The 72,089-nt window shown below is 35.5% G+C and overlaps 1 protein-coding gene across 1 annotated transcript; it reads right to left on the bottom strand.

The window, feature by feature from the left end:
* Window positions 1-6,530: 6,530 nt before the first annotated feature.
* LOC133336951 (uncharacterized) lies at window positions 6,531-42,266 on the bottom strand. The gene is made up of 14 exons (XM_061545218.1): window positions 42,201-42,266; window positions 28,827-29,848; window positions 16,815-17,051; window positions 12,748-13,091; window positions 12,484-12,679; window positions 12,319-12,420; window positions 12,059-12,254; window positions 11,799-11,987; window positions 11,592-11,734; window positions 11,037-11,518; window positions 7,946-8,101; window positions 7,737-7,880; window positions 6,703-7,675; window positions 6,531-6,624 (listed from the first exon to the last, which is right to left on the bottom strand). Exons 1-14 carry the CDS (start codon window positions 42,264-42,266, stop codon window positions 6,531-6,533), a joined length of 4,344 nt encoding a protein of 1,447 aa, XP_061401202.1.
* Between the last annotated feature and the right edge of the window lie 29,823 nt (window positions 42,267-72,089).

Genomic DNA, 72,089 nt, shown 5'->3' on the forward strand with positions numbered 1-72,089 from the left:
CATAGTCTTAGAACTAAACACAAACACGGAACAAACCATATAACTATTTTAATATAAACCAGTAAGGAAAGTAGTAAAGTCGGACGGGGCCGACTATATGATATCCTTCACCACTATGGGCGTATTTAAAAGATGCATCCTAATGGAAGGGCCATTTACATGAAATTGGATGAAATAAAATATGTGACCTTTATCAAAATGTGAATTGACTTAGATCATAAACTAATATAGACTAATATATATATGGGACGAAACTATATGGGAGATACAACTAAATTTGGACGGATTTCAACAAAACTTGACACACCCTTGGCTAAACTATTTTAAGTACGTTGTGCAAAATAAATCCGAACTGATTTCAGCAAAACTTGACACATGTTATGTTACACAAACGTTGTGCAAAATTGTGTGGCAATCTGCCCAACTTTGGGCCTTCAAATATGACAATTTTCAGAAACTTTACACACATCATTCTAGACGCCATGTCAAATTTCGTGCAAAATTAAAATTAAATCGGGCAAAAATACATGGGAGCTATATCTAAATCTGAACCGATTTTCGTGAAACTTAACACACATCATTCTAGATTAATTCAGTACGCTATGCCAAATTTCGTCTAAATCGAAGGGACTTTGGTGAACCATTTATATTAAATCGGTCGAGCTGTGCCAAATTTCATCCAATTAACATGGACAGACAGACAGACGGGCGGACATGCATAAATCGACTTAGAAAGTGATTCTATGCATATTCTCAAAAGGAACCATGTGTCTATCTCGTTTCCTTTTGCCTGTTACAAACATATGAACAAAGACATAATACCCTGTACCACAGTGTGGTGAAGGGTATAAAAAGGGGATTATATGGGGACGACCCCAAAAAGGGAGCGAATATTAATAATTTTTGGTAGGGAGATTTGTTACCATATACGACTACAAAATACCAAATTACAGAGAATTCGGTTGAAAAACGCGCTCAAGAACACCAAAATACCGAAAATTGGGGGTACCCTTATATGGGGGCTATCCGAAAAAATTGACCTTATTTAAAATTTTTTTGTGGAGAGATTTGGTACATATTAAGAACTCAAAATACTAAATTACAGCCAATTCGGTGGAAAAAATAGATCAAAACCCCCAAAATACTGAAAATTAGGAGGTACCGTTATATGGGGGCTACCAGAAACAGTGGACCTATATTTATGATTTTTTGTGGAGACATTTAGTACCCAATGTACCAATTCGCATCAGCGAATTATTACAACAAAGCAACTTTTGTTGGTAACATTATATCGCTCATTTGCTGCAAGACAGGTATAACTCAAAAATGATTTTGCAAAAAATGCGTTTTAAGTTTTCAATTTACATAGAACAGAGAAAATTCTACAGTGTCTCAATCAGAGTGTGTAAGAGATATTCATATGAATTTTTTTACACAACATGAGGTCTAATATAGCGAAGAATCATGCATCATTAACTCGAAAATCACGTTTTTTAAGTCCTGACTGTCTTGCACAACTTTTTAATCGCGAAATACGAACCAGAACAGGATAAAAACTCAAAATATATTTCAATAAAACGTAATGATAGTAATGTGCACGAATATTTTGGTTCAAATAAAATATTTTTTGTTTATTTATTCCTCAAACTATAAATTTGACAGTCAATGAAGACTTCGAATTCGAAACCTTATGAATAAACCTTGCTATGGATGACTTTAATATAACGACCTTGATCAGAAGAAAATGTATTTATGTCCTACACCTCTATGTTATAAGTATGTGTTGCCTCAAGTGTTTGTAGCTGCACGATGTATTGATTCTAGATCCTTTTTGTATATCGTTTATCATCTCTCAATTAGCAAAAGCGTTCTAGTCATGAATGTCCGTATGTCCATTATAATTTGTAAACAGATTATCACGACCCCAGTCGATTGAAAACAATTATTTTCTGAAAACAAATTCGCTGAGTGGAACTTGAAGTGTAAAAATGAAGTTAAAACATAGACGTTGAAGTTACTTGTGAAGAATATTTTTTAAGTTTTGTTTAATTTTTATTACCTCTCAATATTTTAATCTAATAAACTATTGTTACAAAAAGACATTCAACAAAGTGTTTTATTTTTATGCAAAGTTAAACAAACCTATATATATATATATGTCGGCATCGCTGACTGACACTTTTTTACTTGATTTCCTAAAAACACCAAAAAGTGGACCAATATTGGCGATGCATGGTAGGGGGAAAAATTCCAACAATACTGCAATTCAGAGGACATAGTTATTTTGGTGGTTGGGTGGAATTACCGAACATTTGTAGTTATCAGTATATGAGGTGCTATGCCTTATTGAAAACTGATATAGCTCTATTTCGAAACTAAAATTTTTGCATCAGAATACATTTCTTTATGCTAAATATTAAAAATACCGAAAATCGTTAGGTATCATTATAGTTCACTATCGAACCTCGATATCCTCCGCGGGTGAAATTTTTACAGCAGAGTTTCAGAACCAAACCCGAAACGCGGAACAGATCAGATAACTATTTTAATATAAAAAGAGGGTTATATGGGGACAACCCCTAAAAGGGCTCAAGAACACCAAAATACTGAAAATTGGGGCGTACCCTCATATGGGAGTTATCCCTAAACGTGGACCGATAAAGCTCATCTTCGAATTTGACCTGCCTGCTGACAAAAAAACGACGACTCTATGCAAAATTATGGCGATCTAACTTAATTCGTTTAGACGCTAGAGTGATTACAACAGACAGACGGACGGACCATAATATTGTGAAGGGTATAAAAATGTACAAAAGAAGATTATTAAAACAAATAAATAGTTTATTATTTCAATAAAATATACATATATATCTGTATTAAATATTTATGATATCTATGAATTATTTATTCAATTATTTATTTCAATTGTTATAGAGTTACATACATACATAAAATATACAGTAATTATTATTATCAGTATTTATGAATTAAACTAAAATATGAATAACGTTATTTTTTTGTTCGTTCTTAGAGATTTCATTATTGTTAGTTAGTTTACTTAAAATTATTTCATTTAACAAAAGGTACAACATTGAACCATACAGTATATATATAATATTTTCATTTAATTTCTTATACAAAGTCAAATATATAAATTTATTTATTTTAATAGAGATGAGTGTGTGTGTAAGTGTTTAAATAACATTTGTATCTTATTTTCTTATTTTCAGTAACATAACATAATTTGTTGAAAATCGGATTTCTTTTTTTTTTAGTTTAAACATTAATAATAGCTAAAGTTTTGTATATTTTGAAGAAATCGTTTAGTTTGATATTTGTGAGTAAATAATAATGAAAATATATGTTTGATATCAACATAAACAATTATTATCTTACATTTGCTAAATATAATTATTTTTGATTTTATTCACTTTGATCTTCTTTAACTATATATTAATGGTAGTAATAAATAAAAAAAAAAAAAAAAAACAGAGAATATTAAAAAATGTTGCATCATAGGTAAGGAAGTCAGATAAGAATACCCATAGAGATATGAGAATTATGTTGTTGAAATCAAATCTGAAATTGTTTTCGCGAAATATGGTCCCATTGACAAGCAAAAATCAATTTAATGTTTTTGTTAAAAATATCTGTATCGGTGGCGTAGGGGATGATAGATACCAAACAACGGCTCTGATTGGCTTTAACATGGCGAAGTCCAGGCTTATCGTGGTCCCTCTTTCATCTCCATTGTGGTCACTGACCACCCGCGGTGCCACCTGGGGAGCTATTTTCATCACCCGATGAAATAGTGAGCTAATATGGGTTATAAATGGGTTGAGGCAAAGAAAACCAAACCACCCCCGCAAACGTATAAAGGACCAGGATCTGCGAATCTGCAGGATGTGCGCACGTTGTACAGTAGCCGATATTGTTGCCTTACAGGAAATGTGATGGAAAGGGACTGGCGTAAGTAAATCAGATGATTACGCCCTGTATTATAGCTGCTGTGAAACGAGACATGAATTTTGCTGCGGATTTATGGTTCACAGGAGAATAAAAGACCTCGTTTCCAGATTCACTCCAGTAGATGAGCGAATTGTTATAATCCGCATAAAAGCGAAGTTCTTCTACATCAGTCTCATTTGCGCCCATGCTCCGACCGAAGATAAAGATGAACAGACCAAAGACATATTTTACTAGCGCCTAGAAACAGCATATGATCGTTGCCCTGGCCATGACATTAAAATTCTGCTAGGAGATTTTAATGCAAAAATTGGAAGGGAAAATATATCTGGCTCCACCGTCGGAAAATTCAGCCTCCATGAAGAAACATCATACAACGGCATGAGGTTGATTGACATCGCGGCAGCAAAAAACATGTTAGTTAGCAGAACCAGATTCACATGGCCACTTGGATTTCTCCCGATCGAACAACGAGAAATGAAATCGGTCATGTTGTGATAGACGGAAGGCATTCATCCAGTGTTTTAGACGTCCGATTGATCCGGGGGCTATTCGGACCATTATCTTGTGGCAGCCAAGATACGCATCCGTCGTAATATAGCAGCAAAGGTGCGATCTAATGCAACACGGAAATTTGACGTCGAAAAGCTGCAAACACAACAGATAGCAGAAGCCTACTAGGCTCAACTTACCCAACTGCTTGACGAAAGCACCCCCCTGTCCCGATAATAATATAGAAGCACAATGGCAGAGAATTGTCCACTCCTTTCAAACTTCAGCAAAAGCAACACCAAAGATGACCGTCAAGAAATCCGTGGTACGATCAGGAGTGTCGTAATGCTACTGATATGAAAAACGCAGCGTATAGGGCAACCCTGCAGACAATAGCAACACGTAATGCGATGGGGAACTATCGGGAGAAAAGGAGAGAGGAGAAACGTATTTTCAGCAAATCGAGATGTACAGAAGTCAGAATGAAGTCCGAAAATTCCACCATCCGGTAAAACACCAAATTTCTGGTATCAAATAGTAGCAGTGAAGTGGATACCCCAGAATCAGTAATAGATGACGGTATAGAGTGTATATCACCTAGCCAAGATGAAATCAGAATAGCAATCAATCGGCTGAAGAATAATAAAGCAGCAGGAGCCGATGGGTTACAAGCCGAACTATTCAAGATCGGTGGTCAGATGCTGGTAAGGAGCATGCACCAGCTGATTAGTACAATTTGGTTAGAAGAATGCATGCCCAATGATTGGAACCTTTGCACCCTGTGTCCCGTGCACAAAAAACGAGACAAGACGATATGTGCCAACTATAAAGGAATTAGTATCCTTCCCATCGCATATAAAGTGCTATCCAGCGTACTATGTGAACGAATGACATTATTGGACCATACCAATGCGGCTTCAGACCTAGCAAATCCACCATTGACCAGATATTAACACTATTCGTCAACTATAAAGCCGCATTTGATAGCCCTATCCGTTCATCATGCTGGAGAAGGTCACACGAGAGGCAAAGGAGAACAGAAATGGCACTCTGTACACCAAACAACACATGTTACTCGCCTACGCCGATGACATCGACCCTTGAACAAATTGAGAAGGAGTCTGCCAAAGTGGGTCTGGCAGTAAACGGCGAGAAGACCAAGCTGATGGTATCAACGCGCAAGACGACCAGTAGACCAACTGTGGAACTTGAGAACTACAGCTTCGAGGTAGTCGAAGATTTTATATACCTTGGTACCGCCATAAACAAAACGAATGACATCAGTTTTGAAATTCGGAGAAGGATAGTGATGGCCAACAGAAGCTACTATGGTCTGAGCAATTAACTCAAAAGCAAGGCCACCTTCCGCCAGATAAAACTCACACTCTACAAGACGCTGATACTACCCGTGCTGTTATATGGATCTGAAACATGGGTACTTACGCAAGCAGATGAGGCAGCTCTTGGAGTGTTTGAGAGAAAAATTCTTCGAAAGATCTATGGGCCGATCTGTGTTGACGGTGAATATCGCCATCGAATGAACCATGAGTTGTACCAGCTATTCTCGGTCATCGACATTGTTAGACGTTGGCTAGGTCATGTTGTGAGAATGGATGAAGATGCCCCAGCCCAGAAGGTATATAAAAGCTGATGGTTCGCGCAGAAGAGGAAGGTCCAGAATACAATGGAAGGATCAAGTCGAAGACAACATTACCGAAAAAGGTCTTTCAAATTGGTAAAACTGCGCAAAAGACCGACGTGCCGGGAAATCTTTTCTAAGCTCGGCTTATGGAACTAAAGTTCTGTCACAAGCCAGCTAAATATATACAAATAAAATATACAAAATAATATACATCTCCAATATTGTTGTCGTCTTACATAATTGAAAAAATATCGAAAATTCACTCGATGGAAAAAATATGCTAAACTATAATAATGTAGTGATTACGAATAATAGAAAGTAGTCAAAAATTAATTTCAATATAAAATATTTAGTACATATTTTGAAATAATCATTAAAAAATTTGCATATTATTCTGGAATTACAATCACTTCTTATAATTTACTTACATCTAGACAGAAATCTCTTGAATATGTACACGTTTTTTACCGCCTCCTGTCTGTGTACCAGATGAGGTACCAGCTTGACGTAAAATCCCACCACCACTACCACTTGCTGCCGCCGTAACTCCACTTCCGCCAACGGAAGTTGTTTGTGTTTGTTGCTGGGCTGTTTGTGGTTGCTGTTGTTGTTGCTGCTGCTGATGATGAAGTTGCATATTTTGAAACGATTTTGGTGGCGGTGGTGGTTCGGGAATATCATCATCCTGTGTTATATCATCACCTCGACTCATTGACACTTTTACCGCATTCTCGATATCCTTAAAGGACATTTGATCTGACGATTGCACCGAAGCAAAGTCATATTGATTTAATTGTCCCGAAGATCCAACAAAGGAACCGCGTTTACTTTGTAAACCCGTTGAGGTAGCTATTGATGGATCCAATATTAGTCCAGCACTGCCACTCACCATGGGCGGCAGTGGATTATAGGTGGCCATTTCCATGGCGCTGACAGCCATTAAATGTTCATTGGGTTGTTCTGTGGTGATGGGTACAATATTGGAAGAAATTGGATAATTCGATTCTATTGGTAGATGATGTTTGGTTTTCAATAAATCTAAAGTACTGGTCGAGCAGGCTGCTGCCCATGTAGAGTCCATCATTTGAGAGGATGATAAATCGACGATTAGTTTCTCGTCTTTCGTCTGTACTGATTTTTCATCGTAGCAACTGTATTCGCCGAAAACCGCTGTGGTTTTTCCACTAACGCCAGCCCCGCTGCCAGTAAAGGAACCCGTTTCACTGCCCAATGCATTCAGTTTCAAAATACTGGAATTTTTACTATTATCATTGTCCTGCAGTTCTTCCTTTGTCTTTGCATCTCGTGCCCGCTTCTCGCGTTGATGATAAATGCCGGCAAAGATGAGAACGTTGAGTATGAGCAGAAAACAACCAACGGCCACTGTTGCTACCAAAGCAGTAGTATAACTTTGAAATTGCTTGCCACTTAAACGTCTTAAGACTTCTAGATTACCTATGAGTCCTGTTGAGGCTGTAGCCATTTCCTTTTCACGACTTTCAACGAACGAACGATTGTCCGTGGGCGGAATTGCGGTCATTTCAGCCACAAACATAGCTCCGTCGACACCACATTCTAAAGAAGATAACAGAGATAAATAAATATGCATATGTGTTTGTGTATAATTTTAATTCACCTGTTGTAGCCCCACTTGGTTTTTGTGTGGTATTTGCCTCCAGCGTCGATGTAGGTGGTGGTGCTGATGTTGGTCTACCTCGTGGTAACAACAGCGTTTCATCATCATCGGCTGGTTTCGTTTGTATTTGTGGCCGTACAATACCTAAATTAACAAGTGAGAGGTGGCGAATATTTATCAGAATAGTAACACGATATAGCTTTTCTTACCTTCATAGAGATTCATATTATTCAGATCATCCTGGAACTGGTGATGCCTCATTGATTGATCATTCATATTTGCATGCCGATGAAGTTGTGGTATTAGGTTTAACCACATCGATAATTTATGACCGCGATAGTGGCTTTGAATTTCAGCTTTGGTGCCTAAAACGAAATTCAATTTTTCATGAATATTATTATAAGAGTTGAGATTTTAATTGCGGTTTTTTAATATTTTGTAAGATTTTTGTAGTTCCACTATATACAGTGTCGGCAAAAATGCCGAATCAAAGGCAATTTTTTTGAAGCCGGCAAAAATAACCTGATAAGCAATATAAAATATTAATGCCTTAATGTCCTATATGCATTTCCGATTTAAAATATTTACTGAATTTTAAATACGTATAAAAGCGAAGTTCTTCTACATCAGTCTCATTTGCGCCCATGCTCCGACCGAAGATAAAGATGAACATACCAAAGACATATTTTACATTATGACATTACAATTTTGCTAGACGATTTTAATGCAAAAATCGATAGGGAAAATATCTTTAGCCCCACCGTCGGAAAATTCAGCCTACATGAAGAAACATCAGACAACGGCATGAGGTTGATTGATTTCGCGACAGCAAAAAACATGGTAGTTAGCAGCAGCAGATTCAAGCATCTCGGTATACACAAGGCCACTTGGATTTCTCCCGATCGAACAACGAGAAATCAAATCGACCATGTTGTGATAGACGGAAGGCATTCATTCAGTGTTTTAGACGTCCGATCAATCCGGGGACCGAATACCGATTCGGACCATTACCTTGTGGCAGCCAAGGTACGCATCCGTCTTAATGTAGCAGTAAAAGTGTGATCTAATGTAACACGGAAATTTGACGTCGAAAAGCTGCAAACACAACAGATAACAGAAGTCTACTCTGCTCCACTTACTCCAATGCTTGACGAAAGCACCCCTTGTCTCGATAATAATATAGAAGCACAATGTCAGAGAATTGCCCACCCTCTACAAACTGCAGCAAAAGCAACACTTGGGTACCAAAGACTACCATCAAGAAATCCGTGGTACGATCAGGAGTGTCGTGATGCTACTGGTATGAAAAACGCAGCGAATAGGGGAACCCTGCAGACAGTAGCAACCCGTAACGTGATGGAGAATTATCGGGAGAAAAGGAGAAACGTGTTTTCAGAAAAAAGAAGAAAGAACAAGAAAAACGTGAGCGTGAGCAAATCGAGATGTACAGGAGTCAGAATGAAGTCCGAAAATTCTATCAACGGGTAAAACACCAAACCGAAGGCTTTGGTGCAGGCACATCCTCCTGTAGAGATAAAGAAGGAAACCTGGTGACAGATACATACAGCGTGTTGAGGATCTGGAAGGAAAAGCTTCTAGTATCAAATAGTGGCGATGAAGAAGATACCCCAGAACCAATAAGAGATGATGGTATAAAGTGTGTACCACCTAGCCAAGATGAGGTCATAAAAGCAATTAATCGGCTCAAGAACAATAAAGCAGCAGGAGCCGATGGGTTACCAGCCGAACTATTCAAGACTGGTGGCCAGATGCTGGTAAGGAGCATGCACTAGCTGATTGGTACAATTTGGCTAGAAGAATTCATGCCCAATGATTGGAACCTCAACAGGAGACAAGACGATATGTGTCAACTATAGAGGAATAAGTCTCCTTCCCATCGCATATAAAGAGCTATCCAGCGTACTGTGTGAACGACTGAAGCCAATGGTCGATGACATTATTGGACCATACCAATGTGGCTTCGGACCTGGCAAATCCACCATTGACCAGATTTTAACTCTGCTCCAAATCCTGGAAAAAACCCACGAAAAACACATCGATACATTCCGCTTATTCGTCGACTATAAAGCCGCATTCGACAGCCTTATGTCTACGTTTGGCATTCCTGCAAAATTATTTCGGTTATGCAGGATAACTTTAACAGGTACAAGATCAGCAGTTAAAGTCGGACCTCTCGGAGCCCTTTAATACCAAACGAGGATTCAGTTTATCGTGTGACCTTTTTAATATCCTGCTGGAAAAGATCATACGAGAGGTAAAAGTGAACAGAAATGGCACTCTGTACACCAAACATCGATATAATCAGAACTACAGCTTCGAGGTAGTCAAAGATTGTATATTCCTTGGTACCGCCATAAATAAAACGAATGACATCAGTTTTGAAATTCGGAGAAGGATTGTGATGGCCAACAGATGATATTATGGTCTAGTAAGCAGTTTAGAAACAAGGGTACTTGCGCAAGCAGATGAGGCAGCTCTTTGGGTGTTTGGAAGAAAAATTCTCCAAAAGATCTACGGGCCGATCTGCGTCGACGGTGAATATCGGCGTCTAATGAACCACGAGCTTTACAATTTATACGCGGACATCGACATAGTCAGTCGTATTTAGCTGCAGCGACTACGGTGGCTAGGCCATGTTGTGCGAATAAATAAGAATGTCCCAGGTCAAAAGGCATATAAAAGCGAACCTACTAGTGGTTCCCGTAGAAGGGGAAGGCTACGTATTAGATGGAAAGACCAAGTAGAAAACAACATCTTGGAACGTGGTCTTCCAAATCTTTTTTAAGCTCGGCTTATGGAACAACCGTTCTGTAACAAGCCAGTTAAGTAAGTAAGTAAGGACTTAATTACGTTTTTCGAAACCAACTTCAGACTTAAGCCGCATAACCATTATATGTCTTGAGAGCTGATATTGGCTTGTGTTTGAAAAAGTTATATTAATTCTTGCGCCGCATTTTTAGGTTGGTGCCCTTTTTAATATGGATAGCAATATGCAGCATGTCTAAATTTAAATGGAAAGACGCGGTTGAAACCTTGAAAATACATAATAATTGGACGGAATCTTTATATAGGGGCAACTTCAAACATGTACCTATATTCATAATTTTGTACATAGAATAAGTCCCTTTTGTGGACAAATGCAATTAAAAATTAAAATACCGAACCTTTATGTTAGATGGGAGAGTATACGAATTACGGGAACAAAAAAATTATTTTCCCACTAATTTTTTATAGTTTCTTTGCCCAATTTAACGCTGAATTATTTGAGCCATAACTTACCCAATTCCATATATAACTGATTGACTACATCGTAGGCATCCCAAAATGGCATCTCTTCACTATCCAAATTACCAGCTGAACTGAGAAAGTTCGCAATTTCACTGCTGCCAGAATCATTGCCGTTGTGTTGATCATCGGAATTGCTGCGAGAATGCCGTTTGAAATAGGTTCGCTTTGTTCGTCGCTGATTATAGAGCACGGCCAGGTTAAGGGCCTCTCTAGCGGCGGCTGCAGCTACATCTTCAATAGCATCGGCTGTTACATTTCTATTGCTGTAGCTTGAATTGGACGATGAAGTGGACGATAATGAGGATGTTTTATTTACAGAATTTAATGTTGCTCTTGACGACGACGATGATGATCTCTTGTGTTTTGAGTGAATGTCAGTGGACAGTGTAGCTGAGGCCACAGATGTGGGCGGTGTATTTATTAACTTCGAAGTCGATGCCAGCGGTGAAGAAAACGTGGAATGATTTGGATTGCTGTAGAAGAATGAAAAATGTAAATATTTTCTTTACTAAGTTTGAAAACGTTATTTAATGGGCGCAGGCTTACCCAGTTTTGGCGAAATTTGCCAAATATTTTAGCATTAAACGACTTATTTGTCTCTCCTGAGTTGTATAATTATGTGGAAACAGGGGTGATATGGGTAAGCCTAACCAAAAGGGTACATCTTCGCCCCGTACAGAACCAGTGCGCTGAAAGAAATTTATTTTCGTTCAATTTGCGAACCATAAGCATGTGAGTCTTTTTTTTTGTTACCTGTGGATATTCTTCTTCGACTGTACGATGCTTGAAGTGTAAAAAGTAACCTTTGCCTCCTCTCAGACTGTGCATATAACCCAATTTTATAAGAGATGAGGCAGTGTGTCCATCACTGAGAAATTGTAATGTTGCATCGCGTGAACTTAATGGACTACGTATTGCCTTCTCCCAGTCGGTGTATTCATTCTGTTTATTATAAAAAAATAAAAAAAAAGATTTTTGCAAAAACTCATCTCATTGGCTCAAAAAATACTTACCTTTAGTACTGCAAATATTTCATTCAAGTGGTAGTGGAAATTATTGCGCACATAGGTCCTTAATATGCGATCTCGGCGTGTTTCATTGAAACCAAATTCTAAATCTTGAGCGCTTAGATCTAGATGTGACTCTACTGAGGTTAGGCAAAATATGAGATTACGTTTAGGAAAATTTGCATATTCAATTCCTGATGTACTGTAAATTAAAAAAAAAATAGAAAATTATTTAAGCGATCAAATAAAATACTTGGTTCACCTACCTAACTATAGCTGAGCCAATAGGCAGTGATAGTTTGCCAATACCATCGGTATTGGGTGATATGACTGTGCCATCAATAAAAGGGGCAAAACCAACTAAAAATCTAGAGATACGAAAAGATTGCATGAATTTTATATTACATTTCATAAGAGTTATCCTCAGTTACCTGGGATGATCAATTTTTACAGCTAACAGTTCGGCCACAGACTTGGTACGCAAACATGGTGCTAAATCATCATAGAGCATATCGCCATGACATCCGGTCTGTTCTGCCACACGACGTTTAACAAATAAAGGATTTTTCTGTATAGCCCAGGGTGATAACGCTGAACCGCTAACCAGGGCAACATGCTGAATGAGATCTAAAAAGAAAAGTAATGCAACAACAATTGCCGATAAATGGAAAACCCGATTTCACAACATTACTTACCACTGGACACCGGTGATACTGCCAAAATATTTGCCAGCGCCGCTCCCGTACCATGACCTAACAATGTAATAGCCTGAGGATCACCTCCAAAAGCTGGGAGGTTCTCTTTTAACCAATGCAGACCAGCCACTAAATCCATTAAACCGAAATTTCCCTGAGCACTTTCCTTGCCACCAGTTTTCAGGAAACCAAAAATACCCAGACGAAAATTTATTGTAACTACGATGACATTGCCATGGGCAGCCAATTCAGAGCCATCGTAAGGATTACCCGAATTCCATTCATACGATTCACCGTGAATGAATAAAATGGTTGGAATTAGGGATTGTTCCGCGGATTCTCCACTATTCGTGGCAAAACCTAAGATATTAAGAAGATGTATACCATTAATGAGGAATAGCGAAAAAAGGATTATCATATTTCAATTTAAATGACACAATTGGTTCACTATAATAATTCACTATAATAATTTAGTACTGAATAAGAAGAACACCAAGAAAAAATAATTCGTACCGGTTCCGCTGTATCGTTGTTGAATGAATTTACACGGCAAATATTTGTAGAATAACCACACTATTTTTAGACAATGTGAAATGTAATGTGTTCATATCTGAGTTTTTTTGTGTTTCGAGGACTTTTAAATTGTCAGATTGGTAATCCGAATGATTTCATTCTTTATATCCTGCATCACAAGGTGGAATTTATATTAAATTCAAGCATATGTATTCTTGAATAGAATAAAATTTTATATCGGTTTAACCATGTCCGACTGTCTACTCCTAGGATGTTTCGAATTGAAAATGGGATATATCCACTGAGCAGAAAATCCTAACAAAAATTCTCAATACCGGCTTACGTTTGTTCGGTATTTTGTAGGCTTTAGCCGCATTTTTCGCCGATTTGGTACAAAGGTAAAAAGGACCATGTTTTGATATACCTCGGCATTATTCAATTTTTAACTCAATTTTTTCGTCGAAGGGGCAATAATTTGACGTATCTGATTTCTAGTGAAAAACATATGTATTTTCAGAATTTGTCCAATGTTATACAATAGCCTCCACACAAATCTCCGTTCTAATTTTCGGGATGTTTTCTAAGCTGAGTATCTGTAATTTGGAACATCATCATCAGCATAGTTAAACCTACTACCATGTAATACAATATTGAATGCACACTATCACCCGGCCGAGCTTAAAAGTATGGGAAATATAATTACATTCGAACCGACTTCAAATACATTCGACTTCAAATACATTATACAATAGCCTCCACACAAATCTCCGTTCTAATTTTCGGGACGTTTTATAAGCTGAGTATCTGTAATTTGGAACATCATTTTTATTCACAGCACAGTTAAACCTACTACCATGTAATACAATATTGAATGCACCCTATCACCTGGCCGAGCTTAAAAGTATGGGAAATATAATTACATTCGAACCGACTTCAAATACATTCGGTTGTTCTAATTTAATTCTATGTACAAAATTTCGTTTCAATCAGACATATATATGTCACCCACCATTAACTCCAACTCCATTTTTAGCTGCCAATATCTGCAACTTTGGCCGATAACTGGCTAAGGTATGTCTGATAATTGGCTATTCGAAATATTAAAGACTGGAGCATGCACCAGCTGATTAGTACAAGACGATATGTGCCAACTATAGAGGAATAAGTCTCCTTCCCATCGCATGCTATCCAGTGTGCAGTGTGAACGATTGAAGCCAATGGACAATGACATCATTGGACAATACCAATGCGGCTTCAGACCAAATCCACTATTGACCAGATTTTCACTCTGCGCCAAATCCTGGAAAAGGCCCACGAAAAACACATCGACACATACCACCTATTTGTGGACTATAAAGACGCATTCGACAGTCCTATCCGTTCAGAGGTGTTTAAAGCCATGTCTACGTTCGGCATCCTGCAAAATTAATACGGCTATGAAGGATAACTTAAGTGGCACAAGGTCAGCAGTTAAAGTAGGAAAGGACCTATCGGAGCCCTTCAATACCGGACGAGGATTCAGACAAGGTGACTGTTTGTCGTGTGACCTTTTTAACATCCTTCTGGAAAAAGTCATACGAGACGCAAAGGTGAACAGAAATGGCACTCTGTACACCAAACAACACATGTTACTCGCCTATGCCGGTGACAGCGATATAATGGGTCGAACATTGCGAGCGGTAACAGCCACCTTTGAACAAATTGAAAAGGAGTGTGCCAAAGTGGGTCTGGCAGTAAGGCAAGAAGACCAAGCGGACAAACTGTAGAACTTGAGAACTACAGCTTCGAGGTAATTAAAGATTTTATATTCCTTGGTACCGCCATAAATAAAACGAATCACATCAGTTTTGAAATTCGGAGAAGGATTGTGATGGCCAACAGATGCTACTATGGTCTAAGTAAGCAATTTAGAAACAAGGCCACCTCCCGCCAGACCAAACTTACACTTCACAAGACACTGATACTACCCGTGCTATTATATTGATCTGAAGCATGGGTACTTGCGCAAGCAGATGAGGCAGCCCTTGGGGTGTTTGAAAGAAAAATTCCCCGAAAGATCTATGGGCCGATCTGCGTCGACGGTGAATATCGAATGAACCACGAGCTTTACAATTTATACGCGGACATCGACATAGTCAGTCGTATAGAGCTGCAGCGACTACTGTAGCTAGGCCATGTTGTGCGAATAAATGAGAATGCTCCAGGTCAAAGGCATATAAAAGCGAGCCTACTGATGGTTCCCGTTGAAGGGGAAGGTCACGAATTAGATGGAAAGACCAAGTAGAAAAGAAAGTAAGATAATTGGCTATTTAAATCCCAAAAATATAGAAATTTGAGGGTTATTATATTGAAGCTATACAATATATTGGATGAATGTTGACAATTCCAGCAAGAATATGTGGTACCCAAAATACATCTAATTAGGTTGAAAAACTTGTCGAAAACCCCCAAAAATACCGAAAATCGGGCCACTGTTATATGAGAACATTAGAAAAGCATAATCCGATCTAGTGAATTTCAGCAAAAATCCACCAACATACCTCAATTGGTTTAGAAGTTATTAAATCATCGCCACCCTCCACCATAGGTATACTGATAGGAACTTGAAATGAAAATACAGGAAACATACCAACAAGTAAACCGTTGTGTATGGAGCTGTGTATGTGGGAATTACACATAAAAGGGCACGAATATTACTAATTTTTGGTAAGGATATTTTTCAAAAATGCACTGAAGAGCCCCAAAATAACGAAAATTGGAGGGTACCCTATATGGGTGCCTCACGAAAAATAGACCTATATTTATATTTTTTTTTGTGGATAGATTTGCTACCCAATAAGAACTCAAAGTACTAAATTACAACAAAATCAGTCAAAAAATACGCTCAAAACCCCCAAAATACTGAAAATTGGGGGTACCCCAATTTCTTTCTAGGAGCTACCAGGAAAAGTGGACCAATACTTATACTTTTTAGTGGGGAAATTTCGTACACAATAAGAGCCAAGAGTTGAAAAACGCGCTCAAGAACCCCAAAATACCGAAAATTGGGGGGAACGCTTATATGGGAGCTATGCCAAAACGTGGACCGATATAGACCATCTTCGAACTTCTCAATTCGTTTAGAAGACGGACATGGCAAAATCGTCATAGAATTTTACGCTAATCAAGAATATATATACTTTATAGGCTCGGAAATGATTGTTTAGATGAGTTACAAACGGAAAAACAAAATTAATATACCTTCCATACAATGGTGGAGGGTATAAAAAGAAATTAAGACAATTAAATTATTTTAATCTTTAATATATATAGAAAAATCAATTACACTCTTTAACACAACAAATAAATCAATAAAAACACACTTCCATGATGTTTGAGTTTACTACAAAATCATCATTTCCACAATGCTTGCAGTAATTTTTAACTGCAACAAACTGCAATGCACTACGGAATTGAAGATTTCAAAGCTATATGAAGATTTCATACAACAACAACAAAAACTTTGACAGTTCGCACGTTCTTCTAGCATAAATTTGAAAAGTAAAACTCAATACTCACGTCGATGCCTTCGATTTTCGTAGGGTACATAAATATTTAGATAAAGGCAGTCTTCCGATTGATTGCTAAGCAACGGCAATAGTCTACGCAGCTGGGCTAGACGGGCTCGTGGCACTTCCAACAATGCTTCAGGGCCATTGGGTGGTATGGGTACGGTTTGTGGGCAAACAGGTGAAAAACGATCAGCATTCCGTACAGTCTTCCATGGTGAGGGGGTAATTGGTGGCATAAATCTGTAACAACAACAACAACAAAAAACACAATAAACAATCAGTTAAAGTTTACAATTGTAAATCATTTCAAATATCAATCATTAAACGGGAGCAGCTAGTTATAAAAATGTCTTAAAATTTGATTAATTTGTTATGCTTTCAAATTGTCATCGAATTCCGCTGGCTCTAATCAATCAAAATCTTGCTTTAGTTGTAAATGCGAAATTTGATTGATTTCTTTTGTGTGTTTTATGGTCACCCTCTGTTGGCTGGTTGATTTGGTACTAATGTTTTGATTTAGTTAAAAAAAAAAACAAAAACAATATTTATAATGCCTGTCATATCATCAATATGCCAATTTTATTGCATCTTTAATAAAAAGCGACCAAAAAACGCCAATATTTGTTTTGTCGTATTTGTAAAAAAACCCCGAAAGCAATTTGAAGAATTGTATTTATGACATTTAAATTGTTATTGTATTGGTTACGGGTTATCTTTTGTCCATTTGCCTGTTAATGTTATGGATTTCCATTCGTACGAGTTGAGCAATTTCGACTATTGCAACATTATTTACTGTGACGGCTATAAGCAGAATTTTTGTACTTTTAATTATTACTATAGAAACTAAAAAAATTTGAGTACAGAAAAAATAATTACATATTCTATAAGTTTTATATAGTCTGAAGGTTCTAGCCTGATATCACTACAATTTGAGGTATATGGTTTGCAATGTGTAAGGTATCATCTAATTATGCTGGAAGAAAATGTACCACAGGGTAAAGGGCTTATTTTGTCATAGACTCTGTGTAACATAGCATTTTAAAAAAATATTAGATAATAAAATATATTCGTATCTGATATATATATATATATATATATAAATAAGAATATTGTTTGGTGTATTGCTATTTAAATATTCGAACTTTATATAAAATAAAATCACAAAAATAAATATTGCATATGGGGATGAACGCCCTTGGAGAGTTTAATAAAACCAAGAGGGACAAATTCGTCATAGATCATGTATTGGTTTGCGGATATAGTCAAAATGAATGAGGAATGTTTTTGTAAATCATATCCTACTTCTATTTTCGAGTACTTGCTTATAAAATAGAGTCTACAAAGACTACTCGTATGGATCCACATTCGAATGTTTTCGCCGTACTTTTTTATTTGCTCAGAAAGCTTTTTTTACAATATGAAAAACTGTCTGGTTCGTCTGAAGATATGATATGATGTCATATGTCATATCGATTTGCATTGATTTGCCGCCCCTTATAAATTCCATGTGATTACATTCCAAACTAAGCTGCCGAATGAGACCAACTCTGAAGACAGCTTACCATGTTCGTTCATAATTAGAAATGTTTGTCAAAGCGTTGTATAGCCAATAAATAATCGACATGCCCTCTATTAGATTATAGCAATTAATATTTGAAAATATGGACTGTACCGACATTTCGTCAAAATGATTTACATAGGTACCATAAACAAGTCGTAATAATATATTGCGTAAAGAGAATAAACATGGGGAAATTATTTTTGTGTAAAGTCGGTTGCTAATTTCGAGAATTTTTACGCGAAGTAGCCAGACGAACATTTATAAATCGACTCTAATTTATCTGAAACAATTTAAATACGTAGACAATTAGAGTATAAGCCTTAATATGTATGCTATCCTTATACCACTTAGTACCAAAATTTGTAATTAGGAGTAACTTTTAGTCGTGTATCCACAAAACACAAAACCCATATCAGTATTTTTATACCCTTCATCACACTGTGGTACAGGTGTTATGTCTTTGTGCATATGTTTGTAACAGGCAAAAGGGAACGAGATAGACACATGGTTCCTTTTGAGAATATGCAAGGAATCACTTTCTGAGTCGATTTACGCATGTCCGTCCGTCCATATATTTTGGTGAACAAAGTACAGGTCGCATTTATAATCCGATTTGGATGAAATTGGTACAGCTCATTTGTTTGGCCCAAGGACGAACCCTATTGAAATTAGGGAAAATCGGTTCAGATTTAGATTTAGCTCCCATATATAGTTTCGCCCGATTTCATGTAAATGGTGCACCAAAGTTCCTATAAATCTTTCGATTTGCACGAAATTTGGCATAGAGTATTGAATTGAGCCTAGAGTTATGTCTGCCAAATTTCGAGAAAATAGATCCAGATTGAAATATAGCTCCCATATATACTTGTGTCCGATTTCACGTAAATGGGGCACCAAAGTCCCTATATAACTTTTGATTTGCACGAAATTTGGCATGACGTACTGAATTGAGCCTAGATCTAATAGTGATGTCTGTCATGTTTCGTGAAAATCGGTCAAGATTTAAATATAGCTCCCATGTATATTTTCGTCTGATTTAATATAAATGGTGCACTAAAGTCAACATATATCTTTCGATTTGCACGAAATTTTGCCCAGCGTACTGAATTGATGCTGGAATGATGTGTGTTGAGTTTCGTGAAAATCGGTTCAGATCTAGATATATATATTTTCGTCCGATTTAATGTGAATAATGTACCAAAGTTCTTATGTTGCATATCGTACTGAATTTAATCCAGAATGATGTATGCCAATTTTCGTGAAAATCGGTTGAGATTTAGATATAGCTCCCGCACCAAGGAACCAATATATGGGTGATAGGAACAAAACGTATTGATTTTAGTATAACCTAACCCGTGACAAATTTCGTTGAAATCAGTTCATATTTGGATATAGCTTCCACATATATTTTCGTCCGATTTTAAGTAAATTGTGCATCAAACTCCTCATGTTTGTCAGATTGCCATCCAATTTTGCACAACGTACAAAATTGAGCATAGAATAACATAGTTGAGTTTTCTAGAAGTGCAGACATAACCCAACGGATGACCAATTGACATTTGTTTGAAGTAGATTTTCATACTTTTGTCCCATTGTTACAAACGAATGACATGCTTAGAGATTGATCTAAGTCAATTCACATTTAGATAACTATCACATATTTTATTTCATCCAATTTCATGATAATAGTCCTGATTAATATACCCAAAGTGGTGAAGGGTATAATATAGTCGGCCCCGTCTGACTTTACTACTTTCCTTAATGTTTTAAAACAGTGAAAGGGAGAAAGGGGCGATTGACACCCCCTGTTTTTGGAAAACAATATTACGACAAGCTAAACTTGTGTAAATTCGGTTACTACTTTCGGGAGTTTTCACGTGAAGTAGTCAATGAGCATTTTAAATAGAGTCGATTTGGTTGGGACGTATTAAGTTCCATAATGGGTACATTCTTGTTACCACTCGTTACCATTGTTTGTCTGAAGGGGTAACCTATCGTCGTAACACACACACACACCTTTAAATATTTAATATAATACCAGTGAGCGGAGCAGTATAGTCGGACGGGGCCGACCATATGATACCCTACACAACTTCCACTAAAATCTTACTTTGTGTGGTTCTAAATTCTGAGCTTGGGCAATATTTCGCAATATTTGTTGACACTCTTCACCGACTAGAGGTCAACAAATCTTACTAATATTCAGTACAGCCCTTCTAATTACTTGTCCAGATTCCCTTCACCATTGGTTGTGTTGAATTGCTTTGAATTGTGGTCTATAGATCGACTCGAAAAAAATACAAAAAAATAAGTTTTCGGTCCACTTCATCCCTAAATAATTATCTGATCATCACCGAAAATTATAGGCGTTGTCCTTGACCATAACTGGATTCTCATGGAACATTTCAAGACGATCAGCGCTATATTTCCGCACTCCAGTGTGGTAATGTGTTACTAAATAACATATGAATACGTAAGCACCTATAAATATTTAATTGTAACTCCCACAATCGAGTACATACGACAATATAATTGGTATCAATTTAAAGGTCAACCACTGCTCTTGGATATAATAACAACTTCTCGGGTCTTTGTCCTTTAAGAGTAAACAAATTTTGTAATTTTTCACACAAAATCAGGGTCCATCTGACCAGCTGAATATTGATCAATCTTTCTCAAAACAGGCATGCTTATTCTTTGCCCCGAACCCCTCATCCATGTAAAAATTCGTGATGTTTGGGCCATAATTGCGGCCTCTGGAGCGACCAGAAAATCAGACAAAATTTAGCCGATCTTTACCAAAAATAATAGGGGTCTTCATTGGCCAGAACTTATCCTGCATGCAAAATTTCGGGAAGATTGGTCCAAAATTTCGGAAGATTGGTCCATACAAATTATAATGGACAGACGGACGTACGGACACACATGTCTAGTTCGACTCAGCTAGTCGAGATATGACGATTGGTATACTTAAAGTTGGGTCTAAAGACCTGCACAAAGCTATTATACTCTGACAACATAGTTGTGTAGGTATAATAATGCCGGTGTATACATTCGTTACAAATTATATATTAAATATTTATATATTGTAATTTTTCACATAAAATTTTGGGTCCATATGACACTCTAAATATTGACCGATCTTCATCAAAATAGTCATGCTTATTCTTTGGCTAAATCCTCTTCCACAAGTAAAATTTCTTGAATTTCCCGGTACTCTAAAGCGGCCAGAAGAACAGACAAAAGTAAAGTTTTCGGTATATTTCATCCTCTATATATTAACAGATTGTTATTAAAATATGGGATCTTCTATGGCCAGAACCCGTCCTACATGCAAAATTTCGTACTATTGGTTCATAACTGTGACCTTTTTGGTATTTACAAATTATAATGGAAAAACGGACGGATACACATGTCTAGATAGACTCGGCTAGTCGAGTTGGTCTGGGACCAATATTTCACGTTAGAAAGTTAGAAACTTCTGGGTCCAAACAATGCTATGATACCCTTACAACATAGTTTGTAGGGTATAACAAGACCCATATATATATTTATAGCTTTCATTATTAATTTCGTTCGATTTCATGGAAATTAATATACATAGCTCAAACTGGCTAATATAAAAACATATACGCAAAGGATCGACTAAATACAATAGTCATTACTAAATTAAAAATATTTTTCATCATCACAAAAATTTATATTATTTTAAAATTGTAGGCTTTGGATTGACCAGGCAATAAAGTTACATCCGAAAATATTCTATATACTGCGTTATTTTATAAAAGCACTTAAGTTTATTTATAAATATTGTGTATAAAACTATAGCATATACTCGTATTGCTATACGTGCCTTTCGTTCCATTCAATTAATTTTCCATAATGTTGTAACAAATTCCGAATGTTCAATGAAGTTTTACTTTTTCTATGCCATGATGTTTTACTTTTAACTTTTCCAACACATTTGTTGTCTAACCTAGCAGCAGCGTAAAGTCGTTAATATATCGTATTGATTTTTGTTTTATCGTAAACATCTTCCGAACATCAATATCAGAGGACAGTTATCTTAAAATGTCGTTGTTGCTGTAAGTGACTGAAGAAACAAAATCTTTGTTCCTTTGCAGTATAACAGGTTTGGTCGGTAGACAAGAATGAAGCAAGGATATTTTATATTTTCTTCGGCAAATGAAAAAGTGTTCATCTCATACAAACACGTATTTATCGATTCGTCTGTCTATCCAACCCGACATCTATCCAGCGATTGGGGAAATAACAATAATATAAAATGCATTAAGATTTTAAATATTCAGATAGAACATCGATGCAGACTGAATGAAGTGAATACTCATCTGTGTGTATTTTGACAAATAATTGTGAAAAAGCTAAATTTGAAAATACCATTGCGAAATGGTAACGGTAGTTATATTTTATAATAACAATGAGTTTTTATAAAATGTCAGATCGGACAATAAAGAAATCGAATGGAAAGAACTCATGACCACAAATGATTTTCTATTTTACAAGAGTAATTAAATAATAATAAATAGTATTGTGTGTGAGTGAAGTGAGTCCTTTATTTTTAAAGAATTTTAAGTCATTTTTCCTTATATTGAGATTTTTAATTTGGATTTGTACATTTGTAACTTTTCTGAATAAAATTAGTGGAAAATGGAGATATTTTGATACAATTTTGAGGAATTGCACATATATTTTTACTACTCATAAGATATTTAGTATTGAGAATGTTAATGATTTTGACACGTTTTTAAACCGGCAGTAATTTGACATTTTGTTGTTTTATTTGGTAGAATGAATCTACATAAAATTGTCGATGTAGGTCCACTTTTTGAGGTAGCTCCCAATATATTGAATTTTGGGAAGTTTGGTCCATTGTTTTAACCAAAGTGGCTGTAATGTTTTATCAATATTGGTCCAAGTATCCGGGTACCCCCCATATGATGGTATAGTTCGGTATTTTCTCACGTGGTGTCAAATCTTCCTACCAAAAGTTAGTACATATCCATCCTTATTGTAGTATATATCATTCAGGTATATGGAAGGGTAAAACACATTTTTGCGGAAACGTTTTTATTTAGGACCAAGTTTTGAAAGGTGGACATATTAGAAGGTATGAAAAGTTCGATCCTAACAACATGTTATTAAATGTCTTAATTTAATATATCGGTATATTTTATTCGGATTTAATTAAATTTTTCGATGTTGTTGGGGATTTGGGCACGTTTTTAAATCTAATCAGCTGTTATTCGGCATTTAAGGTACATTTCAATATTAAATGTCTTTATTTAATATATCGGTAGTTGGCATATCGAGGTATTTGTAATTTCATAGTCACATTTTCAATACGAATAGGTAAAATAATGAGATTCTTCGTTATAATAAATCTTTTTGGCGGAGTTTTTTTTTTAATTTTGCTGTTTTTTGATAGTTGTTCACTTTCCATATGAGCTTAATGATAGAATTTTGAAAGGAAATATCATCATATATTAGTTTTCTCTGAGATACACATTTTTGGTATAGAATATACGCGAGGTGTTGTGTTTATAAGTTCAAAGACATTGACCAACAATTAGGTATGTAACCACCATATTTTATATTTCCCGTGGCATAGCAACATTTTAGATACATTAAGGAGCAGCATTGGTCGGTTCCAGTACTTTTTTAATAGTAAAGCTAGTAAAAGGGAAACATTCCAAAACCGCTATCAGAGTACAACAAATTTTGAAAAGTTCAGGAACGGAAATCTAGTAAATATGCCAAAATTAGATGGCAATAAAAAATCAACATAACAGCCAATCAGATGTAAGTATTCCTGTTTACCATTTTTACTCGGCCAAATTTCTCGAGTAAAAAGTTTACAAAGAGAATGCCATTTTGTTTTGTGCTCTATTAAATTTGATTCAATGTTTTACAAGTTTTGTGGGTTCAGGAACGGTTTTCGAGTAAGAAATTGCAAAACTTGTAAAATTAGTAGATTCTTTTAGGTTCTGGAACGGAACTCATGTTTGTATGGAACTATTATTATTATTATTTTCAAGAAAAATATTTAGAATCACAAATCTATTTCGAATGTCTTCTGATTTTCTATTATTTCATTTGTTTCAAAATTGGCGCGCATTTTATGGAAAACGTGTACATAGAATGATCGCATGCACTGTAACAGGCAAAGGAAACGAGATAGACACTTGGTTCCTTTTGAGAATATGCATAGAATCACTTTCTAAATCGATTTACGCATGTCCGTCTGTCCGTCCGTCCGTCCATGTATTTTTGTGAACAAAGTACAGGTCGCATTTATGATCCGATTTGGATGAAATTTGGCATATGTCACTTATTTGGCCCAGGGATGAACCCTATTGAAATTGGGAAAAATCGGTTCAGATTTAGATATAGCTCCCATATATATATTCGTCCGATTTAATGTAAAAAGTCCCTATATATCTTCCGAATTGCACGAAATTTGGCACATCGTAATGAATTAGGCCTAGAATGATGTGTGCTGAGTTTCATTAAAATCGGTTCAGATTTAGATATAGCTCCCATATATAGTTTCGTCCGATTTTATGTAAATGGTGCACCAAAGTCCCTATATATCTTTCGATTTGCACGAAATTTGGCACAGCGTAATGAATTAGGCCTAAAATGATGTGTGCTGAGTTTCATGAAAATCGGTTCAGATTTAGATATAGCTCCCATATATAGTTTCGTCCGATTTCATGTAAATGGTGCCCCAAAGTCCCTATATATCTTTCGATTTGCACGAAATTTTGCATAACGTATTGAATTAAGACTAGAGTGATGTCTGCCAAGTTTCGAGAAAATCGGTCCAGATTTAGATATAGCTCACATATGTAGTTTCGTCCGATTTCATGTAAATGGTGCACCAAAGTCCCTATATATCCTTCGATTTGCACGAAATTTGGCATAACGTATTGAATTGAGCCTAGAATGATGTCTGCCAAGTTTCGAGAAAATCGGTCCAGATTTAGATATAGCTCCCATATATAGTTTCGTCCGATTTCATATAAATGGTGCACCAAAGTCGCTATATATCTTTCGATTTGTACGAAATTTGGCATAACGTACTGAATTGAGCATAGAGTGATGTCTGTCTGCCTTGTTTCGTGAAAATCGGTCCAGATTTAGATATAGCTCCCTTTTATTATAGATTGATTTTAAGTAATTGACGCACCAAGGAACCAATCGGAACAAAACGTTCTGAAATTACTGGAACCTAACCTGTGACATCTTTGTTTGAAATCGCTTAATATTTGGATAGAGCATCCATATATATTTTCGTCCGATTTCAAGTAAATTGGGCATCAAACTCCTCATGTAGTCAGATTGACATCAAATTTTGCACAACTTACAAAATTGAGCATAGAATTACATAGTTGCGTTTTCTAGAAGTACAGACATAGCCCAACGGATGACCTATTTATATTTGTTTGAAGTCGATTTACATACTTTATGGATAGATCTAGGGAGAATCACATTTAGATAAATATCACATATTTTATTTCATCCAATTTCATGTTAATAGTCCTGTTTAATATACATTTAGACTTTCCTTACTGATTATATATGGGCAATATTACCCAAACTTTATTTGGGTGAAAACTGTGTCTACTTTAATGAAAAACCAGTAAGGAAAGTAGTAAAGACGGACTGGGCCGACTATATGATATCCTTCACCACTTTATGTATATTGTACATATGTATCCTAACAATTTCATGTCAATGTTCCCTCGAAGGAACATACACCTTTCTGCAACCTATGCTAAATTTAATTTCAATCGGGCAGATTAAGAATCAATGGGACAAATTTAAGGAAATCGATTTATAGCAAACTTGATACACGATACTCAGTATGCCGCACTGTTAAAAATATAGTCTCAATCATAACCCCTTCGAAATATATATGGTACGTTGTGCCGAATTTCGCGTCAATCCGACATACATTAGGAGTATGGTGCACCATATGTATAAAATCGGACGAAAATATATATGTAGGACATATATCTAAATCTGAACCGATATTCTCGAAACACTATTCTAGACTCAATTCAGTACGCTATGCCAAATTTGGTGAAAATCGTAAGATATATAGGGATTTTGGTGGATTTTGTGAATCGATTTTCATGTTCATCATCACTCATCATTCTAGACTTAATTTAGTACACCATTCCAAATTTCGTGAAAATCGAAAGATATATAGGGACTTTGGTTCACCATTTACATAAAATCGGACGAATATATATATGGGAGCTATATTTAAATCTGAACCGATTTTTCCCAATTTCATTAGGGTTCGTCCTTGGGCCAAATAAGTGAACTATGCTAAATTTCATCCAAATCGGATCATAAATACGACCTGTACTTTGTTCACAAAAATACATGGACGGACGGACGGACGGACATGCGTAAATCGGCTCAGAAAGTAATTCTATGCATATTCGCAAAAGGAGCCATGTGTCTATCTCGTTTCCTTTTGCCTGTTACAAACATAATACCCTGTACCACAGTGTGGTGGAGGGTATAATAAAGTGTGAAAAAACAGGTTGAGGCGAACCAGTTTTTTATGTTCTCTATCGATTAGTGACTAAGCCACTCATTCCACGGTCTTCATGTCAAAGTAAATCTAGAAGCCAACAAAATGGGGACTACGTCTCTTATGTATCATTTTTCGAAATTTCAACTACATATACCTTTAAATTATGCTGACATTTTGAAGCTCGATTTTGAATGTTTTTTTTTAATTTTACTTCTAGCTATAATACGCTAACAGGAATTTCTAAAAATCGATTAGAAAATTATTGTAGTCGCGAATCTGGGTAATTTGATATATATTTTGTGTATGTAGTATGCAAAGCTTCAGAGTAGTACTCATCCGAAGGTGAAAATTTTGTGCGATCAAATTTCTAAAAAACCTATTTTTCGGGCCAAATTTTTAGATGTGTCAATTGAATGATATGGGTACTCCCGATCAGTAAGGTTTTTTTACGTTTCGTATGAAATAAAATCTTCTTCGTGAAAATCCATGTACTAGAACTGGCCTTCCAAAAACGCGAATTTTGTCAATTTTTTTGAGAATGTCGCGGATTTAATTGCAACTTCTGTGGATCATTTCAATAAATGACCTTGTACGGGTTTTGAACTTTTGCGAAAACAGAACTTTTAAAACTTCAGCCGAAGGAGAGATGTAATCCATGATTCTTAATGGACCTAATTCAAATAGGTTATATTCATATTATACGTTTTTGGTCAATAAAATAAACGGCGTAATTTTAAGATTTTTCTTATGCCCAAAATTAAAACCTCGATTACTTTTGCGCGCATCAACCAAAAATCGTGAACGGTTTCGGGGTCAGAACATTTTTCTCTATATGTATATCAAAAATTATTGGTGTACCACGAAAACAAAAATGCCGATTTTTTGAAAATGGAATATTAAACCAGTGAGCGCAGCAGTATAGTCGGACGGGGCCGATTGGTATCAATAATTGGTATCAATTTAAAGGTCAACCACTCCTCTTGGATATACTATGTCGGCTCTATGTCGTTCAGGAGTAAATATATACGCTATAGAATACATTTTTTTTTTCATTTTTCACACAAAAGTTAGGGTCCAATTGACCCTTTAAATATTGACCGATCTTTATCAAAACAGGCATGCTTATTCTTTCGCCCGATCCTCTTATCCATGCAGTGTTTGGGCCATAATTGCGGCCTCTGGAGCGACCAGAAAAACCGACAAAAATAAAGTTATTGGTCCATTTCATCCCCTAAACATTAACCGATATTTTCCAAAAGAAATAGGGGTCTTCATTGGCCGAACCCATCCTACATGCAAAAATGTGTGAAGATTGGTCCATAACTGTGGCCTGTATCGTCTTTACAAATTATAATGGACGGACGGACACACATGTCTAGATCGACTCAGCTAGTCGAGACATGACGATCGGTATATTTAAAGGTGGGTCTAGGACCAATATTTCGCGGCTATAATATCCTGACAACATAGTTGTGTAGGGTATAAAAATTGGTAATATTGCCCATATATAGATTAGTGATTATAAAAATATGGTTTTTGTCCACACACCTAAATTTTGTTGCACAGTGTAATTTATGATTCGTTAACAATAAAATAACCTATGGATGAAAAGAAAGAAACGCATACAAGGATTTCGGACAAACTTCATTAAGTTGCGCCCTTACTTAAATAGTTTCCAATAATGTCGTCTTTTTCTTGTACAACATTGACCACTTTCCAAAATTTAATATTTGTACTGAACATAAATGCAAACATACATATTTATGTCTGTATATTAATTCTATATTATTGCCATACAATTCAAGAAATCTTGTGAGGCGTACGTACGCACATACATAGATAGCTAGCATTGGTATGGAAATAAAAATCTAAAAATAATTACCTTAAACTTCCGACAGGTGGCGATGCATACGGTATGCCCAGATAAGCTTCAACTAATGGCGATGAACGCACCACAATGCCACGCACCAGACCAAATTTCGTTTTGATGGTATTCGTGCTCAATTTGACGCTACCATGAAATGCCTCGGATGTATGCCACATGGATGACAATAGCAATAGAACGAACAACAACAACAATAGTGGGGTCCGTGAAAAGGATGGCAAAGACGATAATATGGACGATGACGACGACGACGTTGGCGAGGCGAAGAATGACAATGGCTTAGTAAGAAGACTTGGCAAAGTGGAGACGAAAGTGTTGTTGGATAATTTTAGGTGGAAATTTGAATGATGACAATGTTTAAAATGTGGAAGCACTGACGTTAAATAAGAAGAAGAAGACGACGACGACGATGGCGAAGGAACAGACATTTGTCTTGTCTCTGTTGACTTCAATGTGTTGGACAATGTTGCCGACACTTGAAGCTTGTGTGATGGAATATTTGCTGCATAAGCATTTGTTGGAGTATGAAAGTGTAGGGTCCCAGCCGCTGTCTTAAAGGATCTCATGGATTTGTTGGTCTTAGGATTTGTGTTGTAAAATGCCGCCGTTTTTGTTGTTGCTATTGTTGTTGTTGTCTTTCTGTCACTTTTGGGAACTTGAGGAATTCTTTGGGGTAATACATTAGACCCGCCTTGCTGCAAACCTTCATTATCACAACCATTATCATTGAAATGTGGAGGTACGGTGGAATGTGTGTTGCTCTTGCCGAAGCTGTTGTGGCTGCCGTTGTTGTTGCTGCTGTTGTTGTTAACTGTAGTCTTTGTATGCTCCGTTAGCTTTGTAAGATATTTGAAATTTCTTTTTTGTAACATTAACGGAAATCCGTATATCTGCCAAGAGCAGGGGGTAGGCAGGATGTACTGGCACTTGTATTCCTGGTCTTGTAAAGAGGACAACGGCGCCGCCTGCTCCTTTCTGTATTTACGTTCTCTATTGGGATGTTCATTTAGTTGCAGTTGCTTACAAACAAGATAATATTTATTATTATCATAATGTTGGCTTGGTAGCTGCTGAATAACTCCATGTCCTTGTAATGGCGCTGATGTTGTAGCGCGGTATGCTTTGTATTTTGTTTGGTCTTCCGTTCTATCGTTTTCGTTTATTTTATGAGTTAAAATCATGGAGTTCATGGAACTTGCCAATGTTTCTAAGTGAATTCGTTTAACAACTAGATTTTGGAAAGTTGTTCCTTGGCTGGAGGTATGTTGTTCAGCCACAAAGGATACTACTACTGGAAATTTGGCTAGTGTTTGCTGCCGATGTTGCAAGTGAAACATTAATAGTTTTATGTGTTGCAAATTGTTGGTGAGCAAAAACTGATTTGCTCTAATTATATTTGAGGAGATAAAAGGGATTTCCACAGAGCGCTGTTCGCATGGAATGTATCGTGTATAGAATATTTTTGGAAATGTGTCCAATTCTTGTTCGGAGCATAAAGTAATGTGTGCCATCATTTTCTCTACAAATATTCTCAACTCTTTGAATATTGAGATTTGATTATTCCAAATAGTATCCATTGTTGTATGGATACTGTTGTTGTTGCTGTTATTGTATTTTATGTGTTGTTGCTTTTCATGTTTAGGAATTTGTTGTTGTGGTTGTTGTTGTTGTAATGTTGTTAGTTGTATCAGTCTTATAAGGCAAATTCCTAATATCCTTTCTACTCGTATCAGAATTACACTTAAACTTAATTTATATGGGAGATTTTGCAAAAATTCTATATTATATTTGGCAATACTTATTTGTTGCATATGGTTGGCAACACTTGTATACGTTAACCAGCTACAGTTATTTAGCAGTTTTCTTTTAATTTGATTTAATAGTTGTAATGGGTTTTTTATAATACATTCATATTGACGCTGACGCTGTGCATACCCGGGCAGAATAAAATATAGACCCAAATATAACCACAGGCTTAGTTGCTTAAGGAAGATATTTTTTGTTCCATTTGCCGTTGCCTGCAATTCGTTTTCTTTTTGTGTTTGATTTTCTGCTTCATTTTTCGGGGAATTGAAATTTTGATTTTGATTCGTTTTTGACATTTCGTTTGAAGTCCGATGATCTGTGGACGTGTGCAGGACGACGTGTGTATATGTCGTTGTTGATGTCCTATGGGTGACCACTGCAAGATATTGATCTTGTTTTTCATTTTTACTGCTGTTGTGCTGTTTTTCAAACATCTCATTGTTGTTGTGCGGATAAACATTTTGTTGTCCTAATGTATTGATGGCAAATATTATACAATTGTATATGCACTTTTCGGTCGGTTGCTGTTATCCTTTTTTACTGGCGCTAACCGTTTGGGTCCTTTATTATTTAGTATTCGTTCGTATGTTAGACTATAGCTTATTGGCCTGTCAGTTACTATTATTTGTATTGTATTGCTGCTAGTTATTGCTCTTTTTGGACTTGTTGATGATACTGGCAACAGCAACAACAAGAAGCAGGAGAACTTTGTTGTTACTTCGGTTCCTGCTGGTGTTACAATACCTTTGTGTTTCCTCGTCACACACACAACGACGGGGTATTTTGCTGAATCTGCAAAGAAACAAACAAGAAAGTTACCGAATGAGACTCAAATACTTGGTTTTATCATGATGAAATTTTAAAATATAGAATAATGTTCTACTATTTGTGCCAGTTGAGTATATGTCCAACTTAAAAACTGTATCACCTCCATGGGACCATACATTCCGGGTAATGCAATATACATAGCCATAATATGAGAATTCTTAACAATTACATTCTAACTGCCTTGCCCTTAGTATATAACTAAAGGCCACATAGTCCAAGAAAGTCAAAGTTCATTTGTAAAAGTGACAAATGGACGTTTGAAGAAAAAAGAAACAACAATTTCTATTGCACATACGGAAGCAATAGACAAAAAAGTGTAATGTGCTGTTTTATATCCTCTGACCTGTTGTCGTTCCAATTGTTTCCTTTAACAGGCAATATTGTTGTAATTGCAATGACACATTTCTATGGGGTATTTATTTGAATGGTTCGAATACAATGGATATTTTTTCTCTGCTTTTTATTATTGGCCAATGTGGCGATGTGCATTTAGGTATGTATTTTTTTTTCCTATTCAACACAATTTCAATTGTCAGGAACCAAACTAATCTCAAAGGATTTTCTATGTATAGTTTTTGTTTTTTTTTAGTTTGAAGAACAATTTGCACTTTATTTGTCGGCAGATTTTATTGGGATTTGTTCAATTGCAAATGTGTGTGTTGAAGAATAAACAATGGTTTATATTCGCTGAAGATAAATTATAAATTAAATAATAAATGACAATGAAAAATAGAATGAACGATTGATTAAAACGATTGTCATATGTTGCGTATGCATTATATTTACAAAGAAGTCATCTACGAGTATTAGGTATACGCACCCAAGTTCCCTACTGACATTCTGAAGCAGTTCCATAAAAACATGAAATTAATACCAGACATGATGTGTAAGAGGAGGGAGAAGAAAAAACTGAACCAAAAAGAACATGGGTCCTACTATAATATACTCTAAGTACAATGCGGCCTACATATATGGAGAGAGAATACGGAATCACATTAGAATCCATAACAAATTAAAATAAATAGTGGTTCGTATACATATGAATTTGTTTGGTCACACAGACACAAAGCCTGTGAGAGTAAGTCTCTCGCTTTCTCGAGAAACTTTGTCTGCAATTATACATTGCTACGATCAAAATCATGAAAACAAGCGACGGCACAACCGCCTTCATCAACAGCTCAAACGAGATTGATTGGTGGTTGTATACTTTCGCGTTCTCTGTGACTGCAGGTGTGCATTAAAAATATTTAAAATTTCAAAAAAAAAAAAATCTTATGAACAAAAATTCGATGTAGGCTTATTTAAAACCCCCGAAATAAAATTATATTTAGTTAAAATGAAGAAGGTGTTATTTTGAAAAGAGTGCTTAAAGCTTGTGATGATGGCATTAGAAATACTTAATAATTTCTGGCGTCATACCGACAATTTTTCGAAGAGAATATTGTAATACACAAGGAACAGAAATACTAAGTATCAGAGACTTTAAGGGAAATTTTTCCTAAAATCTAAAAAACTTTAAAATGTGGACTGATTTTGATAAATGATGGTGGAGTGGAACATATGACTGAAATCCTCCAATTAGAAGTTACCCTGTTATAATCTTGACTACTTTTGGTAGGATTATTTGGAACGCAAATTGTAATATTTTATACATTCAGGTTGGTAAGCGTGTCCAAATATGTCCATACAATCACTATGAAAATTTTAAACCGTAATATAGTTATTCGTTTAAAAAAGACCCAAAATATTAAGGGTTATTTTAGGTTATATGGGTCCATCATTATAGGAACTAAAATGATTATGTGTAGTAGGAATGAAAAGGCAAGCAATTACTTTTTTAATATAAAACCAGTGAGCGGAACAGTATATTCGGACGGGGCCAACCATATGATACCCTACACAACTACCACGAAAATCAAGCTTTCTGCGGTTCTATATTCTGAGTCTGGGCAATATTTCGTGATATTTGCACCCTTTTTACCGATTATAGATCAAGAACTCCACTTTATTACCCTGGAATATTTTCCAATTTTTTTCTTGAAGTGAATTTTTACGCCATTAAATAAAAAATTGGTCACTTTAGGTATTGATTGATTTGACCCCACGAATATTGACCGATCAAACTCTAAACAGCCACTCTAAGTATTTGGTCAGATCCCCTTCACATTGTAAAATATGTGAAATTCTTCAAACAACAATTGCCTCTAGAGCGACTAGAAAATCTGACAAAATTAAAGTTTTCGGTTCATTGCACTCCCTGAATGAAATCTCAACTTCACCAAAAACTATAGGCGTCGTCCTTCACCATAATCTGAACTTCATGTACAATTACAAAACAATCAGCGTGACATTTCCGTCCTCTAATGGAGTAGTAGTAATACTACGCATATAGTCAACTTTGCCTAATTACGTATAACTCCCACATCAGAGTACATACAGCCATATAATTGGTATCAATTTGAGGGTCAATATATGTCCTTCAGGGGTAAAATATACGCTATAGACTACAAATTTTGTCATTTTTCGAACAAAAGTCTGGGTCCATTTGAACAGCTAAATATTAGCCGATCTTTATCAAAACAGGCATGCTTATTCTTTCGCCCGATCCCCTTCTCCATGTAAAAATTCGCAAAGTTTGGGTCATAATTGCGGCCTCTGGAGCGACCAGAAAATCAGACAAAAATAAAGTTTTTGGTCCATTTCATGTCTAGATTGACTCAGATAGTCGAGGTATGACGATCCCTATACTTAATGGTGGGTCTAGGACCAATATTTCGCGGTGTTACAAACTCTTGGGATGCACAAATCTATAACACCCTGACAACATAGTTGTGTTGGGTATAACCAGTAAGGAAATAGTAAAGTCGGACTGGGCCGATTATATGATACACTTCACCACTATGGGTACATACAACAGGCGATAATATATACAATATCCAGGCGATAGAACAGACAAATCATCTTCAGATTTTTCCAAAACTTATCATTCTAGACTTAATCCAGTACGTTTTGCCAAATTTCGTGCCAATCGTAAAATTTATAGGGGATTAGTGCTCCTGTTACATTAAATCGGAGGAAAATATATATGCGAGGTATATCTAAATCTGAACCGATTTTCACGAAACTTGGCAGACATCATTCTAGACCTTATTCATTACGATGTGCAAAATTTCGTGCAAATCGAAAGATATATAGGGATATATATGGGAGCTATATCTAAATCTGAACCGATTTTCACGAAACTTAAAAACACCATTCTATACTCAATTAAATACGCTATGCCAAATTTCGTACAAATCGAGATATATATAGGGACTTTGGTGCACTATTTACCTAAAATCGGACGAAAATATATATGGGAGCTATATCTAAATCTGAACCGATTTTCACGAAATTTAACGCCATGCCAAATTTCGTGCAAATCGAAAGATATATAAGGATTTTGGTACACCATTTACCTTATATCGGACGAAAATATATTTGGGAGCTATATCTAAATCTGAACCGATTTTTCCACATTTTAATAGGGTTCGTCCTTAGGCCAAATAGCTGAGCTGTGCCAAAATTCATAAAAACCGCATGATATTCCCATTTTTAAATGAATTACAGCGTATATTTGGGTGAGTACAAATGTACCATGGTTTTTGATTTAAAAAAATATATAAATATGGAAATTATTGATAATTTTTTATTCAATTGTGGTTGAAATACATCAAGAATGATTCCTCAATATTAATCCCAATATCTACATTATTGAAAATTTTACAGCTATTTTCAAAAAAGTACTCAGTTCAAATGTACTCGGTTATTGATCGTAGGGTTAATGATAAGCCCAAAAAGCAGCCAGACAATACCTAGTGCTGCTTATGTCAGAAATAAACATTCTGATCAGATATCCCTCGCTAATATTTCGACTTTCCTGTAACTGCAAAATTGAATCTAAAAAGTAGATGCGCTAAAGATATAAAGGTATATTTCGAAAAAAAATTACTTGATACAATATTTTATGAAAATCTAAATTTCCACACCTTAAATCCAGTTCGAACTGAACTTGGACAGTATTACTTGCTGGAATGCGTACTATTCACAAAATCGAACGTGTTAAAATTTCCACGTTTGAGTACCATAAAATTATATTTGAGGACTACAAAATAGTAATTCCTTTATATGTCGTTATTAAAAAAATAGGTTTTTAATGGATTCATCACTTTGATATATGAATCAATATACTAAATGATGCATCTACTAAACTACTAAACTAATATTTTCTACAGTTACAAAACTCTTGATCCACAAAAAATCAACCCGCACGACATAGTGTGGTTGGTGGTGCATACAACACCACACCATACCATACAACTTTCAACTTTTACCGTACTCAAATATCAAATTTGCAACTGCTCAGCATAAACGACAGCGAAGTGAAGCAAATACAAATAAAAAGGCAGACATAGTAATGGGACTGACACCATCCATGCTGTCAAATGACAGGGCAAAAGCCAATATAAAACTAAGGGATAATCTTTGTAAACAAAATACAAGAACAATGTCCCGCCTCCTCCTTCTCTTCTTTCTTCATCTTGTGCACCTATTAGGAGTTTTTTTCTTTGATACTCGTTTTCCTAGTTACTTCTTGCAGTGGTTGATAATGGCCACATCTACTGTTTCCGTTTACGAATACTTTTGGCTTAGTGCTTACCTAACATCTATCCGGCTTCGAAATTCATTGGTCTAGAAACTCTAAGTATCCTACCAAATAAGTACATAATATTACTTCATTTCAGATGTTTAGTAATGAAGCAACAATTTCCCCCCAATAGTTGAATTGAAGACAGTTTACGTGAGTTTTCTTTGCTATTTTACATTTCCGTTGCTGCAATAAGATTTCAAGGGGTGATGGAAAATGGAAGAGTGAATAATAATCAACAATGAAAATGTAAACTTTTAAATGTTCGTAAAAAAATATTTGTATTTGTTCTTTGGTTTAATTCGTAAGTTATAGAAAAAAATGTGCAATGTTAATCCGATTATTTCAAGTGTAATTAGAGGTTAGGAATGGGGGACATTTTTCATTCGTTTGTAGGGGAAATTAAAAACATAGATTTGATATAAAAACTAAATTCTATGAGGGGAACATAGATTTTTGTATTTTTCTTAAGTATATCGAAGCCTTCGAACCATAGTATGCTGAGTCGACTTAGCATGTTTTCGGCCAATCCAAACCAAAGTTATAAGCAAAAATATACTTAGCATTGCACGTAAGATATAAGAAACTTCCGTACTTTGAGAGCTTCTACTGAAAAACTTACTTTTCAGACTTAGCATACTATGGTTCGGAGGCGTCGATATGAATATCGCCCAATGTTGCCATTATTTTCTAGGCAGATGGCTGTACTGATAGATTTCTCGTAAAGTATCGATCAAACAATTTCAGATTTATGTTCGTTGGAAAGGTGACATTACGCAGTAAAAAATTATTTTTCTGTTTTTTGTTTGGTGCATTCAGTTGTGAGTTACAGGGTGTTAAAAATGGAAGGGAACAAAGGATGGTGAATGGTATTTATGGTTCCGATTTTGTAATATCCAATTATGTGCAATTTTGGTTTCGTAGATTCCGTTCAAGAATTTTAGATGTTTAAGTAGCACCTCGCACCGGTAGGCAGTCGTAACATCGCCCAGGAGCTAAAAATCGGCCATAAAACTGTTTTAAAACTTTTACAATTAACCAGAAAAGGCCAACAGGAGAGTTGTCGTGTTCCACCAGGACAACGCTTAGCCACATCTACACAGACTCACTAGAAACTTCGGGAGCTTGGTTGGGAAGTTTTGATGCATCCGCTATACAGTCAAGACTTGGCACCAAACGATTACCATATTTTTCTTGCATTACAAAATTTCTTTAATAATACAAAATTGGTACCTAGGGAGGATTGCGAAAATTGACTACTAGATTTTTTTTTTTGCAAAGAGAGAGTGAGAGAGAGAGTGGCATTGTGAAGTTACCTTAAAAATGGCAACAAATCATACAACAAAACGGTGCATATTTGACCCAAATCGGGCGTTCCGAAGCATGTTAAATAAAGTCCTATAGTTCATATAAAAATAATGGATTTTCTAACGTAATATATAATTGTCCTCTTTATATATTTTTAAATTTCGTAAAAATCGGTTCGAATTTAGATATAACTACCACATATATTTTCGTCCGATTTTAGGTAATTGGTGCACCAAAGTCCCTATATATATATATTTCGATTTGCCCGAAATTTGGCATAGCGCACTAAATTAAGTTTAGAGTGATGTGTGTTAAGTTTCGGGAAAATCGGCTCCGATATATATTTTCGTCCGATTTTATGTAAAAGGTTTATCAAAGTCCCTATATATTTGGATTTGCACGAAATTTGGCATAGCGTACTGAATGAAGTCTAGTGTGATGTGTGTCAAGTTTCGGGAATATCGGTTCAGATTTCAATATAGCTCACACATATGCATATGTATTCGTTCGATTTTACATAAATGGTACACCAAACTCCTAATGTTTGTCCGATTAACACGAAATTTTGCACAACGCATTCAATAGAGACTTGAATGACGATATTGCGTTATGTTGAAATTGGTGCAGATGCAGCCATAGCTTCCATATGTATTTCGAACGGGTGCCTGATTGAAATTAAATTTATTAAATTATTATTTAACAGTGCGGCGTACCGAATAGCCTGTATCAATTTTGCTAAAAATCGGTTTCACAAATTTGTCCCATGGTACGCAGACGAGTATAAATATGCCCGAATATGAATATGAATAGGTTCCAGAAGGACATGAATATGTTCCTTCGAGGGAACATTGACTCCAGGTGGTGAAGGGTATCATATAGTCGGTCCCGTCCGACTTTACTACTTTCCTTACTGGTTTGTTTTAAATTAGTTATTAATATAATATGATTCGAAATTCAAAATACTAAAAATTAAGTAACATTCCCATTAAATTACAAATACATTTCTTTCTCTTCGTAATGACTTTTATGGACATTATTAACAAGCTAATCAAACAAGTCTACTTCCTTATTAGATTATGAATTAGATTTATTTGTATTTTTTTTATTTAGAAGTTTAGATTTGCTTTTCATATTTTTTCCGCAGTTGTTATTGTGGGGTTGTTTATTCAATTTCCACATCGTTTACAACAGTAACACAAGTTTCATTCTTTTTCTTCGTTTTTTTGACAAATTATGAAAGTTTTGTTTTGACAATGTTGAGCTTGAGTTATTTTTTGTTTGTTTGGTTTTCAGTTTATGTTTGAAAGCAAAGCAGGATGCCGATTTTTGTGTTGCAGGTTTTTATATTTGCTATCAAGGATTTGGTTTGGGCGGACGGATGGATGAACGTGCAGAGTTAGAGAACCGGAAAATTGAAAATGATTTATAATGTTTTGTCATACAAAAATCTATGATCGTATATCATAATTTCATTAGAACCCTCATATCCAAACACACCCACACAAACACACACACACACACTTTATATCACAGTAAGAATTTTGTTTGTTGTTATGAATACAAATGTTTTCCTTTGCATTTCCTTTTCAAACGAAACGTTTCCAATATACACTCATTGGGATTTGCTCAATGACTTTTAACAATTTCCTTATTTCATGTTTGTTATTTTTGTATATATGTTAATATATAACACATATATTTCACTCGATTTTTAATATATTCGTTGGATGCTTGAAAAAATATTTTAGCTCTTACGTTTTCATGCCACTTGAGTTAACGTTTCAAGAGATGCGCTTCAACTGTAGTCCCAATATTAGTTACACTATCTTAAATAGCCTTCTTTGACACATCCGTATCCTTTTAGCTCAACAGCAGGGGTTTCGGTTTTCTAAAGCTTGATTTTTTTTGTAACGCTGATTCACATAGTCACACATAGAAATAATATGTTTTTTTCATATTTTACTTTTTTTTCATTCAAGCTATATTCTGTTTCTGTTGACTTTAGAGTTGTCTTCTAAAGGCATGTTGTTAGCGTAAACGTTTTGGATCATTGCTTGCTTACTTTTCAGACTGTCAATGGATATTCTTCAATATTTATGTGTTGATATGCAATGCAATACCCTACATACAATTTGGGGTTATGATACGCGATTAAAATGTTTAAAATCAAAATGAAAATATTATATGATTGAGTGAATTGTGTTTTCTATAACACCGAATATAGCTTGAATATCGAATATAGGAGATCGACAACTTGTCCACAAATTTTGTTACGCCAAAATTTCTTTAAAGCCCAAATCGATAGGACAATGGGATTTAAAACTTTTTAATTATTTGGGAGCCTGAAGTACCAAAATTCTGAAAGTTTCATGAAAATATTGATATCAAAAATTTCAGATTTGAACAAAATTTTTAGATCAAAACTCAGTATAGCTTTTACATGATAAATATGCCACTTTAGGAAATAACAAGTAGGGAATAACAGGTACTGGAAATGAAAATATAGGGAACATACCAAAAAGTGGACCAATACCGACATTTCTAAAAACGGATTATGTACACCATAATACAAATGTCAGAATTTCTTAATGGATAAATATACCATCAGCCTTATGGTAAATGAGGGTGTAAACATTTTAAAACGGTGAAAATGTGCCTCATCGAAATATTGGTCTTAGGACCCATGTTTCTTTGGACCAAATCCGTTTAAAAAAATTTAGATTTCATTCAAACTTTGTCCATCTTATTATTTCTTTCAAACTTAGTTCAAATTCCATGATGGGGTATATCGGTTCACTCCTTCTGGAACTTCCACACAGTGGCTAGGTCTAAATGCGGCTATAGTTCATTATCGAACCTTACGTTCGAATTTTTTATCTCGCTATCCTCCGCAGGTGAAATGATTACAACAGAGTCTTAGAACTAAACTCAAAACGCTGAACAAATCAGATAACTATTTTAATATAAACCATTCTAGACCTAATATGACATCACCAGATATAATAAATGAGCATTTTTAAAAGACCAGTAAAATGAAATGGATCCATAAACATGTCATTCTGCAACCGATATTAAAAAATATATATAGAAGCTATATCTAAATCTGAACCGATTTTCACGAAACTTAACACACATCATTCTAGACCTAATTCATTAAGCTGTGCCAAATTTCGTGCAAGTATAAGGATTTATAGGGACTTTTATGCACCATTTACATAAAATCGGACGAAACTATATATGCGAGCTATATCATTACGCCGTGCACACAATTTCTAATTCAATGCCCTATATCAAATGTCGTGCAAATCGAAAGATATTATGGGACATTGGTACACCATTTACATTAAATCGGACGAAAATATATATAGGAGCTATATCTAAATTTGAACCGATCTTCAGGAAACATAACACACATAATTCAAGACCTAATTCATTACACTGTGCCAAATTTCGTGCAAATCGAAAGATATATGGGGACTTTGGTACACCATTTACATTAAATCGGACGAAAATATATATGGGAGCTATATCTAAATCAGAAGCGATTTTCAGGAAACATAACACACATCATTCTAGGCCTAATTCATTACGCTGTGCCAAATTTCGTGCAAATCGAAAGATATTTAGGGACTTTGGTACACCATTTACATTAAATCGGACGAAAATATATATATATATGGGAGCTATATATAAATCTGAACCGATTTTCACGAAACTTAATACACATCATTCTAGGCTTAATTCAGTACTCTATGCCAAATTTCGTGCAAATCGAGAGATATATAGGGACTTTGGTGCACCATTTACATAAAATCGGACAAAACTATATATGGGAGCTATATATAAATCTGAATCGATTTTAACAAAACTTCACAGACATCAGTCTGGACCTAATCCAGCACACTGTGCAAAATTTTGTCCCAATCGGACAAATATTGGGAGTTTGGTGCATCATTCACATAAAATCGGACGAAACTATATACGGGAGCTATATCTAAATCTGAACCGATTAAAAAAAAAAACTTCGCAGACATCAGTCTGGACCTAATTCAGAACTTTATGCAAAATTTTGTGCCAAATATTGGGAGTTTGGTGCATCATTCACCAAAAATCGGCAGCCTCTCGAAACTTTATATATGAGCTATATCTAAATCTCCAATATCCAATTTAAACAAAACTTCGCAGACATCAGTCTGGACCTAATTATGTACTTTGTGCAAAATTTTGTCCCAATCGGAGAAATATTGGCAGTTTGGTGCATCATTCACATAAAATCGAAATGTGGCCTCTCGAAAGACTTTGATGACTTTATAGAGATATTGACGTACTTTCTGCCGTCTCCAATATCCTTCCAGATGTTAAGCCTACTGTTACTAGCCTTTAATAGTCTTTAGCGACCTCTTTATTCTCTCACAACAGTTTACTGACATATCTGAAGCCTTTAACGACCTCTACATAACAATTGTATTATTTCTAAGGCCAATAATAAATTCTTCAAGAGTTTTTAATGTCCTCTCTCACAGATGGGGTTTTTTGCGAAAGAAGTATTAAAATTTCCTCTAAGTAAATCTAATTTTCGAATTTTTTAAAAACCTTCCAGATGCTATACTTATTGTACTTTTGATAGTCTTTAGTGACTACCGACATCTCCGAAGCCTTTTTCGCCTGAAAGAAGTATTAAAGATTTCCTCCAAGTAAATATATTTTCAGAAGGATTTATCGACCTCACTGTCGTCCCTTACATCCTCACAGACTTCAACATAGATGTCACGGTTCTTCAAACATCTGTAGCGTCCTCTACATGTCATATCATACTATCTAATTTGTTCAATCAATCTAATTTGAGGTCTATATAAATTCTCGCAAGATTCTCCAAGCATTTCAGAAGTCTTAACCATTTATCGATGTCACTGTAGTCTTACACATCCTCCCAGACTAAAACAGAATTCTTACCGTCCTCCAAACAGCAGTAGCGACCTCTACATGTCATATTATACATCTCAATAAGCGTTTATCGACCACGCGGTATTATTCCATATTATTTCCTGTTTTAACCGAGTTTATACCGACCTCCAAGGACAAGTAGCGGCCTCTACCTCTCAAATGACTTCGCTGATCGAACCGACACTTCAATTGAATTCTCACAAGATGTATAGGCCTTCCAGAGGTCATACTCGATTTCCCATGGGACCTTCATTGACATCTGCTTATCATTTTTACCTTCCAGATTTTTTATTATCATACTCCTTACATACCTATAAACATGGACCTGATTCAGTGCGCTGTACAATAAAATCGGACGAAACTATATATGGGAGCTATACCTAAATTTGAATCGAATAGGGTTCGTCCTTGGGCCAAATAAGTGACCTATGCCAAATTTCATCCAAATTGATTCATAAATGCGACCTGTACTTTGTTCACAAAAATACATGGACGGACTCAAAAAGTGATTCTATGCATATTCTCAAAAGGAACTATGTGTCTATCTCGTTTCCTTTTGCCTGTTACAAGCATATGCACAAATACATAATACCCTGTACCATAGTGTGGTGAAGGGTATAAAAATGCCGTCTTAACTATAAATATGAAAATTCAAATATCCCTCTTCATAGAAATTCATAATATGAAACCTCAATGTGTACATATTACACACCTTCACATTTTTATGTTTTTTTTACAGGTTATCATAAATGGGTTTGGGTTGATAATAATGTTGCTTTTGTATGGTCATAAAATAATGCCGTGACAGTCTTTTCAGATGGAAAAAATCTACATTACATCAAGTAGCATTTTGATTCCGGGATTGTGGGTCCATTCGTTTTTATAAAAATACTCACACACATACAAATATATAAGTTTTCATAAGTAGTCAATTTTGAATACGGCGTCCATCATTTTTGCCGTCTTTATTGAAAAGACTTTCTGTGTTGTGATATTTTTTCAGTGTGTGTGTGTGTGTGTGAAGATATTGCTATTTCTTTTTAACACAGTAATTTGGGCTTGCTTTTGAATAACACGTTTGAATGCTGCTTCAATACATTTTAAAGTAAATATTGTAAATCTTTTCAAAATTTTAGTTCAGCTTCTTCTATACTCCTCCATTCATTTGCTGTTCCTTGTCATCTTTTCTGTCCTCCTTTATATGCCGTTGGGTAAACACGGAAAATATAAGCGAAAAAGACTGGCGTTGAATGGACGCCATATTGATAGGACTCTTCTTTATATACATGAATATGTGTGTAAATATGTATTATATACCTTCATATGTTACATATATCGGTATGTACATCGACAGTAAACAGACACAGATTCGTGGTAAGATTTTTGGTCTTATAATGGTCATATGTACATAGGAATGTGGTTGATGGTGGTGTACAGGAATGGAATGCGTTAGCAGAGAAAAACAGGAAATCACTAGAATTTATGTGAAATAATTAAGAAATGAAAAACTGTTATGTGTGTATATATAGCAATCATGTGTGTGTATATGTGTGAATTTAGTTCCAATGTATGTCCGTTGCTCTCCCAATTGCATTCACATAAATAGTATCATAGTAGTCACAATTGCTACTTAATACCGACTATCTACTTACATGTCCTAAAAATTGTCATATAATACAGATAATATATCCAACGATATTAAGTTGGATCGGATCTACATTATTTTATTGGTAAAGTTAATAAGGCTATTATTACAATGACTTGTAAATGCTTCTTCAATATATAGCTGGCTTGTGGCCGTAAAATATAAATATATTATAATAATCGCTAAAAACTTCCAGGCGCGTCGAAATTTGCGAGTTTTTCCAATTTGAAATACCATTTTCGGCAATGTTTTCTTCGTCTTGATCTTTCCTCGTATTCGTGGCTTTCCCCTTCTGCGTGAACCATCAGCTGGTTCGCCTTTGTATGCCTTTTGGGCTGGGGCATCTTCATCCATTCTCACAACATGACCTAGCCAACGTAGTCGCTGCAGCTCAATACGTCTAACAATGTCGAAGAGAGAATAGCTGGTACAACTCATGGTTCATTCGACGGCGATATTCACCGTCAACGCAGACCGGCCCATAGATCTTTTGGATAATTTTTCTCTCAAGAGAAGAGCCGCCTCATCTGCTTGCGTATGTACCCATGCTTCAGATCCATATAACAGCACGGTTAGTATCAGCGTCATGCGGAAGCGTGAAGAGGATAAGATCTCCGGACGAGCAGGCTTGCTTTTCAGTTGTCTGCCAGAACCAAAGAGCTTCCGTTGACCGATATTCAAGAGGAAGTTATCAAACCAACGTGAGAATCCATTGACGAGGGCAGACGAAGCTGGCTCTGATATCAGGAAGACGGTAAGCTAAAGAAGGAGACCCATAAGGAAATGTTAAATGCGGTCAACAGCAAGATTATTGAACTGGATAGCTGCGCTTTCAAAGCGGACTATCTAATGCTGGAATTAGAAACTCCAAATAGCATAGAAGCCCTGCGGAAGATAGTGGCAAGCATTGGACCCATAGATGGAACAATGAATCCCAAGCTGGTAAGGAAAAAATCCATTCCTCAACTACAAAAGGCTCGAGGTCTTCAGCTTACAAAACAAGACACCGCACGTTAAGAAATGGGAGGTCTTCCACAGGAAGGAGAAAGAGGAAGGGACTCTCCTTGTGTTAGGCTTTGACAGGTCTTCAGTGGCAAGTCTGGCTAAGACCAAGGGTAAGCTGGCGCACTACGTGTCCAATGCCGTTTACTTCAAATTCGGCAAGGCAAGGATTGTAGACGAAGAAGCCAATGACAACAGCGAGGGGGAAGTACCCAGCAACAAAGAGGAGGGAGCCGAGGAGAATATAACAGACTCCCAAGAAAATCGGTTACTGCAGGACAATTGATAGAAGTCACCCTGGCCCTTATGGAAAAAATAATAAAAGGTAAAATACACATCGGACTGATCCAGGAAACTTAGACAATTAAAAACAAGGTCACTGGTTTACGCCATATAAATTACCAACTCTTTTATGCAAATACGGGTTCTCGTCCGAGAACCTTTATAATATGTAACCAAAAAATTATGCGTTCTCTTCTCCCCAGAGTTGTCAACATCGGACGCCACTATACCAAAAAAACCCGGTTACTGGAGGACAATTGATAGAAGTCATCCAGATTAACCTTCATCGGACCGAGACGGCAACCCTGGCCCTGATGGAAAAAATAATAAAAGGTAAAATACACATCCGACTGATCCAGGAAATTTAGACAATTAAAAACAAGGTCACTGGTTTAAGCCATATAAATTACCAACTCTTTTATGCAAATACGGATTCTCGTCCGAGAACCTTTATAATATGTAACCAAAAAATTATGCTTTCTCTTCTCCCCAGAGTTGTCAACATCGGACGCCACTATACCAAAAAAAACTCGGTTACTGGAGGACAATTGATAGAAGTCATCCAGATTAACCTCCATCGGAGCGAGACGGCAACCCTGGCCCTGATGGAAAAAAAAATAATAAAAGGTAAAATACACATCCGACTGATCCAGGAAATTTAGACAATTAAAAACAAGGTCACTGGTTTAAGCCATATAAATTACCAACTCTTTTAATCAAAAATTTATGCTTTCTCTTCTCCCCAGAGTTGTCAACATCGGACGCCACTATACCAAAGCAGGGAGTGGTAACATTTACCTGGCTTCGTTATAACTACCGTTCGACTCGCCGATCACTACCAACGGCGAAGCTGCAGCGACTGGTGAAGAAAGCACAGGAAACAGGTAACGATGCACTAATTGGTAGTGATGCTAACTCACATCATATTGCGTTAGATAGTACAAATACTATCAAAAGGAACCAGGCCCTTATTATTTGAATACTAACGATCTAATAACCCTTAACATAGGCAATAAACCTACCTTTGTAAACAGAATTAGAGAGGAGGTATTAGATATAACAATATGTTCAGCAAACTTAATAGATGAGGTCCAGGACTGGAGAGTCTCAGAAGAGTACTCCTTTTCGGACCACAAATATATTATGTTAAAAATACAACGGCCACCGCCGAAACACATATACTTTCGAACAAACCCAAAACAAGTAGGGCAACCAAATTATGAATGCCTAGACATGAATGACATTGACAGAAACGTGAACAAATTAATGGAACAAATTAACATACTATGCACTGAAACGGTGCTAAAAATCGCATACGATTATAGAAGAGCCGGGTACCGAAATTTCTCTTCGCCTTACAGATCACAGCTCGGTCTTACAGGCAAAAGTTCAAGCTATAACAATGTGTCTTAACTGGTTAAATTCAAATCAAGGACAAAATACAATAAATACTATTACGGACAGCAAACAAGCTATAAAGGAAATGTCTTCCAAAACAGTTAAATCCATAACTGTACTGGAATGTATAAATATCATTAATGATTTCTCACAACAAGGACCTGTACGAATTATATGGGTACGGGTCACCAAGGAATCATAGGAAACGAGATGGCAAATGAACTTGCCAGGAGTGCCACTGCACTACCTACAATAGATCTGAATACCGCCAAACCCTTTAGCGAAACACGAACTACTCAGATTCGCGACTACAATCTTATAATCGAGTTTTAGAAATTCCTGTTCGCGTATTAAAGCTAGTAGTAAAATTCAAAAAACACTCAAAATCGAGCTTCAAAGTGTCAGCATCATTAAAGGTAGATGCAGTTAAAGTTTTGAAAAATGATACATAAGACACGTAGACCCCATTTTGTAGGCTTCTAGTTTTACTTTGACTTGAAGACCGTGTAATGAGTGACTTAGTCACAAATCGATAGAGAACATATAGAAAGTGGTTGGCCTCAACCTGTTTTTACCCATTTTTTGTTTTAAACAAATAAGTTCCAACCAATTTTTTTATTAATTAAACTATTCATATTCTTTCGATCTACCCTAATTAGTTAATATGTGCCACCGTATACATTGTATAACAAATATGTGAATTAATATCATACTCCATGACAAATCTGTGTAATGGTGTGCTTGGGTAAATATGTGTGAGTGAGCTCACAACAATCTCTAGAGTAACTCTACTCTGATTCTGACTGTGCCGTTGGTAGTTTAACATCCTGGACAGTTGTTTAAACAACAGGATATTGAACTTTATTGTGTGTTATTCTTCCGCATGGCATAATCACTTAAGACGATAAAAAATGATTTTAATTCTTTAAAAAAAAAACAACAACAGCAAAAGCAGAAATGGAAAACTGAAAAATAAACCCAGCACATATGCGATATCTGCTCCTGTATGAAGTCTGCTGGTATTGGAACAAGTCAGTAAACAAATATGATGACATCTTAATATTTCGTTTTTATTTCAACTTGGAGTATGAAAATATGTACGAGTATGTATGTATGCAGATTTTCATTTGGCTGAATATTTTCGTTTTTATTCATTTCTTAACAATTGTCAATTATTGTTTGCTTGGGAATGAGAAGAAGGAATCGAATCGAAGCCATTGTGATAAGATTGGCATTTATGAAATTTTAAATACCAATTGAAGAAGAAGTGAACGAATAATAGACACATGAATGAAAATACCAAGAAAAACCGGTGGCAGGTATGAGGATTCAAAAAAGTCATTCAAAAAATCTGGGGGATATCAATTAATACCTAAATGGGGAATGCCGATAATAAACATATGCTTTTACACACTCTGATTTCGAAGCAGTAGAATTTCTTTTGTTCTATGTAAGATGTGAGCAAATTGAAAACTTAAGGGAACCCCCAATGTCGATTTAAAATTTTCAAGGGGCTGGTAAATGATCACCAATGCTTGTTAAGGTTTGTAACTTTGCACATATATATTTGAAGATTTAAAAGAGAAGAAAATAATTCATAACATGATAGTTCCTCACTGGAATATCGGGATCCGAAAATTCCAACGGTGTTAGAAGGAGTACGTGTCTGTCTCTCGTATGAACTAGGAATATTGACATCGCTCAAAAATTTACAAAACAGCGGACGGTTGCATTTTTTGTTTTTTTTTTTTTTTTGAAAAATCGCCTATTTTTGTGGTCAAAATAAAAATAATTTCAAAAATAGGGAAGATATTCACCGATCTTAGTTCATACGATAGTTATACACTCACTGAGAAAGGTGTCGAAATTTGGAACCGATTGGATTATTAATTTTTGAGTTATGGAGCCCGGAGAAAACCGCGTTTAAAGTTTGAGAAGCACTTCAGCCGTCACTTGATGCTGACACAATAAATTGGCTATATCTTCAAAAGTGGTAGAGTTTTTCATTTGAAATTTTATAGGGACATTTTTGAATTAGTGTAGGTTCGAATCAAATAAATAAAAAAAAAACAATATTAAATTTTTTGAAACTGAGAATGGGCGTGGTCCTCCTTACAACGCACTTTCTGCAAATTCGATTTTGTTTGATTTATGCCTGTCTTGCCGCAAATGGGAGATGTGTACTATTATATACCGACTATATGATACCCTTCACCACTTTAGGTATATTCAACATATGTATCCTAAAAGATGTCGATTTTTTGAAGGAAAATTGACGTGAAATTGAACGAACTTGAATGTGTGATCTTTATCTATATCTGAACCGACTCACATCAATCTCTACACATGTCATTCTGCAACCTATGCTAAATTTGTAAACCGATTTAAAGCAAACTTGACACACGCTATTCGGTATGCTGCACTGTATACAGTTTAAACTCAATCATACACTCATCGATTATTTGGTGTACAATTAACATGAATATGTCGAAATTATATATGGACGATATGCTATATCTATATGTGAACCGATTTCAAAGAAACATATCAGAGATTAATTTTTATTAACTTCAGTACGTTGTGTCAATCGGCCTAGCTACGGATCTTTAGTGCAGGTGTATGTAAATCTGAAACGATTTTCACGAAACTTTGCACACATCATTCTAGATTTAATTCTGTACGTCATTCCAAAATCGAAAGATATATGGGGACTTTGGTGCACCATTTACATAAAATCGGACGAAAATATGTATGGGAGCTATATCTAAATCTGAACCGATTTCCACGAAACTTTGCACAAATTATTCTATACTTAATTGAATACGCTACGCCAGAATTCGAGCACATCGAAAGATTTGCAGGGACTTATGTGCACCATTTACCTAAAATCGGGCGAAACTATATATGGGAGCTATATCTAAATCTGAACCGATTTTCACAAAACTTAGCACACGTCTATCTAGATTTAATTTAGTGAACTATGCCGAAATTCGTGCAAATCGACGGATTTTCAGGGACTTTGGTGCAACATTTACGTAAAATCAAAATCTGGACCGATTTTCAGGAAACTTAACACACATCATTCTAGAACACATTCAGTACGCTGTACCAAATTTCGTTCAAATCGAAAGATATATAAGGACTTTGGGTCACCATTTACATTAAATCGGACGAAAATATATATGAGAGCTATATTTAAATCTGGACCGATATTCAGGAAACTTAACACACATCATTCTAGACCTAATTCAGTACGCTGTGCCAAATTTCGTGCAAATCGAAAGATATATTGGGACTTTCGTACACCATTTACATTAAATCGGACGAAAATATATATGGGAGCTATATCTAAATCTGGACCGATTTTCAGGAAATTTAACACACATCATTCTAGAACACATTCACTACGCTGAACCAAATTTCGTTCAAATCGAAAGATATATAAGGACTTTGGGTCACCATTCACATTAAATCGGACGAAAATATATATGTGACCTAATTCAGTACGCTGTGCCAAATTTCGTGCAAATTGAAAGATATATAGGGACTTTGGTACTCCATTTACAAAAAATCGGACGAAACTATATATGGGAGCTATATATAAATCTGAACCGATTTTTTCCAATTTTAATAGGGTTCGTCCTTTGGCCAAATAAGTGAACTGTGCCAAATTTAACCAAGTCGTATCATAAATTCGACCTGTACTTTGTTAACAAAAATACATGGACGGACGGACAGACGGACATGCGTAAATCGACTCAGAAAGTGATTCTATGCATATTCTCAAAAGGAACCATGTGTCTATCTCGTTTCCTTTTGCCTGTAACAAACATATGCACAAAGACAAAATACCCTGTACCACAGCATGGTGAAGGGTATAAAAACAAAATTTAATTTTTTGAAACTGGGAGTGGGTGGGGTCCCCCTTAAAACGCATTTTCTGCAAATTCGATTTTGTTTGATTTATGCCGGTCTTGCCGCAAATGAGCGATATGTGCAAGTATATACAATTAAAATCGTAAAGAAAAATGCCAAAAAAATGTTACTATTAAAAAATGCGATCAGTTAACTTAAAAATGTGTTTTTGTGTGGTATATTTACTTAGGTTGAGGTAGTCGACAGTTTTCACTTTAATTATCAATTTATTTAGCTACCCTGAATTACAAGGTCAGTCATAGTGACTTTTGTGCACCATTTACATGAAATTGGATGAAAACGTGTTTGGGAGCTATATATGAATCTGAACCGATTTGAAGCAAACTTGACACATGTAATTCTAGACTAAATCTAGAATGCTGTTCAAAATGTCGGGGCGATTCATCCATGAAGAAATAAGAAGGGAAGTGAATTGCATCGGAATTGGATAATAAATCGTTAGCTAAAATGCAAAAAGGCGTAACTAACAAAAATTTGAAAATTGTCTTTTTGAATGAATATTATGAATGTCAATAAACTACATGTGTTGACAAAGTTTTACACGTCTGCGTTCAAAAAAGGAGCTTCTGTTAACAAAAAACAAGAAGACATAACTACAAGTGGGTTTATTTGATAAATGCAAAAAGGCGTAACTAACAAAAAATTCACGTTTTTACTTAATTTTTATGACTGTCATTAAACTAAATAACTAAATTTGTTAAAAAAAATTATAGTCTATTATTCGTCATATGCAATATCACCCTGCCGGCTATACTCTTTCATTTCACATGACATGTTCATAGTTTTCATTCAAAACAGTTTTTTGCTTCTCCTACACAATTATGCTTTTGTTAGTTACGCCTTTTTGCATTTTAGCTGACGAAATGCTACCCTCACTTTGTTTATAGAAATAAATGAACACACAAACGGACGGACTACGGGTATACCTTCTGCCTGTTATAAACATATGCCAAATGATATATAAGTAGTCTATGGTCTAAATTGGTTATATAGTCTTCATATTATATCCTCAACATAAAATAATAATTTTTATGATAACAATTTAAACAATGTTGCAAATAGTTTTGCAATAAAAATATATAGTCAGACCACATAAACGGAACTTTTTTGAAATTGAATTTTAAAATTTTTAGCCTCTATTGTCATTTTTCGTTTCGTTTTGAAAACGTATTTAACATTTTTATTGCCTTCGTTTACCCCAAAACTGTTTCCATGACAGCTAAATCTGTTTTTTTTTGTGATGAAAATCCCTTTGGTGTTTAGACAACAACTCGAAGTTGGTATGCTTACCACAACATGTGTTAGTATTAGACTAAGTACATTGTTGATGTGATAGTACCTTCTCCATGCCCACCGATTCCTGTAAATTAGGATAGACAAGTCATTCCAAATCATAGATAGACTTTCTGCCAATACACACGCACACGTATTTGTATTGACATTAACACACCGATAGCTTTACATACGCTTAATCACAAACAAAGTGGAACCCGAACTATGTTGTTTGTTGGCATGTCTGCCTCGATAGTATGTTTGTATGTTTCCCTCTTCGGTCGTGGTAATCATGTTGTTTTTACCGGAATTAAAAATCCAATACCCCCTCCATTCAATTGAAACAACTTAATGCCATGTGGAGTGTAGGCTTAATGGAGATTTAAATGTTCATTATGTACCACAGAATGTTACCGTATATTTGCTGATAAATTGTAAAGAGCGTTTTTGTTGTTGTTCTTGTTGTTTTTCCTTCTTCTCTATAATTGCTAGCAAAATAAACAAGAGTTCATCAACATTTTGTATTCCAAAAAAAGTGGTAGGTATGTGGGCAGGAGCAAAAAGAAAAGAAATCTCCCTATTAAAAAGAATCCATTGCGTTGTCGTCGAAGGATGAGTTAAATACACTCGTTTACACTCGATTAACCTTGTCTAATTAAACAAATTTTCTGCCTGTCATCATTTGCATAAATCGGTTATAATGCGGTTAGTAGTTACAACTAAAACAATCTGGTTTAATTACAAATTTGCTTTGTAATTGTGAAACGTTAACGTGAATAAGAATTTTGAAATTGAATTGTAGATAAATATTTAGGGTTTTTTTTTTTAATTAAATTATGTATTTCAGATATACACACGAAGATCGGTAATTTGGTAATTATCTTTAAATTTAGGAAATTGTATGTAATTGAGTTTGTAACGTTTCATTTAGGACTGTTATTTTGCACTTTCATACATTGTTACTACTCCTAGGATGTTTGGTTATTAAAATTGGATTTATTGGTCCATGTTTCTATATAGACGCCGCATATACTGGTTGTTGGCACGTTTCAACCGATTTGGCTGTAATAAGGAGCTACCTTAAATAGTGAACCCAAATTTACTATTTATACCCTTCACCGCACTGTGGTATTATGTCTTTTATTATGTTTGTAACAGGCAAAAGGAAACGAGATAGATACATGGTTGCTTTTGAGAATATGCATAGAATCACTTTCTGAATCGTCCGTCCGTCTGTCCACGTGAAATTGTACAGGTCGCATTTATGATCCGAATTGGATGAAAATTGGCATAGGTCACTTATTTCACCCAAGGACGAACCCTATTGAATAGTTGAATATAGTTTCGTCGGTTTCATGTAAATGGTTAACCAAATTTCCTATATATCTTTCGATTTGCACGAAATTTGGCATGACATACTGAATTGAGCCTTCAGTGATGTCTGCCAAGTTTCGTGAAAATTGATCAAGATTTAGATATTGCTCCCTTATATAGTTTCTTCCGATTTCATGTAAATGGTTCACCAAAGTCCCTATATATCCATTTGTCAATACAATAGCGTACTGAATTGATGTGTCTAGTTTCGTGAAAAGTGATATATGCCATATATAGTTTCGATTTTGAAAATGGTGGCCTATAAAATTTAAATGGTTCACAAATGTCCCTATATTTATTTCGATTTGCACGAAATTTGGCATAACGTACTGAATTGAGTCTACAGTGATGTCTGCCAAGTTTCGTGAAAATCGGTTCAGATTTAGATATAGCTCCCACATATATTTTCGTCCGATTTACGGTCAATGGGGCACCAAAGTCCCTATAAATCTTACGATTTGCACGAAATTCGGCACATCGTACTGAATTCAGCCTAGATTGATGTGTGCAAATGCGTGCAGCCTAGATTGATGTGTGCACGAAATTTGGCATAGGATACCGAATTAGGTCCAGAATGATGTGTGCTAAGTTTCGTGAAAATCGGTTTAGATTTCGATATAGCTTCCATATATATTTTCGTCCGATTTAATATAAATGGTGCACCAAAGTCCCTATATATCTCTCCATTTGCACGAAATTTGGTATAGGGTACCGAATTAGGTACAGAATGATGTGTGCTAAGTTTCGTGAAAATCGGTTCAGATTTAGATATAGCTCCCATACATATTTTCGTCCGATTTAAAGTAAATGGTGCACCAAAGTCCCCATAAATCTTCCAATTTGCACGAAATTCGGCACAGCGTACTGAATTCAGCCTAGATTGATGTGTGCAAAGTTTCGTAAAAATCGGATCAAATTTAGATATAGCTCCTATATATTTTTATCCGCTTTAAGGTAAATAGTACACCAAAGCCCATATATATCTTTCGATTTGCACGATATTGGGCAGAGTGTACTGAATTCAGCCTAGACTGTACAAAGTTTCGTGCAAATCGGTTCAGATTTAGATATAGATCCCATATATAATTTCATCCGATTTTAGGTAAATGGTTTGGAAAGTTTACACAACGTATCAAATTGAGACTAGAATGACGTTATTGCGTTTTGTTGAAATTAGCGCAGATGCAGACATATCATCCATATGTATTTCGAGCGGGTGCCTGATTACGGCGTACCGAATATCGTGTATCAATTTTGTTATACATCGTTTTAAATAAATTGGTCCCATGGTACGCCGACGATTATAAATCTCCCCGAATAAAATGAAATTTATCATAGGTTGCAGGAAGACATTCATATGTTCCTTTGAGGGAGCATTGGCATGCAAATGTAAGGATACATATGCGCAATATACCCAAAGTGGTGAAGGGTATCATATAGTCGGCCCAATCCGACTTTACTATTTTCCTTACTGGTTTATATTAAAATAGTTATCTGATTTGTTCCGCGTTTTGAGTTTGGTTTTAAGACTCTGTTGTAATGATTTCACCTAAAAAAATTAGAACGTTAGGTTCCATAATGAACTATAGCCGCATTTAGACCTAGCCCCTGTGTGGAGGTTCCAGTAGGAGTGGCCCGATATTCCCCATTTTCGAATTTGAATAAAGTTTGGAAGAAATAATAAGATGGGCAAAGTTTGGATGAAATCTAAATTTTCTGAAACGGATTTGGTCCAAAGAAATATGGGGTTTAGAACCAATTTTTCGATGAGGCACATTTTCACCGTGTTAAAGTGTATACACTCTCATTAGCCATAAGGCTGAGGGTATAAATATCCATTAAAAATTTCTGAAATTTGTATTATGGTTTACATGTCGGTTTAGAAATTTCGGTATAGGTCCAGTTTTTAGTATGTTCCCTATATTTTAATTTCTAGTGCATGTCAGCATATCTATGGTGGAGGGTATCCAAAGTTCGGCCCGGCCGACACACGCTTTTTCACTTTTTTTTTTTTTGGTAAGAAGATTTGCTGCCCAATGATAACCTAGAATACCAAATAAAAACTTTGCATTTAAACTTCGCACATCGTAATATTTCTTAGTTTAAGTTTGAAGATGGGGAATATCCGTCCACTCCTACTGGTACCTCCCACACAATATTTTGTTTAAGCCATGCCTGTAGATTTTTGAAAGATGGAATTTATCCACCCCTTTCCTTCTAGTACCTCTACCATAATAGGGTGAATGTTCATATGAAGCGAACGGAATGTCCAATTCCATCGAAACGTTGCACATCATAATATGTGTACCTTACCTAGATTATGTCCGAAGATGGGACTTATCGGCCCACTCCTTCTGGTACCTCAACCACAAAGCGTCAAAAATTTGAAAACTTATACATCATTCATCGAAACTTTGCACATTATAATATGTGTACCTAACCTAAATGGTCAAAATTTTAATGAAAATACATCCATATTATCACGAGAGCGGACAATTCGATTTGAGTTAAACGTTTATTATAACAATAAATATAAAAAAAATCTGTGTGTAACTCCGTAGACCTCCGCAAACGAAAGGCTAAGGGTATATATTTGTTGGCAACGACGACTGACACTTTTGAATTGTCTCACATTACCGTTTTAAATTTTTATGTCGATTTATGCATGTCCATCTCCAATGTCCAAACTGTGTACTTATTTGGTATAAAATTTTCGAAAAAAAATTGTACTAACTCTGGTAGGTATGGACAATTTTTTGTTGTTTTTGATCATTTCTCTTTTGTATATACATAAATAACAATTTGAATATATATAATGTCCAATATAATTGTAAAGCAATACAACGTTGAATTTTAAATTTATATTTTACCATTTCGTTCTATTTGTAAAATAGATTTTCCGCGTTTATTCTCGTCCATTTCCAACATTTAATTTTAGATGCGTATACAATTTTTTGTTGCTTTAATTGCTCTTACATTCACACATACATACATAGTTATATCACATCATACCCAAAAACCCAAAGTCACAATTTAATAAACATTGACATGTCGAGATATGGAGAAATCAAACGAAAGAGAAACACACAAAAAAGTGCAGATTTTAAAAACTGAGTGGAATAACAACGACATGACAAACCGAGCAACAGCTACGGGGACCAACTACGACAAGCCATGCAGTCACTCTTTCAACCAGACAGGCGAAACGCTACTCGAAAAAAAAGCGGACAGCAAAAGCATAAAACGAAACGATTTAATTTAATAGTTTTAAAATCTGTTTGGTGTACAAAAGTTGTCATGGCTACAAAAGAGGAACACCAACATCGCCGCCACACACACAACACCAACTGTACTGCGTTAAAAGCGATTGACACTGACATATGAATGAGCAGATTCACACAATTTTCGTGTGAAATGAAAAAAACTACAAGGATTCTTCAAGGAAACGTTAATCAGAAATCAGGTGTTCGGATTTTTTTGTCAACATATGTATGCATGTGTATGACAAATTTTTGTATAAATTAATATATAATTTCCATTTTCACAGAATACAGTATGATTTTGTCATAATAAATCACTAAATTCAATGTCAAAGGTTTTGAATTTTATGTAATTTTCAGATTATTTCGCAGATATATAAAATACAACTGTGCTCTCATTCCGTAACTTTTACGTGGTCCCGAATATTCGCCACCTGTAGATGCTTTAATTGATGTACGATAAAATGGTTTAATATCATATGTCTTCCCGACCTACAATGGTCCTTCATGATTCACGTTAGGGACATCCAAGTGGGGTCAATACTACCAAAAAAAAAATAGAATGCATCAACGATTGGTTTCAATTTTTGCATGCGATTTTATATGATGATGACTCTGTTCACACGATCACATTATTGATAGATTGCTTGAAAATAATACACAAATTGGAAAAAAATTAGTCCTTTTCGCAGAGTCAGGGATTTTTTTGATCAGTTATCGTAAAATTTTTATATGCAATATTCCTTCTTCGTAATCGTGTTTATACCCTTCACCACTTTGTGGTACAGGGTATTATGTCTTTGTGCATATGTTTGTAACAGACAAAAGGAAACGAGATAGACACATGATTCCTTTTGAGAATATGCATAGAATCACTTTCAAAGTCGATTTATGCATGTCCAACCGTCCGTCCGTCTGTCTGTCGATGTTAAATTGTAAACAAAGTACAGGTCGCATTTATGATCCGAAGGGGATGAAATTTGGCATAGGTCACTTATTCGGCCCAAGGATGAACCCTATTGAAATTGGGAAAAAATCGGCTCAGATTTATATATAGCTCCCATATATATTTGTCCGATTTAATGTAAATGGTCCCTATATATCTTTCGATTTCCACGAAATTTGGTACAGCCCAATGATGTTGGTCTAGAATGATGTGTGTCAAGATTCTTGAAAATCGGTCCAGATATAGATATAGCTCAGATATATATTTTCGCCCGATTTAATGTAAATGGTGCACCAAAGTCCCTATATATCTTTCGATTTGCACGAAATTTGGCACAGCCCAATGAATAAGGACTAGAATGATGGGTGTCAAGTTTCTTGAAAATCGGTCCAGATATAGATATAGCTCAGATATATATTTTCGTCCGATTTGAGGTAAATCGTGCACCAAAGTACCTATATATCTTTCGATTTGCACGGAATTTGGCACATCGTAATGAATTAAGTCTAGAATGATGTGTGTTAAGTTTCCTGAAAATCAGTTCAGATTTAGGTATAGCTCCCATATATATTTTCGTCCGATTTAATGTAAATGGTGCACCAAAGTCCTTATATATCTTTCGATTTACTAGAAATTTGGCATAGCGTACTGAATAATGTATAGAATAATGTGTGTTAAATTTCGTGGAAATCGAGTCAGATTTAGATATAGCTCCCATATATATTTTTGTCCGATTTAATGTAAATTGTATACCAAAGTCCCTATATATCTTTCGATTTGCACGAAATTTGGCACATCGTAATGAATTAGGTCTAGAATGATGTGTGTTAAGTTTTGTGAAAATTGGTTCAGATTTAGATATAGCTCCTATATATTTTCTACAGATTTAATGTATTGTGCACTAAGTTTCGTTGAAATCTGGTCAGAGTTAGATATTGCTTCTAAATATATATTGTCGTCAGATTTTACACAAAATTGACACAAAATTTTGCACAACGTACTGGAGTTAGTATAACTTTGAAGATAGATATAAATTCTACACCAAACTCTCCAGGTTCGTGCGATTGGCACAAAATTTTGGCAAGTCTCGTTGAAATCGGTTCAGATTTAGATAAAGCTTGTACGTATATATTTTCGTCAGATTTTACACAAAATTGTGCAGAACGTATTGATGTTAGTATAACTTAGAAGATAGATATAAATTCTACACCAAACTCTCCAGGTTCGTCCGATTGGCACAAAATTTTGCACAACGTACTGAAGATACTATTACATAATGTGTGGCAAGTTTTGTTGAAATCGGTTCAGATTTAGATATAGCTCCTAGATATAGTTTCATCCGATTTTAAATAAAAGGTGCACAAAGGACCCAAGATCAGACCGTTTTCTACAAAATTTTGCACAATGTACTGAAATTTATATTGCCTAACGTTTGCAATATTTTGAAGGAATCTTTTCCAATTTAGATATAGCTCTCATATATAGTTTCGTCTTATTTTAGTTAAATGGTACACCAAAGACCCAACGTTAGGCCGATTGTCATAACATTTTGCACAACATACTGAAATTAATGTGAAAAGTTTTGTTGAAATCGGTTCAAATTTGGATAGAGCTACCATATATATTTTCTCCCGATTTTAAGTAAATGATGCACCAAGAACTCGAAATGTGGGCGATATGCACGAAACATACTGAAATTTGTACAACCTAACCTGTGGCAAGTTTCGATTAAATCGGTTTATATTTCGATATAGTATATGGTGCACCAAATTTTTCATGTTTATCAGATATTTATCCAAATAATCAATGGGTCTCCGATTGATATTTGCTTTAAATTAATTTACAATGTTAGGAAGGTGAAGGGTATCATATAGTCGGCACCGTCTGACTTTACTACTTTCCTTACTGGTTTAAAATTAACTTGAAATCCGCAATTTTAAACTTAATTATGCATAATTTCGTCTCAATGTAGCAGAAGTTGGATACAATTTTTAGAAGTCGGACATACGACATTAAAAAATCTTCATTCTAGGTGCAATTATGTACGCTGTTAGGAATTTCATCACAATCGGATAAACTTTGGGTATTGGGTGAATCATTTAGTTGAAATCAGCCGAAAACATATATGGAAGCTATATCCAACTATCGGGCAAAAGTGGAAAACGATGATGGAAACATAACATGTGAAAAAGACATTAAGTTCGTCCGGGCCGAACTTTCGATACCATAGGTATATTGAAAATATATAGGGAACATACCAAAAATATACTTATATCAAGCGATTGTTGTACACCATTATGTACATCAAATACAAATTTCAGAAATTTTTAATGGAGATTTTTTCTTCAAATCGCAAAAACCCAAAACGTGCACCGACATTGAAGACGCATGGTAGGATGCAACATGTGTATAAAATCCCCAAAATACTGAAATTTAAAGGGCAAAGGTCAAATGAGGCCATTACCAACGTATACAGAATTTTTTCGGGGGTGGGTGGATGCTGCTGGTTCAAAATGAAAGTTTTAATTGCCGAAAAAAATCCGTACGTTCCTGGAGGCTATACCCAAAGCGGAATATGACATCATGTAGGAATTACCGAACATTTGGAGTTCTCAATTTATGAGGTGCTATGTCTAGTTGAAGACCGATATAGCTCAATTTCTAACTTAAATATAACCAGTAAGGAAAGTAGTAAAGTCGGACGGGCCGACTATATGATACCCTTCACCACTTTGGGTATATTCAACAGATGAATCCTAACAGACGTCGCATTTTTCAAGGACCAGTAAAATTAAATCGGATCCATAAACATGCCATTCTGCAACCCAAACTAAATTTTTCATTTGGTCAGATATAGAAATTATATCTAAATCTGAACCGATTTTCAGGAAACTTAACACACATCATTCTAGACGTAATTCATTGCCAAATTTCGTGGAAAGCGAAATATATATGGGAACATTGGTGCACCTTTTACATTAAATCGGACGAAACTATATATAGGAGCTATATCCAAATCGGAACAGATTTTCAGGAAACTTAGCACACATCATTCTAGACGTAATTCATTACGTTGTGCCAAATTTCATGAAAAGCGAAAGATATATAGGGACTTTTGTGCACCATTTACATTAAATCGGACGAACATATATATGGGAGCTATATCTAAATCTGAACCGATTTTAAGGAAACTTAACACACATCATTTATGGCCTAATTCATTACGCTGTGCCAAATTTCGAAAATATATATGGGAGCTATATCTAAATCTGAATTTCAGTAGGGTTCGTCCTTGGTCCAAATAAGTGACCTATGCCAAATTTCATCCAAATCGGATCATAAATGCGACCTGTACTTTGTTCACCAAAATATATGGACGGACGGACGGACATGCGTTAATTGACTCAGAAAGTGATTCTATGCATATTCTCAAAAGGAACCATGTGTCTATCTCGTTCCCTTTTGCCTGTTACAAACATATGTACAAAGACATAATACCCTGTACCACAGTGTGGTGAAGGGTATAAAAAGGGGGTTATATTGGGATTACTTCTAATAGACGGATCATCACCGAAAATTATATGCGTTGTCCTTGACCATAACTGGAATCTCATGGAACATTTCATAGCGATCAGCGCTATATTTCCGCCTTTAGTGTGGTAATGGGTTACTAAATAATATCTCAGTACGTAAGCACGTGTAAATGTTTACGTGTATCTCCCACATCCGAGTAAATACGACAATATAATTGGTATCAATTTAAAGGTCAACCCCTCCTCTTGGATATACTATTAACTTCTCGGGTCTATGTCCTTCAGGGGTAAATATATACGCTATAGAATACTAATTTTGTCATTTTTCACACAAAAGTCAGGGTCTATTTGACCCGCTATATATTGGGCGATCTTTATCTTCTTCTTTGTCCCGATCCCCTTCTCCATGTGAAAATTCACGATATTTGGGCCAGAATTACGGCCTCTGGAGAGACCAGAAAATCAGAAAAAATAAAGTTTTTGGTCCATTTCATCGCCTAAATATTAACCGATATTTTTGAAAAATAATAGGGGGCTTCATTGGCCAGAACCCATCCTACATCGTGAAGATTGGTGCATAACTGTGGCCTGTATCTTGTTTACAAATTGTAATGGACAGACGGACGGAGGGACGGACCCACATGTCTAGATCGACTCAGCTAGTCGAGATATGGCGATCGGTATACTTAAAAGTGGGCTTAGGACCAATATTTCGCGGCGTTACAAACTCTTGGGGCTGCACAAAGCTATAATACCCTGACAACCTAGTTGTGTATAATAAGATTTTTTCTACAAAAATGATTCTCAGAACCTGGCACTAGGTTCACAACCAGAAGGTATTCATAAACTGAAGAGGTAATGCCGATAAAGGAATAGTCATTAAAAATTGCATTTAAAGCATATGATAATGACGATAAAATTGGAACATTTTATTTCAACTTCAACCAAATTAACTAAAATTTGATATTTTAAGTTCGCATTGTGAAGCACAAAAATTATGAATTTTGCTCCACTATTTGGAGTAGCACCCATGTAACGGTACCCCTAATGTTGTTTTTTTGAAGATTTTCTGAGCGTTTTTCTAAAAAAAAAATTGAAATGGATAATTCGATTTAAATTTCCCAAAATATGCATCAACTTATATAAATAGTATAGTAAATGATTACTTAAATGATAAATGATAAATGGTAAATGATTACCTTAAAATTGTTTTAAATTAAACACCTTTTGCCTTGTGATGTGAAAATGTTAACACCTAATAATTTGAAATCCTGATAAATTTTTAGCAGTTCCAAAGATTACATCTCTTCCTCGAAAATGGATTTTACCCCTTAAGTCGTTTTATGAGGATACAAATGATTTAACCTTCATCATAACGGTTGACCCACGTCCTCATATACCTGGACAAAAAGTCATTATTGATCCTAATCACTTCATATGGTGTAAAGTCTCACGAAGATGATAAGAAGAAGCAAGTGTTTTTTTTTTGTGTTTCGGTTATATTGGTCTATGTTGGTGGTTGGTGTGTTGCCCTGGCCTAGCTTAAAAGCTATGAAAACACACATTCATTGTTAGATGTTGCGTGTCGTCGTATATCATTTTTTTCTTCATTCAGAGACATGTATGTCTGCTGTTAAAAGTTCTAGAAAAAATGTACGAAGATAGTGAACCGGATTTATGGATAAGAGGAAAAAGAAAAAAACAAAAAAACAATACGACACGCACTGTTACAAAAATCTCCTTAGAAAGATGAGATAACAAACAAAGCACAGAATGAAAACGTTAAAATGAAATACATATCACAAAAAAAAAAAAAAATAAACGGAAGGAATCTTTTTTTCTGCATGAAAAATATGTCCAAATGTAAACACAAAAAAAATGAAGTAAATGGAGAATACAAAACGAAATGGAACGAAATCCTGCACACACAAATTGGAGCGTGTCACAAAGCAAATTATGTTGGTGACACATACAATTGTCTATAACGATTCTCATGTATGTCTAGTTGGTCATACATGATGAAGTGTACAACATTGAATATGTAGCAGTACATCTGGTGGGGAGTGCAGTGTGTTTTTTTCGTAGTTCCAAAAATGAAATAACAAAAGAGATGCGATTACAAATTAAATAGGCTCAGAAAAGTGAAAAATGTCATGGATAGAAGATTTCGGTTGTCACAGGAAATAACGAACTAGTAAATTTGTCACGTTTTGCAGGAAAACTATCAAAAAGGCTGATAGAAATTTACTAATTAAGAGCAATCGGAAAGTTTTCTAAAGTTTAAGGTTAAATTGATACAAGTAGATGGGTATACTCTACACTTTTATGTGGTACTGGGTGCAAGGATTAAATGTCAAGATCCAAACTTAGAATCATTACGATTTATCTTTGTGTAAATCGAATAAGATGAGATCCATGTATTATAACTTTCACACTAGAATGTGGAATGCCGCGATCATAGCTATATAATTTTCCATAGTTCGGTTATGGCGAAGTGCAACATCTACATTTTTTGGTGGTGATCCGATGATATTTAGGGGGTTAATGAACCAAAAAGATGATTTTTGCAGTTTTTCTAGTCGCACTAGAGGTCACGTTTATAACTCGAACACCAATGAACTAATAAATAGTCAACGAAAAAGCTTGGCAGGACCAAGAATTTGCAAGACAATTTAAAAAAAAAAAAAATAATTCCATGACATTTTTTAATTGTCAAGATGTGTATAGTTGACCTTTAATTGAGGAGGTGGATATCTCGTAGATGTTTGTTTTCACCTAGACGGCAATTAGTTTCGCAGAAAATTGAAGCCCAGCGATAGTTGGGTGGTGTAACATATTGATGGCCCCGCTTGACTGTACTGCTCCGCTCACTGGTTAAAAATTGGAAAATCAAATTCATCATCTTAAACATTCGAAATACGACAATTTTTATACCCTTCACCACACTGTGGTACAGGTTATTATGTCTTTGTGCGTATGTTTGCAACAGGCAAAAGGAATCGAGATAGACCCATAGTTACTTTTGAGAATATGTATAGAATCACTTTCTGAGTCGATTTACGCATGTCCCTCTGTCCGTCCATGTAATTTTGTGAACGAAGTACACGTCGCATTTATTATCCGATTTGGATGAAATTTGACACAGTTCACTTATTTGGCCCAGGGACGAACCCTATTGAAATTGAGAAAAATCGGTTCAGATTTAGATATAGCTCCTATATATATTTTCGTCCGATTTATGGTAAATGGTGCACCAAAGTCCCTATATTTCGTTCGATTTGCACCAAATTTGGCACAGCGTAATGAATTAAGCCTAGAATAATGTCTGCCAAGTTTCGTAAATATCGGTCCAGATTTAGATATAGCTCCCATATATAGTTTCGTCCGATTTTATGTAAATGGTGCACCAAAGTCCCTATATATCGTTCGATTTGCACGAAATTTGGCACAGCGTAAAGAATTAAGCCTAGAATGATGTCTGCCAAGTTTCCTGAAAATCGGTCCAGATTTAGATATAGCTCCCATATATATTTTCGTCCGATTTGATGTAAATGGTGCACCAAAGTCCCTATATATCTTTCGATTTGCAGGAAATTTGGCAAAACGTACTTAATTGAGCTTAGAGTGATGTCTGCCAAGTTTCGTGAAAATCGGTCCAGATTTAGATATAGCTCCCATATATATTTTCGTCCGATTTTATGTAAGTGATGCACCAAAGTCCCTATATATATTTCGATTTGCACGAAATTTGGCTTTATGCCAAGTTTCCTGGAATGATGTGTGCTGAGTTTCGTGAAAATCGGTTCAGATTAAGATATATATATATATATATTTCCGTCAGATTTAATGTAAATAATGTACCAAAGTTCTAATATTGCATAGATCGATTGATTTTAAGTAATTGACACACCAGGGAACCAATATATGATTGAAAGAACAAAACGTACTGAAATTAGTATAACCCAACCTGTGAAAAGTTTCGTTGAAATCGGTTCAAATTTGGATATAGATTCCACATATATTTTCATCTAATGTAATTGGTGCTTTTAAGACCCTATATATCTTTGCACGAAATTTGGCATAGCGTGCTGAATTGCGTCTATAATAATGTGTGCCAAGTTTCATGAAAATCGGTTCAGATGTATATAAAGCTCCCATATATATATATATATATATATATAGTCGCCCGATTTTAGGTAAATGGTGCACCAAAGTCTTTGAAAATCATTCCATTTGCACGAAATTTGTCATAGCGTACTGAATTAAGTTTAGAATGACGTGAGCTGAATTTCGTGAAAATCGGTTCAGATTTAAATGTAGCTCCCATATATATTTTCGTCCGGTTTTATGTAATTGGTGCATCGATAGGATACATCTTAGGATACATCTGTTGAATATACCCAAAGTGGTGAATATAGTCGGCCCAGTCCGACTTTACTACTTTCCTTACTGGTTTTGGGATGATCGACAATGTCGAACTTTTACTTCTTATACATATGTTTGTAACAGGCAAAAGGAAACAAGATAGACCCATGGTTCCTTTTGAGAATATGCATAGAATCACTTTCTGCGTCGATTTATGCATGTCCGTCTGTCCGTCCGTCCGTCCATGCATTTTTGTTAACAAAGTACAGATCGCATTTATGAACCGATTTGAATGAAATTTAACACAGGTCACTTAATTGGCCCAAGGACAAGCCCTATTGAAATTGGAGAAAATCGGTCCACGTTTAGGTATAGCTCCCATATAAGGGTACCCCCCAATTTTCGGTATTTTGAGGTTATTTAGCGCGTTTTTTAACTGACTTCGCTGAAATTTGGTACTTTGAGTTCTTATTGGGTAGGAAATGTCCCTACTAAAAGTTATAAATATAGGTCAATTTTTTGGTATTTTCTTGAGCTCGTATTATAACTGAATTCTCTGAAATTTTGTACATTGGGTTCTTATTGGGTACCAAATTACTCCACTAAAAATCTCTCCACTATAAATTATAAATATTGGCCCATTTTTTCGGGTAGCCCCCAAATAAGGGTACCTCCCAATTTTCGGTATTTTGGGGTTCTTGAGCGCGTTTTTCAACCAAATTCTTTGTAATTTGGTTTTTTGTAGTCGTATATGGTAACAAACCTCCCTCCCAAAAATTATATTCGCCCCCTGTTAGGCGGCGAATATAACCCCCTTTTTATACCCTTCGCCACACTGTGGTACAGGGTATTGTATCTTTGGGCATATTTTTGTAACAGGAAAAAAATCGAAATAGACTCATGGTTCCTTTTGAGAATGTGCATTGAATCACTTTCTGAGTCGATTTATGTATGTCCGTCCGTCTGTCCGTCCGTCCATGTATTTTTGTTAAAAAAGTACAGGTCCCATTTATGATCCGATTTGGATGAAATTTGGCACAGGTCACTTAATAGGCCCAAGGACGAACCCTGTTGAAATTGGAGAAAATCGGTTCAGATTCAGATATAGCTCCCATATATATTTCGGTCCGATTTTAACTTATTTATGCACCAAACTCCCAATAGCGATCCGATTGAGACAAAATTTTGCACAGAGTATTGAATTTGGTCTAGATAGTTGAAATCGCTAAGTTTTTTTGAAATCGGTTCAGATTTAGATATAGCTTCGATTTATAATTTCGTCCGATTTAATGTAAATAGTGCACCAAACTCCCAATAGTGGTCTGACTAAATCAAAATTTTGCACAGAGTACTGAATTAGGTCCCGACTGATGTATGTGAAATTTTGTTGGAATCGGTTCAGATTTATACATAGCTGCTATATATAGTTTCGTCCCATTTTATTTAAATGAAGCTCCATACTGCCAATATTTATCCGATTGATACAAAATTTTGCACAGAGTACTGAATTAGGTCCCGACTGATGTATGCGAAATTTCTATATCTACAGGATATTGTAGATATTAACATGTTTTGCATGTACCCATAGTGGTGAAGGGTATCATATGGTCGGCCCCGTCCGACTTTTGAATTTTCCTTACTGGTTTAGTATTGCCATTAGGACACTAGAAATGTTGTGATCATAGCTATGTAATTTTGCACAAAGTTCCGGTTATGGCAAAGTGCGATATCTATAGTTTTTGGTGGTGATCCGATGATATTTAGGGGATTAAATGAACCAACAATTACATATGTATCCTTACAGACGTTGCCGTTTCGAAGGAACTTTGAACGAACATTAATCTAAATCTAAACCGATTTTCTCGAAAATTAACACACGAGCTATGGTAGGGACAGGTATCCATCTCAAAGACACGAAAATCCCCATGAACATGCAGAACAACAACAACATGATATAAGTATCAGCTTCCTTGTGATGGTTAAATATTATTGACATGATTGACATAATTAAATCTATTTATGGTAAACGATTTATATGATACAAAACTTTTTGACGAATGGTCAGGTAAAAGTGGAAAAAGTCTATAAAATCATACGAATATGGATGTCTTATCATTCAGGATCCTATCTCAAATCTCATGGACGACATTTTGTAGAATATTTGGAAGTGAAGAAATTTTGTCTTATTACATTATTGTACCTATTTTACATTTAGTGAAAATAAGGACAAACATGACGCACAAAGACTCGCTATAGAAATACAATTTTTTGTACAATATGTTCTACAAAAATATTCCTCATTTGATTTTACCGAAGATATGTCAGTCTCTTCGTGAAGTTTTGAGTTTTCTACAAAAAATTAATCACGCCATAACTTCGGAGTTCATATACTCAATATACTCTCTCTCGCGTACACGCAAACATTTAATATAATCAAGCAAAATCGTCACTATAATCAATTCAGATATATATGAAACATCCATATACATGTTTGGGATATAATATAAATAGCAGAATCATATTTTTCAAAGCTGTGTAGCCTATGAAAGTTGACTCCTCCTTTGGCTAGCCTCGACTCCTTATAAATTAGAAAATAAAGTTGGAAAGGCAAACCTTTATTTTCTAATTTATAATTGCTATTGACTTAATAACACCATTGTAATTTAGTAGGTCGAATGCATATACATTTTTTGCGGATATGGATAAATTCATTTTTAGTTTAATTTCACGCCCAAATAAAATTTCAATCAGAGTAACATACATATACATTTGACCAAGGATATTTGTACGCATCAACTTTGGCCTTAAAATTCTCGCCATCTCTATACATTCTTGAACAAACCGGACCCTATGTTAATTGTTCTGTCCTGTTTTTCTATTCTATTTTAGAAAAAACACATTTTTTTCTAAAATATCTCTCCCCGGAGATTAATGTCTGGCAAAGAAGAAGAAAAAGAAGAAAGCTTTGTTATTACGGCTGACACATTTTCTATGACACCCTGGATACATCACTGTCTAACTAGGGCGTGTTAAACTAAGGCTTATCCTTAAAACACCATACTGCCTACAGTATTATGTGGAGGCCGCATGCAAAACATGCACAATCATACCAACCAAATAAAGAGGACAATAGCCACACACTGATAGACCGGCATGTCGGTTAGTTTTCAAATGAGTAATCATTTGTTGTTGTTGTCGTAGTTCAATATATACCAATAGATCTTTTAAACATAGAATGAACGAAACACATTCATAGCATAGAATAGTTATACATGTAAATATATATATATCATCAGTAAAGGACATGGATTTTCTCACACTTGAAATTGAGGGGAGGTTCTTTCAATGCTGTAACATGATGTTGGTGATGATGATGATGACAACAATTTCAATTTTGCTTTGTGAGTTCTATCTATCTTTTATGCTTTTTGCTGCTTCGTACCTCAATCTCTCATTAAATAACCGAAAATGGACGATACATTCTTTAAATGCCTGACTTACATCCTTTTCTTTACGTTAGCTGGTCAATTGATTCGTTTTCCGATTGATGTAGCTCGATATTGTCGTGTGGTTGTCAGAAATTTGAGAAAAAAAAAAAATAGAAATTCAACCCATAGCAGAGATGGTGATGATGAATGAGTGTGCAAGATTTAATGATTTTCAATCAGGATACCTGAAAAACCATTCGACAAGCAAAATTGAAGGGATCTATTTGGATTGATTGTCGATTTTGTTTATTGTCTGTAAATAACCTAAATTATGATTAATAACATTTGTGCATATATAAATCTACAGAACAATTTTGAATATGAGTGAAATCATTTACAATTGGCATTGTTATGCTGGTCATCATATTGGTCTTTTATGAACTGAGAAACCGAAATATTAAACCAGTAAGGAAAGTAGTAAAGTCGGACTGGGCCGACTATGTGATACCTTTCACTACATTGGGTAACTTGTACATATGTATCCTAACAATTGCATGTCTATGTTCCCTCTTTATCCAACCTATCCTAACTTTAATTTCTTTCGAGCAGATTAGAGCCGTCTGCGTTACATGGGGAAAATTTATGGAAAACGATTTATAGCAAAATTGATACACGCTATTCGGTACGCCGTGTTGTTAAAAATATAATCTATATGTGGGAGCTATATCTAAATCTGAACCGATTTTCACGAAAATTAACACACATCTTTCTAGACTTAATTCAGTACGCTATGCCAAATTTTGTGCAAATCGAAGGATATATAGGGACCTTGGTGCACCATTTACATAAAATCGGACGAAAAAATATATGGGAGATATGTCGAAATCTAAACCGATTTTCCCGAAACTCACCACTCATCATTCTAGACTCAATTCAGGACGCTATGCCAAATTTCGTGCAAGTCGAAGGATATAAAGGGACTTTGGTACACTATTTACCTAAAATCGGGCGAAAATGTATATGAGAGCTATATCTAAAACTCAACCGAAATTTAATACACATCGTTCTAGACTTAATTCAGCACGCTATGCGAAATTTCGTGCAAATCGAAGGATGTATAGGAACGATGGATGCATCATTTACATAAAATCGGACGAATATATATGGGAGCGATTTCCACGAAATTTAACACACATCGTTTTAGACTTAATTCAGTACGCTGTGCCAAATTTCGTGCAAATTGAAGGAAATATAGGGACGTTGGTGCATCATTTACATAAAATCGGACGAATATATATATGGGAGCTATATCTAAATCTGAACCGATTTTCACGAAATTTAACACACATCATTCTGGACCTAATTCAGTACCCCATGCCAAGTTTCGTGCAAATCGATAGATATATAGAGACTTTGGCACACCATTTACCTTAAATCGGACGGAAATATATATGGGAGCTATATCTAAACCTGAACCGATTTTCAGGAAACTTGACAAACATCAGTTTAGACCTAATTCATTACGCTATGCCGAATTTCGGGCAAATCGAAAGATATATAGGGACTTCGGTACACCATTTACCTTAAATCGGACGAAAATATATATGAGAGCTATATCTTAATCTGAACCGATTTCCACGAAACTCGGCACATATCATTTTAGATTTAATTGAGTGCGCTATGCCAAATTTCGTGCAAATCGAAAGATATTTAGGGACTTATGTACACCATTTACCTTAAATCGGACAAAAATAGATATGAGAGCTATATCTAAATCTGGATCGATTTTTCCCAATTTCAATAGGGTTCGTCCTTGGGCCAAATAAATGAGCTGTGCCAAATTTCATCCAAATCGGATCATAAATGCGACCTGTACCTTGTTTACAATTTAACATCTACGGACGGACGGACATGCATAAATCGACTTAGAAAGTGATTCAATGCATGTTCTCAAAAGGAACCATGTGTCTATCTCGTTTCCTTTTGCGTGTTACAAACATATGCACAAAGACGTGATACCCTGTACCAAAATATAAAAAGACGGGTAAGGTTTAAAAAAATCATATATACGATGTTACAGCTAGTTGGATGGAAATTGCGTGAAATACTTTCAAAATGGGATGAGAAATTTAATGGGGTTATTCCAAAACAATTAATACCAAACAGTCAAAAACAAAGAAAAACCAAACAGGGAGACTTCTCGATAAATTCAATAAAATAATTCAGAATGACTGTCTTACTTCCAACTGAAGTGTGTGGACGAGGTTCAAGAATGATGTTCGAATATTTCTCCCATCATTGCAGACGTCGAATTCTTCCAAAAATTACGTAAATATATTCTGGACCTTTTTGTGAAATATTTTAAAGGTTCACGTATCAATTTTGCAAATATTCTTTTAATTTCAATGTCCTGGATTTTTCTTCTGCAAACACTTTAAAACGCAATTGTATTTTATATTCAAAATGTCCCATATGCTAGTTATGCAGAGCAGCATGCATACATTGTGCTCACATTGTTGGTACATCGACCACATTTCTGAACGTTTTCAATTTTAATGCATCACCACCACCATCAGTGCCAGTAGCATAAAATGTATGCAAGTGCAATTGAATATTACCAAAAATGTAAAAGAAAATGAAAACGAAAAAGAATTGAAGCATCGTTGGTTCGGCTCACACCCAATGCCGTTTCCCCTTCCCATCTTCGGAGCTAGGCAAAGTGTTCGTATTTTCAATACTTCCATTTTTCTTCTGTAAATATGAATATGTGTGTGTGTATGTATCTCTGTGTACCCATAAAGTATCTTTGCGAATAGGTTTTTTTTTCCATTTCTAGTTTGGTAAGCAGTTGTGGTCTTTTTGCTGGTATGATTGCCTGGTCATTCTTGCAGATGTTCGGTTTTATTGGTTGATCAAGGGATTACTAAGGGAATAGGAAATTGGTGGCAATAGTTTGGAGTGTAATGGACAAAGTGTGATTTAGCATACAGTAGTTGACCAAGTAAATATTGCTGATATTTTACTCTACTTCGACAAAGTGGCATGTGTTACCAAAACCAATGAAACAAATATCTGGCAAAGGAATTAAATCATTAAATTGGGAAAGCTAAACACAATTAATGAATATTTGGGTATTTAAGCACCCACAGACGCTTGGGCAAAAAACGTAATTAAGGTCTTATTGTTTAATGAAATGATGACCAATGAAAAGTGAAAATCAAATAAATTTGGTAGTGTGTAGAATTG

Source organism: Musca vetustissima, unplaced genomic scaffold (assembly GCF_032173495.1).
Source record: "Musca vetustissima isolate MV318-11 ecotype Yass unplaced genomic scaffold, APGP_CSIRO_Mvet_v1 utg18361, whole genome shotgun sequence".
Taxonomy (NCBI): Eukaryota; Metazoa; Arthropoda; class Insecta; order Diptera; family Muscidae; genus Musca; species Musca vetustissima.

What these genes read in the sequence shown, in the direction of transcription:
- LOC133336951 (XM_061545218.1), bottom strand. Translation starts at nt 42,266, where the DNA reads ATGACATGTAGAGGACGCTACAGATGTTTGAAGAACCGTGACATCTAT. An exon ending in AGTATCACCGGTGTCCAGTG is followed by an intron (nt 12,680 to 12,747) that starts GTAAGTAATGTT and finishes TTTTCTTTTTAG; the next exon opens with ATCTCATTCAGCATGTTGCC. An exon ending in ACCAAGTGGGGCTACAACAG is followed by an intron (nt 7,676 to 7,736) that starts GTGAATTAAAAT and finishes TATCTTCTTTAG; the next exon opens with AATGTGGTGTCGACGGAGCT.